The following is a 70,626-nucleotide window of genomic DNA, read 5'->3' on the forward strand; positions in this document are numbered from 1 at the left end:
TGGCTGGGCGTCGTCGTTTTCCGGAATCATCGCACTTCTAGTCTTGACAGGGTGCCAATTTTGCTTCTTTGGGCAATTTCCAACCTTGTGACCTTCTTCTCCACAATACAAACATAACCCTTCCTCCATACGCCGTTTCTTCTCTGTTGGAGTAAGAGATCGGACACGCGCCGTGTCGATTTGCATGTCTGTTGCCTCCGAATGTGAGTTTAAGCTATTTGCAGACATAGTCATGTCGTAACAAGTCATTTGGTGTCTTGGACGTTGGTCTTGGCGACGCTGGAATAGGCGGTTGTCACACTTTACAGCTTGGCTAATAGCTTCGTTGAGCGTTTGAGGATCAGGAAGAGATAACAACAAGTCCTTCACATCATCCTTCAAGCCCCAATAAAACTGACTCACCAACGCCTCTTCACCCCAATTAATGTCACTTGCCAATTGTCTGAAATCCGAGGCATAGACTGATGCAGAGCGTGTTCCTTGTCATAGCGATCGGATCTTTGTTGTAGCCCATCGAACTTTATCATGCTCGCCAAATGCTTCTGCAAACACCTCCAAGAACGTTTCAAAGTTGCTCAGGATTGGCGATCGCTTCTCAAACAAGGGAGTAAACCAAGACAAAGCTTGTGCTGTAAGCAAGGTTCCAACAAGCCCAACACGCGCTTCCTCCGTCGGATAACGTTCGGGCTGTAAAATTGTTATCAACCTGATTTGGTTGACAAAACCTCGAAACTTGGAACGAGTTCCATCAAACTTATCCGGAAGACTAACTCGAGGCTCCTTTCGTTGTAAGACTACTCGATCTTGTTGAAATGGAGGTAGAACTGCTTCTTCTGGCGCAGAAGTTTGAGGCTGATATGCTTTAGATGGCGCTATTCCAGATGCTCCATTGTTATGGAGTCCTACCATGACTCCTTCGATCTCTGTTGTCCTATGTGACAACGAGGCAAGAGCATTTATGATGGCGTCTAGTTTGGATTCCAAACTTTCAGCCATTTTAACGTCTTAACCTTCGGCTAACCTTCAGAAAGAAGAAAAAAGAGTTTTGACAAGAGGACAATATTGGTTCAGAGGAGAGTACTCCGCAACCTCTAAAATGCCTTAAGACTCCAAGATGAGGGGTAATCCACTCTCTCCAAGAAGAATAAGGCTCCAATATTGAGAAAGAAGAGATATCAGTTTAGAGGAGGGTAATCCGCAACCTCTAAAACACTAGCACACCTTCAAGAAGAGGGGTAATCCACTCTCTAACAAGAAGGAACTAGCTCTGATACCAGTGAAAATGCAGTCTCGACAAACTGTCACGGACACAAAATACAGACTTGAAATCTAACAAGAAGTTCAAGAAGAAGTGGCAGAACTAGATTAAACAGATGAGTACAAGAACAACACCAGAAAGGTGAGCTAGAACTCTAAGAGATGTGTTGTCGAGACTGAAGAACCCTTCAGCCTCGACTCCTATATATACTACTGAATAGGAAGCTTCTCGAGCTACTTCCGCTAACTAGGACGCTTCTCCAACAACTTCTACTGATTAGGAAACTTCTCGAGCAACTTCCTAGAATCTATCAGAATATTCTAGAACATTCTAAAAGAATCTTTAGGAAATATTCTAAGAATCTTCTAGAACCTTCTAAAAGAATCTTTAGAGAATCTTTAGAGAATATTCTAGAAGAATATTCGAAGAATCTTCCAATGTATGTCCATGACACTGGTCAAGTATGGGTACTGACCCTTTTTCTTAATACAAACTTATTTTATTTTATTCTATTCTAATTTCAATTGCTCTGTTTCATTTTTTGTATCCCATTCTATTTAATTTTGTTCAATTTTGTTCTAGTTCAATTTGTCCTACCTCGTAGTGAGGTTTTATATTACTACGGATTAAAAGGGTCTTAGACACTTGAGATAGAATGGTCATGTTTCACCTAATATCTAACACTAAAGCTTCTTTTTCATCAATAAAGCATAATTATCTTATTTTCTTGACTTAAGTTATATACTTAACTATAAGAATAATTTATGCATTGGCTTAGTGGTTGGCCATATTTTTTTTTTGGCCACATTTTTTTTTTTTTTAATCTAAATCTCTTCTTTGATTTTTTGAATGTATTTTTAAGCTTGCTTGAGCTTCTCTTAGATTTGTCTAATTTTAGTATTCTTCTTTTTATTGAGACATCCAATCCTAACATCTTTTTTAAGTTTTCAATTGTATTGATTAACTTAAAGTCTTCTACTTCTATTCTTTTACTCTTATCTTAAAATTTAGGTTCTCATATACATGTCTATAATTGATTGGTAGGTTGAAAATTTGGCCAAAAAACTAGCTATATATTTCATATTTAACTACTTATACTACAAATTGGTTATATGGATAATATAATAGAAATTTACTTTATAAATTAAATAAGTATATTGCAAGTTAGACATGTATTATATGGCCTAGAAAACATTTCAACATAATTCTTTAATAGATATTATATATAACAGTAAGAATAAAGTCTTCATTATCCTTATCTATAAATGTTTTATGATTTTTTTTTACTTAATACTTCTTATTTTTTTTGTATTTAATAAGATCTATTCTAATTTCAATTTTATATCTATCTTTTAGTTGTCTACACTTTCTCTTTTGGTGATATAAGAATATATTTTTATTTTTAAAAAATTATAATAATTTATTATCTTTATAATTATATATATATATATATATATATATAGATATAAATAAAAGAGACATTTCTAATTGATAGATTAAACAAAAAATAGTTTTTTTAACCACCAATAGAAAGTTGAGTAATATAAATTATTAATAGTTAGTTATTAATCAAGTTTCTTTGAGTTTTATAGTAATATTTAAAAATTTCATAAATTAGCCTTGAACCAAATTTTAATTGGTTTTATTTTTTGTTATATTTTATAAATTAATGTAAAGTACTTTTGTAATTATAATCCAATTAAAATAGGTGATATAGAAAAATCTATGTGAATGTGTATAATTGATTTTGATCCTTGGAATGTATAATTTAATCAAAATAAGTAATTTTTTGTGATGATGGAAATCTTAATGCTAGATGTATGATTGAATCTATAATTATAATTTCTATTGGTATGTCAAAGTATAATTTGAGAGTATTAAAATCAATAGGAAGAAATATTTGTATTATAAAAATATAATATAGTTGAATAATTTAATGGACAAATTTAAGAATATTGATTTAATTACATGGAATGATTACAAATTGTAGGTCTGGAATGTCATTATAAAAATGTAGCAATAGATGTTAAAGCATTAAAGCTATTGATATAATTTCAATAATTAAAATAAGACAAATCAAAGAAGTTATTGATTAGAATAAAACCAATAATCAGTCACAATTGGTGAAGAAGACTTATGAAAGAAGACCTCATTTGGTTCAAGAAATTAAATGTAATATATAAAATTATAAAATTATGAGTTATTGATTAGCAAATTGAGTAGAGAAATAGCATTACTATTGGAGTCTAAAGACATAGATGAAACAATTAAAGAATTTCTTGAAGATTACAATCCAAATTGATGTGAAGTTGATCCAATAGAATACAATATTATTGAAGATTTATGAGAAGAGAGATTATAACTATAGGTTGTGATGTACTTCTATAGGCTAATATTACAATAAATTATTAAAGCCCGAAACCTATAATATGTATTAATGGTAATTTGTTACTTATAACCTTCGGTTGTGTGGATAAATAGGATTTTGCATGACAATAGGATTTACTTAATTCAATGTTTAATAACCAACCCCCCATTAAACAAACCTAGTTCTTGTTGATTACAATAATTATAGAAAAACTACAAGTACAGTATCTCAAAGGCTACCCAAGAAGCATACAACAGATTAAAAAGAAGTCATGAAAATTTTCTATGATATTTTCTTTAAAATTGTCTGCAAGAGAATTTGTTAGAAGAAGAAATAATATGATTACCATTGTACATAGCTCAGAAAGTGAACAAATAAAGATTGGTATTGTTATTGGAGTTATAAGACAACATGCCTTGGGTACTACGATTCATCCAGCATGGTACTTCAACTCTTTTGTAAACATGGAGATATCTTGAAGGAGGTACAATTGAAGAGCTAGAACACGTGATGGAAGAACATATTAGTAGCCATATGATTAATTATCAGGTGAATCTTTTTCCATATAAAGCTTTAATCCACTTGGCATTCGTTTCCTCACAAACTTTATGTATGAATTTGTCAAACATTAGATTTGATAATATGTTTTTAATAATTGGAGGAGAGAGGGGATTGGGATATTTGGTAGCCAGCTTTTTCAACGCCGAGCAAGCCAGACGTGGTTCCCACTCGGCGCCACTGCTATATAAAGTAGTGTTCAAGCGCTGAATCTTCCAATATGTTTGTTGGTATTTTTTGCTTCTAATGTAGTAATTGCCCCTACATTATCCTACCACATCTCTATTGACCTTGATTTTAAAGATGGTAGTTTTCTACGCCGCGCATAGCGGTCCAAGAAGATGGCAGCCTCGACGGGAACACGGCCACAGTTCAGGCTCGTGAGACGCACGAACAACATCCCAGGGTCATTTTCTTTCTCTGGGTGAGATTTAACTCCACCTTTCACCAGCACGGAGGGGTTAGAATTGTGGGTGCAGACACATGAAAGCTATACGGTGGATCTCAGTTTTGGTTCATCTAATCCCAAAGCTGATGGTTTTTGGAGATCACCAATGCAAGCAGACATGGATGAATTCTTTACGAAGATGTCAATTGCCCTCGAAGCTTTCCGTGAGCTCAATTTCAAGCATTGGAAGGAGAACCGATTAATGCTGGTGGCGGGGACAGTTGGCCACAATCACCACAATCAGTATCTCACGTGTTGAGTCGTTGGCATAAGGGTTGCATAGAAATCTATTTCTGGTTGTCGGGCAGAGTACAAACATGCCGCTTACGCAGCGTACAATAAGTTGTGCAATAAGGAGCTCCGGTCCTATGGAAACCAAAATTTGAACTTGAGTCTAATCGAGGCCAATGCAATTGAAAAAACCCAGCAAGACGTGCGCTACGAAGATACAAGATCCACTGGAGTTTTGTTTTTATTTACAAGACCTATTTGTGTATCTCGAATTTCAATCGTGTTGTTTTAGTGTGCACAAACTGCCTCGTCATGTATGTATTCAACACATCAATGTTTGATTGTATGGACACCTTCTCGTCTAGAATCTTGCAAACTACATGAAAAATCCAAATTAATTCAAAATTTTGAACCAACATTTCTACTAAAAAAAACATAAAGATTTATAACACTTTAAAGTTAAAATATGTGTCAAATCTTTAGCAACAATTCAAATATTATGGAATTGTCACTAGAACAAGTAGTATTTGTAAGGTTGACTAATGATTACAACCACACTTGACCATTGACATATGATAAGCCATAGTCTTGACTACACTCATTTATAGTTGGTGTCACTATTTTGACTATAGTTTGAGCAAATATGGTAGCCGCGGCCACCATTTTTCTAGAGTTGCTAAACATATAAAGATTAAGAGTAAATTCACTAGCTTTGGCTCAAGAATTCATGTTGGTCTTAGTAATTCAATAAAAAGAAGCTACAATATTGAATTACTTTACAAGTTCTACAAAAATGGCTATTAAAATTTGTTTCTTTTCCAAACCAAATTGTTCTTATGGATAGAGAACAAAACAACTGTCTATATTGTCATTAAATCAACAAGAATGATTATATTTCAATTATTCTCTCTTAGACTTATCTTCTATCTTAGACACCTTTGTCTTTTAATTTGGTTTTTCCAAAGATTAAACCTTCTCTTTGTTTGACCAATTGAAATCATTTTTGGCATAACAAGGTTTCTTACACCTTGAATATTACTTTTTTTTGAGTATTTAAATGAAGCATTTTAATAACAATATTTAAAATACTAAACCATCATGAAATTTACATTATTTTTTTATTTTTTCATTTGAACACACAATATTTCTCCTCCTACCAACATACAAGCCCTCCACAATCACAAAACAATGCCTCTTCTATGCCACACGAAGATAAAATTCCGAAGCTAATGAGGTAGAAATACAAGAGCTTTCAACCCAACTCCCCTTCCTCCAAACAATCGGTAGAAGCATCACCCATTCAATCATTCCACTTTTCATTTTAAATCTTGATATCACCATCTTTTGTACACAAACTGTTCTCTTTTAATCATCCGACACCAACCTCAATCCAACCCAATTTTGTTTCTCAACAGACATTCAACAGTTGTGACGACACAGTTTGTTCGTTCTAAAGCACCCACGTACGAATCAGTCGAGGCAATGGCATCATGTTTCCACTTGCGCGTGGACCTTGGGCCGTGTCCTGGATGAATGATCCGCAAAGATTTCATTTTTGGAGGGGAGAAAATCGACGGATGAAACAAACGATTGTCGGTAAGGTGAACCCGCGTTGAATGTCTACGATCCGCGGAACGATTCAAGCACACGTGGTCGGTTTTTAACTGGTGGTGCCCTCTTCTGATGGAGAACTTTTGCTTTGCAGGGACTGTCGGGAGCAGTTCAATTGCGATTTGCAACAATATTGGTGAAGTTGTAATGTTGCCATTTGACGTCTGGTAGTGGTTTGTTGGAAGAGGACGTCGGAAATCGGCGTTCATCAGTTAGGGTGTGAATTGTTCGGACAATTCCGGGAGCTAGACAGCGGTGTTGTCAGCGGCAGTGGCGAATGAAATGGCACGCCAGAAGTTCGCGTTGCTCGGAATCGCTATTGTTCTTTCTCTCCACGTCTTCAGCAATTTTCTGGAACAAGTAGAAGCGCAAGACAATATATTGTTGCCGGCAGCTGAACGTATGATTTCAAACTTTTGATTGAAAGCTTCGACGCACATCACTCTTCAACACCCCCTTCCACACTGCTTTAGCTCTTGGGAGTTTGCGGTCCCATGTGGAGGGGTTGTGTTGGTGCTAAATTTCTGTTTCTTAGATCTTGAGGGTTTAGCATTTAGAATTGGGTACGAAATTATTCCGGGTGGAGGAATTGAATGCCGGATACCATTTTGAAAAACGATTTACGCCACCTTGGGTGAAATGTATGTGATCAGATAATGAATGCGTAGTGAGGCGCTATCAAGTATCTGGCTGTTCTTATGACTGACCTAGTTTGTTGATCCTCTTACGGGTGGCTTTGGCAACAGAATGGGCGCTGAGGAATCTTTTCGTCGCATGGAAGAACACCGAAGATTTGAACAGTAGCCTGCCTGGATGGACGGATTTTAATCCGGACTCATTGCCTAACCGTGATACTCCCCCGCCCATAGACGGTTTATCGACTTATGATCCCTGCTATTTTAATTCTTGGCGAGGTGTCCGCTGTTACATTACATTAAGGGATACGACACCAGAGCAGAAGAATGATAAAGGAGGAAGAATTTGGGATGCAAATGTCGTCACCATGTAAGATTCTTGGCACAACAAATTTACATGCACTTGCACTCAGATGGATGTGCTGTTTGATTCTTAGATCTTACTAGTTCCTCTTAAGCTTACCATTGCTCATGTTATTTTGAATCAGTTCTTTTGCCTCCAACCTGGTCTGGAACATTCATCTTGTATTTTGTTTGATATAGTATCCCCAGAGACTTGCCTTACACATCATCAACTTCGTCGTTGCCCCATGTTTGCAGTCCTCAGAATAGTGGTTCTTGTGCTATCTCTCCGGTGACTCACTAACTGATCGTAATGGGTGGTTGGTCGCAGCATAGTCAGTGACGAATCGATCATAGGCAATTTGCCTGAAGGAATCTGGAACTTCACGAGTCTTTCATCCTTGTAAGCACATCAGCCGCTTCTCTTGATAAATGTCATTAGACCAGTTCATGTAATTTTTTCAACCTACATCAGATGACAGTTCAAAGAGTGTCGAGAGGGTTGTATGAAGTCCTCTGATCATGTAAATGTTTGCTGGTGAAGAACCTTGACAGGAAATCCTGAGCTGAAAGGCGTTCTTCCCCCTTTCACCGGTAGTAGCCTACTCTGGACTCTAAAAAACCTGTAAGCTTCTTCTTTCCAACTTTGATCAGCATTAATTAGTTTCCCGTTGTTTCTTATTATCACGTCCACAACTGCAGAAATTTCTTGTACCCACTGACACAATACTCTAGCTGGGTTGCCAAGTGTTGAGAAGGGTAGTCCGACCAGTAGGGCTATTTTTCATGTGCTTCTACCCAGTCAATGGAAAATCAGACGGGTGTATCAAATATCCGCCTGCATGCGACCCAATCTTGTTCTGTTTAAAAATTTGGAAATTTCAAAACTGTTTCTAGACATCTATCACCATACGACCGTATTCGAACCTCACTGTTTCTGCAGAGATCTTCATGGAAATGGACTTCATGGATCCATACCTAGTACGTACGGGGATATGCTGAGTGGGCTCGAAGACCTGTAAGTGCCTGACACATATCTGTAATGTTTCTGGCTTCGGTCCTTGCAAGGTGTTCTGTCTTGCATGTTTGTAAACATTAATGACTGTATCAAAGGAATCGAGGATTACCTCTAAACTGTTTTACCTGTGCACTACTGTCAGAGATTTAAGCAACAACCGTCTGAACGGGGCACTCCCAGAAAACCTTGGTAAACTCGAAAAATTGTGGACTTTGAAGCTGTCGCACAACCAGTTTTCTGGAAGCATACCAAGAATGATTTTCCGAAATTTGAGCCGTCTAGTCACAATGTAAGCATGCAGAGTTTTAGAAGCGTTTGCATTCCACTCTAAGGGCAAGCGTTTCGTGTAGTTCTTTTGAAGCGTCTTCTTCAGTTATATAGTTTTTCAGATGTCCCGGGTATCCAGCCGCAGAGACGTTTGAATATTTGAAGGGGACTGTTGTACGTGAAAAATCTGCTGAAAGTTGGATGAGGTTGGGTCTTTAAATTCTGTTTCTATCTTTTAAAACAGGGATCTATCACACAACACGTTCAGCGGGAAACTTCCTAATTTGACCTCCGTGGCCTCTCTCAACAGACTGTGAGTGGTGGCCTTCTGAGATGTTCTGAAAGTTTTGTCCCATCGTTTGTGTTCATGTGCGGTTGTATGCTATGTTCAAGCTCATCTTTCGAGACCCTTGTTGCGAGGAATCAATGTCGTGCAAGGGTTTCGGGAGAAATCATTAGCTACAGCTGTGTGGAGGATGATGAGGTTCAAAGAGTTTGAGCAGTCCCTAGAAAGAGCGAGCTTATCTTATTAATTCCTTGGTGTTTATTGCAGGAATATGAGCTTTAATGCATTTAATGGCTCTGTGGACCTCCTTGTTAATAAAACGAACTTGGATGATTTGGACCTCTCCAACAACTATTTCACAGGCTCGATGCCAAATTTGAGCAGCTGGTCAAATCTTCAATCTCTGTAAGACATGTTCATTGTCAATATGATGCGAGCAGTCGTGGTTGTGGTGTTTGAAGTTCAAGAATTCGGAACATGTGATGAGAGGCATGACCACTTTTAATAAGCATATACCATGGTATTGATGTGTTTTAGTTAGTACAGGGAATGCCCATGAAGGAGTACTTACTGAACGCGGACATCTGAAATGATCTGGAAATGCAGAAATTTAAGCAACAACAAGTTTGATCCACTAGATATTTCTGCCTCGCTGCAAAATGTCAATGAGAATCTACTATCTCTGTGAGTGAAGCGGAACCTTTGATGTGTTGAGAGCCGGCCCTGTGCTCAGTTTTGTGGAGATTCAGTGTAGATTTCATGATTTTGTGTTCAGTTAGGAACGAATACGTGCAGCGATAGTTGAGTTTGCACTCGGCAGCCGGACTGAAGAGTTGAAATCGATCAGAAACGACAGACCAATTTGCACATGTGCCACCTCAAAGCCAGTTGCTAAGGGGATTCCTTTTGGTGTACTAAAATATTTGTAATGTTGTTGTGGAAGTAACGTTCTTATGAATTGACCTGCTGGTTGTAGGGGTCTGAGCAATACCTCGCTGCATGGCACTCTGAGTACGTCTATGCTTAAACGCTTCACAAAGCTAAGGACAATGTACGTGTCAGACCATTAGTATTTGTGGTAGTATTAATATGGTGATGTTTGGTGTTTCTACCTTATTGTTACTAGTGTTACTGGGAGTCGTGGTGGGAATCGATTTTGTCAAGCAAACATAACCCTGTCTCCTATTGTTGCAGAGAACTAGATTACAACAACATCGATGGAACACTGGACGTTGCGGATCTTCTTTCCTTCCCACTAAACGGGACCCGCAATAGTACGCTGCGTATTAGTTTGAGGAACAATAGCATTGACACGGTCATATACAAGGATCTTGTTAGAAAACTTCCGTTGATTCTTGAGTAAGCTGCCTCTTGCCCTTTGTCTGCATTTGTTTGATGGGTCTGATATGAAATTGATTTGGCTGCATAGGGAGTGAAAATACTCTTGTACCACTTGCAAGAATCTTGCAAGTTGGAGTTAGCTCGTCCTTTGGGAGTCCACTGTAGTTGCCAACGTGGCGCTACAGTAAACTCTTCCTTGAGACAGGCCCTCGTTTAGGGCTACATTCTTCTTGAAAGCTGGCTATATCTTGATGTTATGGTGGGAAGGTTGTCATGACATCCTGAACATTGCTAATCATACGATGTTGGTGATTCCACAGGCTACAGGGCAACCCATATTGCAGTGGGCAGTGGGCAGACAGTGATGTTGGCAGGTGTTTTTGTACGCAGTTATGTTTTGATTCAAGTAAGACACCGACAATTACACATACTTAAGTTGCTTAGCACGTGTACTAGGATTCACTTTGAAATGTTGACGTCGAATGTTGATTGATTTGTTCAACGGGTGGCTATTGGTCAGTTTGAGATGAGTTTTCAGTTTATTTTGTGTGTCAGCGACATCAACTTATGTAATTTTTTCCAAAGGTAATCATCAGCAAGTGATGTAGTCTTATTTAAGACATGATCGAAGTTGTTACCAAGTATTCTCTTTTATGGAATTTTGACGACTCTGCATGTGAAAAGATTGTTGTGAAATAGGTCCTGTGCAGGACAGCGATTAACATTGTCTGCTGGCAAATTTATTGGAACGTTGCAAAATAGAATTCATTTTGTTTGTGGTTCCTAGTAAAACTTCTAAATAATCGGTGTACTTGGGTATATCTTGCAGAGGCAGAGGAGGATATTGCAAATGTAAAACGGACGACTATTTTGATAGCCTCACTTGTATGTGGAATTCTGCTGCTGATCATCATCAGCATTGGGTCTTTTTTGATTTGGAAAAACAGAAGGGATAGCGGATACCGTCTAGCCCAAGTACATGAAAGTACGTAAAAACACGTAATTCTAATATATCAGTGAATTGAAGCTTACTTTTTGTAACTGATGTCGATCATACTAGAATGTGCTTCTCCAGTGTGGCTCTAAAGACATACCAGGAAGTTCGATGTTCTATTGTTCTTTGAAATGATGTGGTTGCATTTTATCCATTGATAAAGATGTGACAATAAATCTCATACGGTGTCTTTTGATTTGTTGGTTTCTTTTCAGAGTTTGCCAAGCATGAACTGAAGCCTACGTTATATTCATATGGTGAGCTGCAAAAGGCAACTAATGATTTCCATCCCTATATGAAGTTGGGTGAGGGAGCATTTGGTGCAGTTTACAAGGTATACCAATGGAGTTTGCTAAGTGTGGAGGACTTTATATTCGAGTTTCTTTTACTTGATATGTTTTGTGAATTAAACATGTTTCTCCCACGACAAGTTTATCAATAATTGTGTGATTATTTGAGCAGGGAAAGCTCGCAGATGGAAGTGTGGTGGCTGTGAAGCAACTAACCACAAATGCACAACAAAATATGGATGACTTTTTGAACGAGGTTGTTGTTCTTACAACTGTGAAACATCGAAATTTGGTGAAGCTCAAAGGTTGTTGCCTCCGTGGCGATCGAAGACTTTTGGTATACGAGTGTGTGGAAAATTATGACCTTGCTGAAACGTTGTTTGGTAAGTTACTTATACATTGTCAAAATAAGGTTTGATTGAAATATTTTTGTATAGCACTTGTTGTAATTGTACTGAAATATGTGTGGTAAAGTTTGTCCTATAAAGAAATCTCGGTTTTATGATTCATTGATAATGGTGTGAATCAGTAACTAAAATGTCTCTTCAAAGCCAAGGTTTTAGAAGATTGTTTTTTTGGTGTCTTTGTACAAGTAGGAGTTACTGAAGTTTTACACTTGGAAATCCTACTGCTAATATTGTTCTCTTATGTAGACCACAAAGGCAACCAACCTATAACTTGGCCAAAGCGGTTCAATATATGTTTGGGAGTGGCAAATGGCCTACAATATCTACATGAAGGAGTGGAACCAAGAATCATACATAGAGATATTAAAGCCAACAATGTTTTACTTGATAAGAACTTGCAACCCAAAATTGCAGACTTTGGTTTGGCACTTTTGTTTCCAAATCAAGAGACCCATATTACAATTGAGCAAATTGCCGGTACAAAGTAAGTAAAGTTTCCATGTTGCAATATTATTTTGTATAGGAAATTGTTATCACTACAAATGCTTACATAGAATTATAAATCATCGATTATTATTATTATTGATTTGATTGATAAGAAGGGGGGATAAATTGTGGAACGTGCAGAGGTTATATGGCACCAGAGTATGCTTCTCTTGGCCAAATAAGTGAAAGAGTAGACGTCTTCAGTTTTGGAGTGTTGGCCTTGGAGGTTGTGAGTGGGAGGAGAAATATCAATTTTGATGTGCCTTTGGAAAAAACATACCTCAGTGAATGGGTACGTTTCCACTTCATGTAAACATACGCTATTATTTCTTTTCCTGTAGTTATGTATTTGTTTTTGTGTATGCTAGTATCTTAAATTTATATTTACATCAACCTCTCTTTCATATGCATCTTCACATTTTAAAACCTTTTGGTGAAAATTCTTTTGGAAAATTATTGCAGGCATGGAAACTAAATGAAGCGGGTAGTCTCCTAGACCTAGTTGATCCAAGTCTGTCGTTACACGTTGATGAAGAGGCTGTGGTACTACGGGTGATAAATGTTGCAATGGCATGCTTGCAAACAGCTGCAGAAAGACGGCCAACAATGGGCCAAGTGGTGGCAATGTTACAGGGAGACATTGAAGTTGGAGGAATTGTTAGAGAGCGATATAATGAGAATGTGAATAGATCCTATCAGAAGCTACTGGGTCTCAACACGTCAGTCACTAGTCTTGTTCCTGTTGAAGAAGAAGAGAGTCAAGTTCTTTATGGAAGTAGTTCCCAAGGTGGAGGTACTTCTCATGAGCTTGAGCTCAGTTTAGTGAAAGCTAGATGATGGTGTCATTTTTTTATGTAGTTGTTGAAATGTTCATGTTTTATTTATCCACCAAAATTTTCTTGGAAAATTTGTGAAGAAATTTCAATAAATATGTCAATATGTATCTGATTTGTATTCTTATAGAAGAGAAATTAAGTTTCGGTAGCAGATTGTACCCTTTTAAACCTTAAAGGAGCATTCGTCCATGTTTTGGATGATGAATGATTTCAGACTTGTCCCTTGACCACCATGAGTTGTTCTTTCATTCATTCAAATTTTGTTTGATTCTTGTGTTAGTTGAGTTATGCTTGAACTGTACAGATTCTGAAAACCCCTTTGTATTAATATTCTAAATGCAATATTTTAGAAGTATGTTAAGGCAAAATTATAGTGTTTTAAGTGTGATATGTGGCCTTTCAGAATATAATTCAGTAATTCAAGTGATTCTTTTTTCTTTTTTCTATTTTTTTTTATCTTTTAAAAGATTGGCATGTAAAGAGTTTTACATTTCAATCCAATCATATCAATTTTTACCTCAGTAATGTCAATGAAATCATATACATTAGACTAAGAATTTTATATTATGAATTCTTTTCGAACATTATTTGATGACGACAGCAGATCTGACCGCAAAGATGTAATTTACAGCTTCCAGACAACTACTTTTGTTCACAAAAGCTCACCCAATTAATCTTCCAAGTTGTATTTATATGAAATCTTCATAAATTCTCAAGTTTGAAATGACCCTGGATCCTTTAGGATTAAAACAATCATGTGCATAATATATTTATAAATAAATGATGTTTTCAAATTCATGTGATTGTAAATTTTTTTATCGTAGATTCAAAAATTGTTTTTTTCGTTTAGATTTACTGTCTGTTCTAAATTAAAAACCACATATAATTCCATCCAAGTTGATTCAACAATTTAACCAATTTGATAAATTAATGATTTTCATTGTCAATTCTGAAGGAATTGTATTAATTTTGATTGAGGAGGTGGCTAAGGATAATGCAAGTGCTAAGGCTCAAGCTTATGATAATATAGAAGACTTCAGGCCATCTCCATCCTTCTTGAGAATGTATGAAGAGAAAGCACTAAGGATAAATATTTGTGAAACAAGTAACATGTCCAAAACATTCCCTGGATACTCCGAAGTTCAAATCGATCCAGAGCTTGAGCATCTAAAGCTAGAAGGATTTGATTTTGATCAGATATTAACATTCGTATCATGCAAGTATGAGAATCTAGGCAACAATCAAAGGAGATTCTCGACGAAGCTATAGCATGTACTGATAAACAGTATACCATCAAGACTGAGGATGAGAATTGTAGACAAAACAAATTGCTACTTTTGGTGATAGAGAAGGAAGAAAGGTTGAACAGCTGATATGGGTACTACAAGAAAGCAAACATAAGCAAGATAGAAGATATGAAAATGGAGAAAATTCAACTTGTTAGTGCTCTTGTTGCAGCATGTCAGCAAATCTCTAGTACTTTCTCAGATGTTGTACTTCAACAAGTGATGAATGGTATCAATGTCAGAGCTGATGAAGTAAAGGTTGCAACACCCGATTCTTGGTCATGCCAGCACCACTCTCACGTGGATGTGGAGGAGGAGGATTAAGAGCAAGGCTGCAAAGAGACACGCTACGGCGAAGACTATGGATTGTTTGTTTTGTTATGGTCGACCTCGAGTCTGTGGCAGCTGCTTCAGGTTGATCAGGCAATGGGGTCAACCGAGACCAGGGGCTCGCTATCGAGAGCTTTCCAGACAACAAGTAAATAATGCCAATGAAGATGTTGTGCTTGTTTTTCAGGTTCACATCTAATGTAGCACCGGAAGTACTTGGACTACTGCCTCGTGAATTAGTTTCGGTGTTCCGCTGGTTTGGAACCGCCGAATATGCCCGACTGATTGTCCGTGATTTTTTCGAGAAAACTCTGAGAGCTCCGCAAGCGCCATCGAGGTGGGATTAGGAGCCGCCTTTTTATCTAAGAACCGAATCGATGATCGGCCTCGCGGTGCAATCACGCCTCTTACATCAGTGAGATTCTGTTTCATGAACACGTGTTAATTTGCTGAATGATATTGTGACATAACATTAAAATAAACTTAGTAAGATGAGCTTCGACATGGAGTTCACATGGTGTGGAACAGTTTTGCGAGTAATATAATTTTTCTAGAATTTTGTAGAAGAAACTGTAGATGCAAGACACCACACCTATCAAAACAATCGACTCTTCTCAAGTTCTGTCTTTCGTTCCGCACGATGCGGCAGAAGTCACCTGACGTTATGGAAACACATTTTTGAGGCTATTGATGATGTCCAAGATATCACTGCTTAGTACTTTCACACACAACGAACAGGTGGGCGTTGTGTTTGCTGTACCATGAGGAGCCAAAAGCACCGAACAGAACCATCGTTATATTCTGCAAAAGCCGTGAGATGGAGTCAAAGTTTCGCAAAAGATCTTCAAATAGGGTAAAATATGCTCGTTTGCACCTGTGAAGTTGGTCAACCGAGGCTTTGCTCTGACGACCAGCTAAAAGTTATTGAATTTGAGTCGGATTCGTCAGTCCTAGAACACAAACTCCACTAAAAATCTCGACCACAGCCACGTCGAGCATTTAATAACGAAATTTTCCATGCTACTCTTATTGGTCCCGAATTACAACTGTACTGAATTTTTTGTGAGAAAATAGTGGATTCAGATTTTAAATAATTGAGAACCATGAGTCTTTCATTGACAAGCGCATGTGAGCACTGAATTGTGAAGAACCAGTGACCTTCGTGATTTTTCCTCCCGCCCGAACTCTTGATCAACTACAACCTGCACACAAAACAAATCCATACCTACAGGGTAGCAGCCGAAGGCATACTGTGAGTTGCATCGGTTTGAACTAGCTATGGAGCTTCATATACATGAGTTTCAGAATTCAAATACGATGTCACATTTATAACCTCTGTGAAATGAGTGGATTGCTCGCATACTTAAAAAATTCCTGGATCCCAAGGGCCTGCAAAAAGCACCCCACACCCATGATGAGAGCTAATGCTAATGAAACAATCGATGTGCAAATCATTACAACCATTACCCAAAGTCGAGCAGCATTTAACCATGTAGCGTCACAAATTTCGACACATAGTTAATGGGGTGATTTGAGCAATCCAGTTGAGTGAAGAAATCCTGGACCGCTTCTCACATTCGAACTGGGACTACAATTTCAAGTATGCCCCTGCAACATCTTTTCAATATTGCAGCTGTATCTCAGACCAGATAACAGTTCGCGAAAGTGAAGTCCACACAGAAACCTGGACAAAACCCAAATTGCATCACCCTCCTGGCTGCCGTAGAATTCACACTCACTCCACGCGTCCCGTCCTCCGGAAAAGCTCTTCCATTTAATTGACAGACGAAGCAACGTTCCCAATTTTCTGTCGGAAGAAGAGGGCAAATCAGGCCCATTCCTTCGGGTCAAATCCCTCTCGTCCCGAAACCTGAAATACCCACTTCGCAACCAAACCTCGTTCACCCCACATTCATTCAAACAGCCCAGGGTGAGGAAAAAGCTTCACGGCAGATGATAGAATATCGCATCGGAAAAAAACCATTCATCCGTTATGTTCTTTGTTCAGCCGTGAAACAGAATTTCCTCTTCCTCGAACGCTGCGAATGGAGTGCATGAGGTGGGAGTTAGTGTTGGATATTGAAAATTTCGCGGTTAGCAGGTATTCGTCTCTTGAGTTTTCGGCGTCAATTCTGCAGCATTAGGTATCTTTCTGTTTATTCATTGAGTTACGTATTTTTCTATTTTTTTCCGATTGATGGTGGAATGGTTGAGAAAAGCGGTTTTTAAGTATTTGGTTGTTCGACGTTGCGGAGCGGGTGGAACAGATTTGGCTGCATCATCTGTTTCTTGTAAGTTTCGTCATTGATTGGTTGATTGGTGTATTTTGGTGATGCATGTTGGGTGGCTTCCAGTTTAGGGTACAGAAATTACACGAGAATTAAGAAAGGAAGGATCGTTGAAGCTGTGACATAAATTAGGGTAAATGAGAGTTTGAGAAGAATGGTAAAGCGAGGTTGTTAGCTCTAGTTTTAGTTCCGCTGTGGTGCAATTGATTTCGAGAGGGGTGCGTGTTTGTGTTTTAAACGTAAATTTTTTCAAATTGAGAAGGTATTGCACGTTGTCAATTTTGTCCATTTTAAGCATCGCCAGGTTTCTTGACCTTTCGCGCGGTAGGCAGTGTTCGACGTCTCCTAAGGGTTTATTCTGGCTGAAGGCATCTGGTAGTCTATGGAATGGTTTATTTTCTTTTGTGTCCAGAGAGCATCTAGTTTGAATTAATGGTTTCATCTTAGCAGTGGAGGATTGTGATCTGTTGGCGCTCTTGTTATGGCGCCCTCTACAACTCGACATGAAAGTCGAGACCGGTCACCAGCTGTTTCAGACCGACACCATCATCGCGAGGCTGGCCGCTCCTCGCACAGAAACACGAAGGATAGAGAGCACAGCAAGTCGCCGAGTCGGAGCAGTGTAGACCGAGGAGATCGTCACCATAGTTCCCGTCAGAGCCGTAGCAGCAGTCGAGATCGTCGAGGAGGGAGGGGCGAGCAGAGTCGTTCTCCAATTCGGTCTCCGGCTCGTCGAAGCTCAAGGAGCACGAGTCGTGATAGGAAGGATTCGGTCAGGAGCCGAAGCAGGAGCCGAGACAGGCACAGGAGAGATGTGCACAGGAGCCGAAGTCGCAGTAGGGATCGACGGAATGAAAGAGATCGCAAGAGGAGAGGAGATGATTGGAAAGAAACTGAAGACAGTCATGGTCGTGAGAAGAAGAAGGCCAGCGACCGGGAGAACAGGAAAGAAAGTGAGAAGGAGAAGTTAGCTGACAAACATAAGGAGAAGGTTTCGGTTGTTGGAACTGAAGATGTTGAAGATGGTGAGATTTTGGAAGCCCTTTGTGCTGAGGAAAAGCCAAAACCGAACGGCAGTGGGCCAAGTCCAATTGTGCCAGATAGCAGCAAAAAAGCAGAGGTTAGTTTTTAAGGACTTCCTTATGTTGTAACTCCCAAGTATACATTTGTTTAGTGGGATCGTATGAGCGTTAGCTTATCCTGAAACAGTTTGCTGCTCCCTTCGAGAACGTAGATATTCTGTATATTTGACGCTGAAACTTTGCATGTCAATGAATTGCAGCCTCTGTCTTTGGAGGAGATTTTGAGGAAGCGCAAGGACGAAGCAATGCAGCAAGCAAAGGTGCACCCTCCACGTTTACTTTGTTGAACCGTGCTGAGGTTTTGTGGTATTCATGAAGTCTAACGTTTTTACTCTGTTTCCTGAAATTGTTGGGCAACCTTGAGTTACATGTGAGCGTTTTTGAACTTCTATTTAGTAATGATGAAAATGTTGTTTGACTGGCAGAACATTAGCTGACGAGCGATCTTGTTTAAAGGTCTCGGTTTATTGTGCAGTATGTATGTCCATGTTGTTTCTAGTATGCTCCGAACTTGATTAAAATAAAGGCCAGTGTTTGGGGCATGGTGAAGGAAACTAAGGTCTGAGCTGAAGCACATGAGCTTGTTCTGTCCGTGTTGGGTTTAATATTTGCTTCTAAGGAGATCTTTTAACTGTTCATTCTAGACTTGACAAACATGACATTCGTAAGGAGAGGGTCTACTGCAATGCAGAATGCTCATATTCAGTTGAGATTCGAGTTTTCCATATTATTGGTCATTTTGGTACAGGGGTAAAATACGTACTTGAGAATGTGTTACTCCTGGACTTAATAACTCGGGTAGAAGTATGGACGTTGACATTTTCGTGTATAACAAGATAGCGAAACTGGCTTCCTGTTTACATACAGGTTGGTGCTTTGTGATGGGAACGAATGCTCGATTGCTAGAGTTTTGCAGGTGTGTTTAGATGCGGATTTATCATTGTTGTATGATTACTACAGAAATATTTGTCTTCAAAGTCTGGGGTATGTAAACCTCTCTAGAGCCTCTATTAGACTTTGACTGTGTTCGGCTATTTCCTTTTACCTTTTTAACGAGAAGTTACCTATTATTTTTGTTCTCAGCCGGTGTTTTTAACCAAGGCTCAGAGAGCAGAGCTTGCATTGCAACGTCGGCGAGAAGAAGCAGCTGAGCAGCTGAAAAGGTAATTTTGTGCGGACCTGATCTAATACACCATCTACTTCAATCTTATAGTTCACTCTTTTCAGCACTTCTGGCACTTGGACAAGGTTCACTCAGTTTTCTGCTTGTTCAAAGATCGCACTGGTTACTCTTTTAATGTGCATGCAGAAATGAAGAGTCTCGCAGACTTTTGATGGGTGTCGAAAACAAAGGCAAGGAGCAGGAAGGTTAGTCCGCTGTCTCGCCGTAGGTGTTCTTTTGTATTCAGGTTATTTTATCATGCGTTTGCAGCTACTTTTTGAAAGAAACTTGTCCGCTAGTTGTGGAAATTTTGATTCATGATTGACTCTGAAAATTTGAGTGCAGATAAAGACCGATCCCGTGAGAAATTCCGTGATAGAGATCGTGATCATGACCGGGAGGCTCGCGAGGCTCGGGAAAAAGAACGGGACCGTGAACGTCGAGAGCGAGAAAGAGAGCGTGAAGAAGAGGCAAGATCACGTGAGAGGGAGCGTTTAGAGAAGCAGGCACAACGAGAACATGAAAAAGAATTGGAGTCAATTAAGGAGCAAGTAAGTAACCTACCAATTTTCTCTTCAGATAACTAGAAAATTGAATGTTACGCTGTCCGCTCTTATTTGAAACAACATGGATTGTACTAGTAAATTAATCATTGAATGTGAAGTTGCTCGAAGTTCACTTTTTGAAATAATAATTGCTCGTGATTTATGTGCCTTGTGCTATTGTTCGAAATATCTTAATTCTCCTTTGGAGTGCTCTTACTTTCAGAGTATTGGTTCATTAGAAGTTTCACTTGTCATAGTTGAAGTCGTCTTGCAGGAAGTAGAAATTAATCATGTGTACTATCTTGAGGTGCAATTTTATGGGTGCAGTACTTGGGTGCTAAGAAGTTGAAGAAGCGAGTTGTCAAACCAAGTGAGAAGTTCCGCTTTTCATTTGATTGGGAGAATACTGAAGACACATCTAGGGACATGAATCCAATGTAATGGTTTTTCTTTCACTTTTCCTTTTTTTCCAGTTTTTAGTAATAATAAAATTATTATTCCTATTGCTATTGCTATTGTTATTGTTGCTATAACAGTATTGAAATGTTGCTGAAATCTTGATAATGTCCTGTCGAGGTCATTCGCGCTTGTCCTTTCTTGTCTTTTAGCGGGTGACTGTTTTTGTGCTGGGCCGTGGTTAACAACTATTGCCAAATGCGAAAGCCAGGACTAAAAATTTAGGTGTACATTTATGTAGATACCAAAACCCGCATGAAGCTCAGCTTTTGTTTGGGCGAGGGTTTCGAGCAGGCATGGATCGGCGTGAACAAAAGAAGGTGCTGTTTATGTTCTACTTTATTTGAAAATGCCGATGTGTTTTGATGCATTTACGTCCTTCGACAATTCAGGTTAAGCTTTTGACTAATACTTTCTTTTTAAATGATTGTGCTTTCCAGCTAGCAGCCAAGAATGAAAACGATTTAAGAAAGGAGATTCGGGTATGGATGATGACCTCATTTCGTTTTAGAAAATAAATCTTGCGTTTAGTATTGGTTCTCGAGTAATCCTTAATGGGCTTTGCATCTTCCCTGTAACTCCTGTATATCTGACGAGGTTTGCAGTATTGTAATCCATAAAGAATGTCATCCAAGTGTTGTAAGTGTCACATGTAACATGGTAGCACTTGGTTTGGTGAAATTTACTTCTACTTATTCATATGACCTGATTTATGCTAGGAATTTTATCTGAACATGAAGTGCTGCCTTCTGTACTAACTTGTTGAATTTATTTGTGGTATGCTGACCAGCTCAAAGTCGGACTCGAGGAGAGGCCCGAAGAGATTGCGGCACAGAAGCAAAAAGAGGAAGCAGCAAATATGTACGACACATTTGACATGCGTGTTGATCGCCACTGGTCTGAAAAGAAGGTCTGCTAATTTTTTTGTCGATCACTTATTTCTTTTGTGTGTTTTCTTTTTTATTCTATAGGGTTTGCTATATTCGGATGGGTTGTGTTCTACTTAAATTCTTCAGTTTTTTTCTATAAATGGAGCTGAAAGCTGCTATGTTACAGGGGTCCCAATCTCTATATTGCATGGGTCTGACTTTGTACGTTGGCATGGATGTAGCTGGAGGAGATGACAGAGAGAGATTGGCGTATTTTCCGTGAGGACTTCAATATTTCGTACAAGGTAAGCAAATGTTTTCAAGCTCTTTCAGGTATGATGATACGTGCTCGGAACGTATGCATATACACAGGCAGCAGTTAAAAGAATAGATTGGAAGTTTTTTTCAGAGTCATAAAACTTGATCAACTTGTTGATGTGTAGGGCTCACGCATTCCACGGCCAATGCGAAACTGGGCGGAGGGCGCTTTGAGTCCAGAGCTACTGAAAGCTGTTCAGAAGGTTGGATATACAAAGCCGTCTCCTATTCAGATGGCTGCCATTCCAATAGGTCTTCAGCAGCGGGACGTCATCGGCATTGCGGAGACTGGTATTTTTATGCCTCTGATGCTTTTAATGCTTCTGTTTTCGATAATGCCATGTCTAACCAATCCTTTCGGAAGTGCGTTTTGTCTGCCAGTGAAGTGAACAGTACGATGTGGTGTGAATGTGTTAGATCTTCAAAACCTGCGCTTGGTAATTGTAGTAATTTCGATCTCTTTAAAATATCATGTTGCCTGATCGCTACCTGTGTATACCCTTGTTTAGATGACTCTATGCAGTACATTTGGGTGAATGAAATTTGACATACATAAAATTTTCAACCATGCTTCAGGTTCTGGAAAGACAGCAGCGTTTGTATTGCCCATGCTCACCTATATTTCCAAACTTCCTCCAATGACGGAGGAGATTGAGGCAGAAGGTCCATATTATTACATCATTAACCTTTGTTGTTCTTGTCTCGATTGATGGATTTCTGAGTATATTTTTATCTCACAGTAATTTATTTCATGGTTGCTTAAGCAAGAGGAGATGGGTAGTACGAGTATTCTACCAGATAATTATCCAGAAACTAGGTTGACAATTCTGTTCTTGAATCGTTAGATTGTGTGATTGTTGTTTTGTTTCAGGCCCTTACGCTGTTGTCATGGCGCCAACTAGGGAGCTTGCTCAGCAGATCGAAGACGAGACTGTCAAATTTGCGCATTTTCTTGTATGTCTACGAACCACTCTAATGTATGACAGATGCTGTGCTTTTGGCCTGAACCATCTGGATGCTTCTATCTACTATTGCGAACATAGTTGCACATGACAACTTTATCTTCTATGATTCTCATTTAGATTGCATTCAGTTACTATCAGTATCAGAGGTTAAGTTTTGTGCATATTGAGCAGATAGTGTTCCTAAAACTTGGCTTTGGTATATCCTAGCGAAGATTTGATTGCGTTGTTTGCAATTGACTTATTTCACCTTTTGTATTTCTACAAACGCATGTATTTCTAGTCAGACGACCCATGATTTTGGTTCTCAATGCAGGATATTCGCGTTGTGTCCATTGTGGGAGGTCAATCCATTGAAGAACAAGGTTTTAAGTTGAGACAGGTAAGGAATTGATGCAACGTAGTTTGATCTGGAAGACTGTTATTTAAATCCTATGACACAATTCTGTGAAACGAAGAAGCATTTTAAGTTATTTTGAAGGCATATGTCTAAGGTTTTGTAGGTACTGGAATATACTGTGCCGAAAATGAGGCACATCTTACTATTTTTTGCATGGTTGTAGTCACTGGTCATCATTTCAAGTCATAAGCTTTTTGGTACATATTTCCTTTCTGACCTTCTCAGTCTGGAACATACATGTGATCTGCATTTTATGTCTTGTCTGTAAATATGTTCAACGTTTATTCGCTCACGTGTAAATGAATTTGCTTCTGGCAGGGCTGTGAAGTTGTGATAGCAACACCAGGTCGACTTCTTGACTGCTTGGAAAGAAGGTATGTAGCTAGTTCAGTGGTTGTTTAATTTTGTGTGTTCATGACTTGTATTTTTATTCAAAGGCCATTAGGTGCATCATCTGCTCTTCTTCAGTCTCTCGTGAGTTCTATATAATAGTTAAGTTGTAACAATTACACTTCGTACACTTTGTTGCAGATATGCAGTCCTTAATCAGTGCAATTACGTAGTGTTAGACGAGGCGGATCGAATGATCGACATGGGTTTTGAGCCACAGGTAGAGTTAAAGAAAGTCGCTCAATCACAAATTCTATTTCCATTTCATATGGCTTCAATTGTTTGATTCCTTTATTTGTTTGGTCGCTTTTTTTCTTTTCCCTATCCGTAATTTGTTTCTTAGCGAGGCTGATATTTTCGCAGGTGATGGGAGTTTTAGATGCTATGCCCTCAAGTAATTTGAAACCAGAGAATGAAGATGCAGTAAGAATTATACTTTGTCTCTGGTTTGTTTTTAGATTTTCTGTACATTCTCATTCTCAAGTATTACTATTCTTATGGTTTTCTCTTGTACTAGGCGTCTTATTAGACACAAAAGTAACTGCTGTCGTTGAGTGGTGATCTGAACAGGTAGAACTAACACAATATTTTTTGGGACTCAGGAGCTTGATACACATAAAATTTATAGAACGACATATATGTTTAGTGCGACCATGCCACCTGCAGTGGAGCGTCTGGCCCGGAAGTATCTACGAAATCCTGTGGTGGTATGTTTCTCAATTTTTTCCCTCAATCCCCCTTTTTTCTTCATTCTATTGAAACTAGTGCTACGATCTTATTAATTCGATTTATTGCAACTTGTCTTAACGTCCGACTGCTAGGAAATTGTTCCTGAGAACAATTTGCATTCATGATGTCGCCTTCATGTTTTTGAGGTGTTACATACTGGATCATTTTGCAGGTAACAATTGGAACGGCAGGCAAGGCTACTGATCTTATCACCCAGCATGTGATAATGGTTAAAGAGACTGAAAAACTGGATAGGTGAGCTTGAAGTCAGAACATTACTGTGTAGGAAATGCCAAAGCCTGATCTGACATGAGATATTATGTGTCCCTGCATCTTTACAACCTGCTATACCTTTTGGGTCTTTCCGTTGTATTGTGTCATGTTTTGGTTTTTACTTCATATCTACCTGTTTGTTCAATCTCTTCCTCAGAAGTGTTCTTTAACCATGAAAGAAGTCGACCTTCTTAACGGTTATCACGTTTATCTTTCAACGAACTCCCTTGGTTCGTTGGTCATTAAGTCGATAACCAAGTACTGCGTAGGACAATCTATTGAGTATGATAGAATCCTGTGATTTGGCAGATTGTGCCGCGTTTTGAATGATATGGGTGATAAAACGGCCATAATTTTTGTCAACACCAAGAAAAGCGCAGACACATTGTCTAGACAACTTGACAAAAATGGTTATCGAGTCACCACTCTTCATGGAGGCAAGACCCAGGAGCAGCGTGAGGTAAGGTTTTAGTTTAGCCCGTTCCTGTTCCATTATCTTGAGGAACATGTAAGAAGAGTTTCTAATTTTCTCTAAGATAAAATATTTAATACATGCTGGAATTTGTTACTAATATTTGTTAAATGTGGTTTTCATTCAGGTGAGCTTAGATGGGTTCAGAAACAAGAGGTTCAATTGCCTGGTGGCCACAGATGTAGCTGGTCGTGGTATTGATATTCCGGTACTTAACCAATCGCCTTTCAACTCGTTACCATTTTTTCTTTGAGAAAGCATGTTCAGCAAAACCTTGCTCTAATCTGTGGTGGTATTTTCAGCTTTTAGTTTTTGCTGCAAATTATGTTCTTCCGTACCTCGATGGCAACGTATGATCTCAACTCTTGCGTCTCCATCGGGATATAGAATCTGCTCTTGCTGAGTTTTCTTATACTGGTCCTATCATGGTTTCGCAGGACGTCGCGCATGTTATCAACTATGATATGCCTGGAAATATTGAGATGTATACTCATCGTATTGGTACGTTTCCTTGTGTAATCCACTAGTGATAGTTTAGGGGGATCCAGATAGATATTCTAATCAATTGAGGGATTGAGCATATTCAGCTTGTATGTTTAGCATTCATATGTATGCTTTTGAAGAACATGGGCCTGAGCAGTGAGAGTGCATTACATTACTACATGAAGGTGTGAAATCAGGAAACGTACAGCTTCGTTTAATGTAGTCGTCCGATTCCCAGTGGAAGTTCGGGATGCATATCCAGCCATGAGTCTGTTAAGGAGATCTTGCTCAATGTGACTGACGTCGTGAATTACTTCTGTAGGACGTACTGGTCGCGCTGGCAAGACGGGTATTGCCACAACATTCTTAACTCTTCATGATACCGACGTCTTCTATGATCTGAAACAGGTGTTCACTCACTCCTTATCCTTCAGCTGAGCAAATCATTAGTACATGCCATCCTTGAATCTCATTTATCATTTCGACCTTCACGAGTATCCATTAGGACTTCTAGCGCGTTAATGTTGGAGGTTCTGATGCATCTTTACCCAGCTTTGGAATTGTCGATTTCAATCTTCAAATGCTAATGGAGTTTACTAAAATCTCCAGCATAGTTTTACTTTAGAGCATTTGAGTATTTGGATGGGATATCGTTTTTTGTTAACGCCACTGGTGTATGTTTTGGTTTTTCAGATGTTGGTACAAAGCAACAGTCCTGTTCCACCTGAGCTTGCTAGGCATGAAGCATCTAAATTTAAGCCAGGTCCGCCTTAGGTGCTTCTGACCCTTATGCAGTGTTCACTGCGGATAACGATTCTGCATATCATAGTCGTAGTTGAATCATGTACCTGATTCCTGTAGAGAAATAGCTATTTGTCACATGTGTTCCTCATCTTATTGTCCCGTCCATAGCTTCATCTATGATTTACTCTAACAAGTTCTTTGCAACTCATTGCAGGATCTATTCCAGATCGCCCTCCACGGAGAAACGACACTGTATTTGCAAATCACTGACGCAGGAGAGAAATGAGAACTGGGTTGGATTCCGCGTTTTGGATAGTTGTAGTCTTGTAAGATTAACGTACTTCGGCATTATTTCAAAAGTTGCATGTTGGAGGTGTTAACATGTCGCATAAGTAACGTATATACCTTGCAGGGACTTTTGTGTTCAGGCCTTGATAAATCTATTATACTTCCGGGATATTGGGGTACTTGACAAAGACCATGGGTTTGACTTTGAACTCGATTAATTTGGGCAATGGAGTGGTATGTGATATCAGCAGTGATCAGCTATTCTTTTTGGCGTTACGTAAAATAAACAACAATTGGAGCAAAATGTGTCTCAGTACAAACGTCCAAGTGCGTATTACGACATTCTATTGAGAAATTTTTCAACTAGAAAATTGGTTATAAACAGCTTGGTTGCAAAATGCAATAGTATTGTCGGAATGAGCAGATGTTCTTGTTTTTATATATCACATACTTCATCACATAGTGAAAAACTAGTAATGTGTACAGATACAAAATCACATTTTAAAATCTCTACGCTCCATGGTCGATGAACAAATGTATGAGCTGGTTACAATTAGAGTTTTCCGATATTGGTACAGTTTGAAAAAGCCATCTAAAATAAATGACTGATATCATCCCAGGAAAGGTCGTACTGGTGCAACGGAAAAAAGTAAATTAAGTCATTTTACTCGCATTTCCGTCCCAATTAAAGTAAGCTGACAATGAAAGACTGGCACAATACCGTTAAATCAAGAACTGATCGAGAACATGACAGAGCATTACAACTCCTAGCGATAAGATGAACTTCACTCCTCACCAATACTCCGCCCGTTCAATTCAACAATCGAGCTGTACCCAGATGGGACTTTTGACTACGTGAACATTGTCCTCTCAAAATTAGCATTGAATTGCTTCAAACTCGTGGTCACTAAGAGTTCTATCCTTCCTTTAGAGAGGTTGTCTGAAGCTCTGTCCTGCGTAACGGACATTGCCGAGCTCCTCCTCTATCCGCAGCAACTGAAAGAATCACGACATTTGTCAGAACTACTAAAAAACGAGTAGTTCATAATGAGATCATTCAGAAGATGAAGCAGGATGTTTACGCAAATCAAGTCGTGTGTTTTTTCATGCAGTTCAGGAAATATGTGCACGCAGTTAAGAATCAAGAACAAACAACAGCAGTTTAAGTACAGAAAATACCTGGTTGTATTTGGCGAGACGCTCACTTCGGCAAGGAGCTCCAGTTTTGATCTGAGTAGGAAATTAGTGTCAGATCCTCAGGCAAAAACAAGAAAGCAACTAAGCTGATCGAAAAACGCAATAGCAGAAACAGTTGCATAACAAGGACACTAGTTACACAAGGGTAATTCATGGTGAAACTTGAAGAAATCGGAATACCTGTCCGCTCGCAAGGCCCACAGAGAGGTCAGCAATAAAAGTGTCTTCAGTCTCTCCACTTCGGTGGCTGACCATAACACCCCAACCGGCTGCCTTGGAATCCAGGGCAGCTTGAATGGACTCCGTTACAGACCCGATTTGATTTACCTGCGCGATACAGTTAGAAAAAATGAAGACATTTACTTTCATGCTTTAATGAGCTTCATAAAACAGCATTCTCTAAATTTAAAGCGAAGATAAAATGGAGCTAACATAATCTGGTGTCTTCTGGAATCACGAACAGCATACCTTCAACAACAGAGCGTTGCAGGCTTGCTTTGAGATAGCCTCAGAAATTTTCTTGGGGTTAGTAACAAGAAGGTCGTCGCCAACGATTTGGGTATCAATGCTCGAAGTCAGAGCTGTCCATGAAGACCAGTCGTCTTGATCATACGGATCTTCGATGGACACTATGGGAAAATCGCGTACAAATTCCCTGTAAAGATCACCTAGGGCTTGCCCTGAAAGAACCTTGCTGCCATCATTTGGCTGTTCCTTGAAGTCAAGATCATATTTCCCGTCTGCTGTCAAAAATTCGGAAGCCGCGACATCCATACCGATTTTCACCTTGCCAGTGTATCCAGCCTTCTCGATGGAGTCGACCAGGAGAATAAGTCCCTCCCGATTGTCCTGGATATTTGGAGCGAAACCTCCCTCATCACCCACATTACACGCATCTTGCCCGTACTTCTTCTTGATGATGCCCTTCAGCACATGATACACTGTCCATAGATAGAAAACGAGTTTCAGAATTCAGATAACGACCTCACAAAGGAAGATTAGTGTTTGCAACACTGCAAAAAGACTCACAGTGGAGTTACTGCAGCTTATTACAGAACTATACGATGCATCCCTATAGTTGAATTCAAGTTCCTCAGTAAAAACCATCAAGAAGCGAGAACACAAGTGTTATCAAACTAAAAGGTCTATAGAATGACGATCTTATCCAGTCGTTTGTACTCAAAAGGTCGAGGATTTGGGTATTCTTGTAAGCAAGACGAAACGAACAAATGGCTTAATACTTCTAATTGGTTTGATGAAAGGCAGCAAGAAATAGTGATAATGCAATACCTTCACAACCCATTTGCATGGCTTCCTTGAACGAGGATGCACCAACAGGCAGAATCATAAACTCTTGCATTGCAAGCTTGTTACCAGCGTGGCTACCACCATTGATGACGTTCAGGGCAGGTACAGGCATGACTAGCTCCTTAGTACCAGAGATCTCTTGGATATGGCGGTACAATGGCACGCCTTTCGCACCAGCTCCAGCGCGACAAACGCTCAAAGACAAACCCAAGATGGCATTGGCGCCCAGGTTACCCTTGTTGGGCGAGCCATCCAATTCTAGCATTACGCTGTCAATCTCCTTCTGATTCCTGCGATTTCCACCAATATACAGTTATCCAAACCCTCCCAGCAATAATCTCATCACACACCTGTACCAACCAGCACGAGCTGCTACCAAGTTCAATGCAAGATCACTCTGTATACCAATTCATCCTCCCAAACTGCCCGCAACCAACTCACCGAGTATCAAGCCCCACAAGCTTCTTCGCCAATACATTGTTAATATTATCCACAGCCTTCAACACACCCTTGCCTCCGAAAACCTTCTTATCCCCGTCCCTAAGCTCCAATGCCTCGTAAATACCCGTCGACGCGCCGCTGGGCACGGCAGATCGGTAGCAACGGTCTGTCACCAAGTCAACCTCCACGGTCGGATTTCCCCTGCTATCAATAATCTGCCGCGCGGAAATACTCTTAATCTTGGAGGCAGCGTCCGCCTTCACTGGGGTGGTCACCTGCGCCACAGCTTGCACCTTAACAGTCCGTCGCTTCGGCGCCAGGCTCACAGCAGCAGGGGACGCGAACTCCCCACAGCTACCCGTCCAGAATGACGACTTGCAAATTGCCATCCTCGCCATTGTGCCCTCCAAAGCAGCCATGAGTGTAGCTGTAGATTGCTCCCAACGAAGTGCAAGTGCGCGAGGCGATTGTCCCGAACGAACTCACGAAACTGGATATAACATCCTAGGGCTTGACGCAAGGGGGACTATAAGACCTAGGCGCGGGCGGAACAAACGAGTTCCGCGTCCCATGACCCCGTTTCTGCAGCTGACCTTTCATGCACTTTTTGCCGTTGATGGGAGGCTCCAGTGTCCACCAATGGTTCGTAATAATAGACGGGCCTGCCCGAGGAATGATGAATCTGGGAGTCAGAAAACGGGGCCGGAGTTGTCGATGAGAAGTGTGGGCCCCAGAGAAAGGCGAAGATAGACCCTGCGAATGAATCAAGAGGTAATTCCTGAACGAATACTATTTCTTAGACGAATATCCTCGTAACCATTCAGTGGACACTACCTAGTGTGCGGTAGAATGGTCTAGAATGTAACGTCGTGAAGATTTGAGGTGAATCCGCAAGTATATTCTTGCAGGGAGGTCTTAACGCCGACCAAGGTTGTCATTGATGGGTGAATTGCACAGCGAAAATGGATTACTCAGTTTACATCATATATTGATAGAATTGAGCGAAGTGAGAGGGAGGTGGCTCAAGTGCGGTGGACTTTATTGCAAAATTATCATCTCTTTTTACTCTTCGCAAGGTCGCAGAGTGATACAATTGTACGAGGTTACACCATTTAGCCAGCTTCACGAGAACTATATTCTGCTGATAAAATCGATGGATCTCAGAAATTGAAACAATATACTTCCTTTGAAGCAAGTAGCCACAAGAGATTCATAGTGGGTTGTAAATAAAGAGTGGTGGTACAAGAGCATTCGTGTAGCCTGCTCTGGGACGAAACTTAAGTTCCAATGAGGTGCTTGTAACGTGCGTAGCCTAAGACGGCGATGAACACCACCAAGCAGGCAATTGTCGTAGTCACGACCACCTGATGTGCAGCACCGAGCCATCAGATTAGAACAGGATCAATCGAAAATCTGTGATAGTAATGAATGAGGTGTAATCTGAAGGCGATTCTCTGTACGAGCATCAAACTGATTCTTCAGCATGCGCAAATATCACAGCAAATAAACAAGACTAGGTTTAATATTTTGCATACCCATGTGAAGGCCTCTTCATGATTTTCATTCCACTCATAGGGAATATTCATACCAAATATACCAGCAACAAGGGAGAAAAGAGCCACCACTACAGTAGCCGAGCTGAGTATCAACTCCAACTGCAGAAACCAGAAAGTCCATTCAAAAGAAGAGTTTAAAAACCATTCACATTTCAAAGAACAAATACTTCACAAGATGAAGTGGCAAAACCAACAGAGTGAAGGACACGAAATCGTGAAGTACCTGGATAAGCTGATTTCTATGGTTGTCAAGCTGTTTGGAAAAAGCGGAAACAGTGAAGGCATCAGAACAGCGCAAATATACGATCATAAGACAGCTGCCCTAAATTTGTTCTTTCTGCGGACAGTCATCTGCAATTAAACAGTACAAACATATCGCTACGATCAAAAGAGTTAATTCAAATTATTGTCATGCCTATCAATGCCTGCACGTTGAAGTGCCAAGTAAGCAAATTCGCGTCTTTCTAACATGGCTTCCAATTGATACTAATCATGCATTCGAGGACATGGCGGCGGATTTCGTCCACTAACAACATCAAACTACACAAAAGACAAACGCAAGCTGGAAACCCTCTCCCCTCTTCCTCTCTTAACGGATAAAGTGGACAGCTACATATACGTGGCATAGCTGATACCTGTATGTTGATGTAATCCTCTGTATCATCAATGTATTCTCGAAGCTGACGAGAAGAATGCAAAATGTGAGTATTTTAAAAAGCTAGAAGATAAAAATCAAATAGCGAGAAATCAACACAAAGAAACCAAAATAGCAGTAAGGATCGGATGACCATCGATCCTGATAGAAGATAGGATACTTACTGTAGTTAGCTTGTTCAAAGTGCTGTCAATCTGCATAAAATAAGCCTGCATTCAGAACGGCCCGATTTTCAGGTAATGTGGGATACATGCGCTAATCTCAGAACATAACCTTAAATTGGTTCTATCAAGCATAACAAAGGTACCTCAAGAAGCATCTCTAACTCTTCCACGTCATCGGAATCTGTAGCTGTAGCAGTTCCATGGTTAAGACTGATGGCTCCAGTGCCCTTGCTGACCCATGAAGCACGGGATGCGATTGTTGGAGATGTAGGTGCATCAGAACTTCCAGTCGGAGATGAAGATCCATCTCCTCTTTTCCGAGTCAGAAAAAGGTCGGCCATGTCATCATCGTCATCTAGAAGTTGTTCTAATTCATCTCTCACCTGTACACAAGCTAGAATCAATCTCAGTTAAAAAGGATTCCTTTCTGCAAAGTAAAGAGATTACAACGCAGAAAATATTCATAAAGAACGCAGCAAGGAGCCCACACGATATCACTTTGCGAAGAAAAGGTTTTAGAGAAGCCTAAAGCTATTTCATCCTTGCAATTTGGATGATGAAATTTGCACATACATCTAGGAAGGATTTGAAAGCAGAGTACCTTCTGAACTCGGGCATTAAGCCTTGTCATGCTACTCTTCAACTTACGTACGCGGTCCAAATTACGACTACTAATCTGTACTCAGCGACACACAAAAGCATCATAGAAAACAACCCAACATTCAGTAAAAAATAAGGGTACAAGGGAAACCAATTTAGGCTGGCTAAGCAAATTAACCCAACCAAAGGCCTCTAGCGACTACCTCCAGCCCAAGAATTTAATTGAAAAATAAATGAATAGATGAATAAATAATCCTTCAGGCTTCATGTTCAAAGGATGGCACCCGCCATGCTTAAGAAGGTGATCAATTGGAGCCTTGAAATTTGGAAGCAACACTTCAAGAGGGCTCTAAAGTTCAGTATATGAACGAACCTTTTTGGTAAGCTCATCCAGAGCTGGATATGCATTTGTCTCCAACTCAGTGGTGCGTGCATCTAAAAAGCTGCAAATAGCTTCCAAAGCTACCTCCAGCGCCCGAAACTCAAACGGAGGAGCTGCCAGACAACGTTAACTCTGTTAGAACTTCTCATTCGTACCACATACAATTCGAAAGGAATTAACATAACTTATCATTTACACGGAAGATGTCAGTGTACGGATCGAAGGCAATACTATGATGTTTGGCCTTTAAAAATTAAAAACAACCTCTGCAGCCATATGTGAAGACCTTGTTGTAAAAAGGATTCATGGACACAACAAAGACACTATTCTGGTTCATACAAAGACATTAGTCATAAGATCGACGCCAGATGTGCACACCAAGTTTCACAAACTCTAATAGACTTGTCTGACTTCTATTCCATAGCGGAGTCTTTCAAATGTTAGAATGAACAGGTTACGACTGAAATTTTGACCAAGGATTTCCTACCTGGAATTCAAAAATGAAGCGTTCGTGACAAACATCGCATTTTTTTAATACCTATAAACTCCTAAATATAACTATCATATCTAAGTATTAGCGGGCCAACCAATTAAGTACCAAGCATATATTATTTAGCGTAAGAGGGGAGGAATTTTAGATGCTGGATAATCCTACAACAAATACGAACATATTGAGGTATATTTAGACAAAGAATTACCGTCTTTTCCTGGCGTATTATCATCTTGCTTCTCGTGCTGAGGACTCCACGTTGCGCCTTTTCCGGGACCATCCAATTCTTTGCCTTCACCTTCAGACCCCTCGTGACCCAGACTATCAGATCCTTTGGTGGGTAATCGTCTGCAGAGCTCTTCTACGAATGGTATCACAAATTCGTCCGCTGGATTACGCAGAAACACCTGCACAACAATGACTACATTTTAGCCGTTATTTTTTTACTCATAACTCTGCATAACCGCAAGAAGACACATCATGCAAATCTGCCTTCAGGAAGTAAAAGCCTTCAGCATAATATGAATACTATCACAACATTTGGCATTAAGAATGACTCAGCTCAGGTGACACGACTAACCTACACCCAGTGGCACTAAAACAAACAAAAAACACTCACCTCGTCTGCGGTAATGATCGCCTTGATGTGCTGTTCAAAAAACACAAGTACCAGGAGTCAAGTACTTGGTGATTCAAATGAATAAAAGCACAAACAAGTTAAACCTCTTGATTTGAGATTCAAACAATGAAAATCGATTGCTTTAGCAGCGGCGATTAGACGGGATGTAGATGAACTAAACCCAGACACCTAGTCAAACCACGCAACAGGAAGCTAACTGCAAAGACTGAATGTTATTGCATCAGGAAGTCTCAAGAGACGGGCCGAAGGAATGCTCTCTCCCGCTCTAATAAATGGTAGCCGAAAGGAAGAGAGCACAAACAATTCTCACCTCAAGATTGAGCACGATGGCCCGCTCACGCCCCAGAATCGTGGATGGATACGATAAAAGTGGATCCAGAATCCGAAGATCGCGAGCATGAATGCCAACACGATGCATAATTGCGTACTTATCAACTTCTAACACCCTTTTTTCCCCTTCATTGTCCAGAACCATCCATGTCTTTGACGCTTGCTTCTTCTTGGCCAGAACTGCCACATCTTGGTTTAGGCCAGCCATTACTGCTACCCGTACAAATGCGGCTATGAGAATGTCTACATTAGAAAACCTGCAATCTAAAAAACCAAAAATTAAAATTAAAACTACAGAAAATTAAGACAAACCATTACGATAGTGAGAAGAAAAAAATTTAAAAGACAAAACCCTGTGATCCAAACTCCACTTCAGAGAACCAAAATCCCCTTCTATGATCAATAGGGATCATTCAATTCCCATCACCCAATTCCAGGTCTTCTTCGAACTACACCAATCACCAAATACTCTACCGAACCGAACCAAAAACAACAAAAAATATATATGTACCGCTGCAGAAAATCACCCCCGGAAATAAATCATCACCCCTAATTAATTCATTCCCAAAGCCACAACTGAACATCTCAAAAAACCAGAATCACTCTGCTCTGTAGCACCCAAAACATACCACCGCTCTTGACCCTTAATTGCGCCGACCCAATACGCCCAAAGATCGACAAAATGCCACCCACCTTCTACATCTTTACGCACCCTCAAGTCCTCAGCGACGCAGGCTCCATGCTCTCATGCAAAAGCTCCCATCACGCACCCAGAAACCTAACCCTGCCGAGCCCAAGAGGACCCAGAAGCGCCGTGCAGACGCCAGAGTTGCAGGGAGCGCTTGAACATGCAACCGTCGTGGAGGCCGATCGATGATCCCAGCAGCGAATTCGCCTCATCGAGCCCGCAATGGCGACTGCGAAGTTGGTTTCCCTTAGATTCCAACGCCACTCCCCCTTCTTCTCCTCCGTCCCGTCTCCTCAACAGTCCCCGGGCCTGGTTTCACCGAACCTAGACCCCACTCGGCTCGGATCCGCACCAGGACACAAACACCCCGTTCCCACAGCACCACATGGAGTCTCGACTGGGAACGCCTCGATTACGTGGCGTCGGAGTACCTATTTGGGTGAACCCATCCGTTAAAGCAGCTCCAAAGCATTTTTCTTTTTCGACCCAGGAAGATGCTTCCAAATGCCAGGTTGAATAATATTATTCCTAATTAGGGTGGTTTTACTTTTATACCTTCGTTCTTGAATGATTCTAATTTTTTATTTTATTCCCATTTGTTAGCTCAAAGAGTGTTGGGGGGGGGGGGGTTAAGGGGTGGATACCTGTTGGATAATAGCTTTTAAAGTAGCTTTTTAAAGGTAAATGGTGGGTTGCGTGTCCTAAAGGTGGAGAGAATACGTTTCTGTGGCTGTTGTTTTGTGATGGTGAGCTGCACAGCTGTTGGTGTGATGACGATGGCTCCACCTTTGTTCCCACCTCACGGACTGTGTGACTGGATGGATGACCTCGTTCGTGTACGATGTACTACATTCATCTTCAATTGATGAACTTTTATGGATACTTTTCATCCGCCTTTGGGTGGTGAAAGTGGTGATGAACTTATATTTTCGTAACATATTTCATGATGTTGCATTTTATTACTCCTCGAATATGAACACGTAGTGTTTTGAGCATGAGGTGTGATGTGAAAGTGGTCTTGGTGTGAACAGGGAAACTCCACAAATGGGAGTTGTTTGTCTAGCATGAGGCTGCAGTGTAAACGGGCCCGATAACAATGGCACAGTTGCTCGCAGAAACCTTTGTCCATCTTGTGGTTCATATTTTTGAGCGGTGTTTTAAACAGATAGACAAACGGACAGATACCAATTTTTTAATATATAAATATATATATATATATATATGTATTTTTTCACACCCATATCTAAAAGGTAAATTATAGTAAATAAAAATTCTAAAGTGGTGCCTACTTTTTGAGATTTATAATTGTACGTATTGTAATATCCAAATTCCTTTATGAATATCACATACTAAAATTTAGTTGAAATTAAGTGTTCGCAAAATTTACTGACACGATTTTAAAAAATAAAATAAAATAAATAGAATTTGTACCAATTTTCAAAATTGACATTTCAAGATGAATTTACTGCTTAAAACACAAAAAACGAGTTTATAAACAGTTATCAAGAATTGCAATAATTTTTTGCACTAAAGTTTTAATAACATGTGTTTAGTTTTTATTTTTTCAAAAATCTTGCAGATAATTTATTTATAAAGAATAATAGTTTAAAATCAAATAACTTAGTACTTTATTTCTTTGTAAGAAATAAAACTAGTTCAATATATAGTTGCTGTGATTTGATTTTTTTAATCTCTTAAAGCTGGAAAACACTGCAGTGAATTTCAAAATGCTAATTTTAATTTGATTCCTAATTACTCTTTAAAATGTAATGAGTGAACGAATCTTTTTTTTATGGTGCTTTCCACTATACTGAATGAAGAAATTTATTGGATCAATGAATTAGTGCAATGATCTATGTTTTGTAATTTCTATATCACTTTATTTATATACTAACACTGGAGGCCATTGATTTTGTTTAGAAGTTATATTTTTATAGTAAAGTATTGATTCATTAATACATAAAATAGTATATTAAATCATGGTTTTAGTTTGGAATTTATCCTGTTTTTTTTTGTAAAAGAAGTAAAATTTCATTGTTTTTTAATGAATATAAAATGTTTCTCTTGGTTTGCAGCATTGTAAGATATTGTAAGAGAATAATTTATTGTTTAAGTTTCATTACAAATATGGTACTACTAATGCCACCACAATTTTTGCTATTACCACCACATCTTCATGAAATTTTTAATTCAATTTTAATCAAAAATTTCTTCTTTCTACTTCTAAAACAACCATTTTATAATAAATCAATACATAAATTTGAAATATAAACAATTGTTTTTGATTGGCACAAAGAAAAAGAAGAAGAAAAAGAAAAAAAATGTTAATTGGGTGGAAAATCGTAGTAGCAATAGCAAAAGTTGTGGTGACATTAGCAAAACCCTATAGTACATAAAAATAAAGGGAATTGTTAAATTGACTTAGGCATTTACTAAATTCATCTACTCATCCTAACCATTATCAAAAAATTCTCTATTGTTGGATCTGCAAACCAATAGAAATAGAAGCTCAAGAAATTTATATAGTTATTATAAATATAACTTGTTTGAGATATTTTTTCAATGATCTTAACTTAATATCTTGTTATTTTTTTTTAATATAATGACTACAATATATTTACATTTTTTTTTAAAAATAATTACATGACTTTTATTGGTGCTTTGAAATGTTCGACTTCTTAAATTGGGATAATGATTTTTTAGTTAAAATAAAATTTTACCTAATTTTTTCATGAAAATCATTTTGAATTCTTTAATTTTTTATTTTAACATATAAATCCAATTATTATGCCTCATGATATGTTTTAATTTGTATTTAATAGATACAACCTTCCAATAAATAACCAAACATAAACATATAACATTTCTGAATATTGAGACAACCAAAAAAAATACAAATAGTTTGAATAAAATCATGTATATATCTTTTTTTTATTTGCTTTGTCATTAAATACATTTATTAGCATTTTATACTTTTTCATCTAAATCTACTCTGCAAATTTGCATAGAATTTGTTTTTAATCAAAAAATAAAGTAGAAAAAAGATAATGTATTACAGTTTTTATTATTATTATTTATTGTTGTTGAAAACTGACAAAAAAAAAATTTACTTTTTTGATATTTAAGACATACGTACATAAATACATAAATACATAATAAAATACACATGTGAATGTGTGCATGGACGTGTATATAAATAAAGCTTTATTGTGAGATATAAAATTTATTATAATTTTCACTTAAATTCAAATTAAATGAAAAAATTTGGAAATTTAAGCATTATAACCTTTGAAGTTTATAAAAAAATTATACTGCTGAGAACTTTGACTTCCATTGTTTTTTGTTCCCGGCTGATGTGGCATGTTGGGTATTTTTTATCCTTTCAATCAAATACACTAAAATTCACGATTTTTCTAAGACTTATTTTAAGCATAATAAGGAAAATAATCTTATTAGAGTTTTAATAGTAATACTATAATTAACATTAACCTCACGAAACAGGAAATTCAAATAACATAATCTACATTAGTCAAAACGTGTATTATTGAAGACTGAGTTGGATGGAAGTTCATCGCTTCCGTGAGAAGAATGGATGAATGTCGACCACTCTGGTAGGTGACGGAGTCCAAGCACGGCGAGAGGCCACCGCACGAAGACGACCGCAGACGCGCGGCTCTTTGCTCGCCGTTGTCTTCGCCGTCGAGTTGTGAGTCTGCGGCGTTTTGCTGCGAAGGTGGTTACTATATTCATGCGTGAGCACCCAGGATCACCAATGCTTCGGATCGGCGGCGTCTCAAATGAAGCCACTGCTGAAACAGGTGCGTCCAGCATCAGTTTGATATCGACACGTGCGATTACTCAACTTCCTGGGCATAGATTCCACGGCATAAAATCGTTGGTCCTGATGCGATGCTGTTGCAAGCAAAGATCGCTGGAATCCATGGCAGCCTACAGCGAGGGGGTGGTACTACAGGCGATTGTGAACAGTAAGGAATTCGTGAGCGAAAAGCCGTGTAGGGGTCAGTTCCCTGCTTGAGCCATGTAGAGAATTCGAGGGCCCACGTGAGATAAAATTGAGACTGTGTGAGCGATTCTAGAGTTGTCCGAGTCTGGAGATCACCTGGGGTCATCCTGGAAGCGAGATTCGGTCCCAAACCTATTGCCCCGACAGTCGGCGATTTTTGGGCATGTTTTGATGGGCTTAGTTTTTTAATAATTTTTTATTTTTTGTTTTTATTTTTTTGTATCGTAGATGCTATAGGCTACATCTGAAAACGGGAAATACTGTATTACCGTTCTCTGCAACAAATCTGAGACTAAAGATTAATGACTTCTTTTTCCTTATCCCTGCGTAAGATCGCCGGTGAGATGCGCAGAGAAGTAGCACGCATCAAACTATTTATCCAATGCAGCTGTGTCAAAGCATACCACGTCCAACTTAATTGCCACCCTAAAAGACTCCAACGAGTGAAAGTTGCAGGTCATGAACTATCTTCGAGAAGCCGCAATTCTGCATGACTCCATGAGGAACCCGGCATGCTCCAAGTAACCGCTAATTTGTGTAGCTACCAGAGGCGAATGAACGCAAGACCATGTAGTTTGTGCGCTTCAAGTTGTGCAATCCTGTCGAAGGAAATGATCCAATTTGCAGAGATAGTCGAGTGCACAATCTCGCGGATCTCGAAACACCCACCTAGACAAAATAAAAAGGTGTCATGGACATGGTCTTGCAAGTGACTCAAATTACTTCAGTGACGTCCCAACCGATGTATGTCTAGCCTCTTCGTGAAACCCAGCCGAATCGGCTGCAAAACAACGCTGTCACTCGGCCCTCCCTCACAGAGCCTGCAATTGCCAGGATTTACACCCTCATTGTTGCTGTGCACATGTACTTAACAGCGGAGATATCAGCTCACTGATATTATTTACCATTCTCTGCATGACTTTCCATTTACACTACCAATGCATAGTTAGTTGATACATAGTGGTTGGTAGTTCAAGTTTCGATAGTTAAATTTAGGAATAATACTTCTTTTACTATGTTGGCATTCCCTTGTGCCATGTTATCATTACATTAGCTTTAGAAGATTTTCAACAAGTTGGATATTAATGAGGTACTGAAGGTATAAAAAAAATAACAAAACATAATAAAAATCCACAATAAAAGATCACAAAAGATAAAAAAATAAAGAAAAGTGTCTACCTAGTAAATATTTTGTTTTTACTATTAGGTGGACATCTACCATTGATTATTCATTTTATTTAGCTTTTGTATTGCTGATGTATTTGTGTTAGTAAATATTTTGTTTTTACTACTAGGTGGACATCTACCATTGATTATTCATTTTATTTAGCTTTTGTATTGCTGATGTATTTGTGTTGGCAATTATTGTTGTGTTTTTGTTGTGGTTTTTATAACTTTCCACCTCATTAGTATCCAACTTATTGAAAAACTTGTAACACTAGTATATTATTAATGTGGCACATGGAGATATCTATATAGCAAAAAAGGGTTGTCTATTTAGTCCACCTATCAATTTCTTAAATTTATATATATATATATATATATATATATATACATATCTTATGAAAGTTAGCGAAGAATTCATGATTTTTTTAGTGATTTTTTATCAGAAAAAAAATGGTATATATGTTTCTTGACCAAAGTCTATGAAATATTTAATTTTTAAAGAAATTTGTATTCTTTTATGCTATTCTAGTCTTGTGATTTTTTCTTTTGAAAATTATAAGTTTTAAATTAATATTCTAAGTGCACTTAAAAAATATTTATGATTTTAAAATTTCATTAATAATTTATTATAGCTAAAAATATCAAAAGTATAATAATTATAAATTTAATTGTAAATAATATTTTTTTGAAGCAAAGAATCTATAAGCATTAATGTGAGAAATTTCTATAAAATTTAATTCAAATAGAATTCAACAAGCTATGTATGTTTTACTTGCAAGAAGTGAGAATAAATTTATAACTATTGTCTATGTTTATAAGTTTTTTAATATTATTTTAGAAAATATCTTACATATTAATTACCTTAAATATAGATGTACTATTGTCACTTCTTTAGAAGAAATATACACTAGAATTTAATATTTATGTCAAGAAGTTGTATACTTTAAGATAAATAAGTACAAATATATCAACTTCACAGGTAAATTTATAAAGAATTTGCCACCAAATATACAAATGAGTCAAAGATCAATCTATTAAAAAAATCCAATAGAAAAAGATTATAATTTTATAGATTTGTACAACAAGTCAAGCTCTTCTTTTAATCATATCTTTCTTGATACTAGAATAGTGTCAATTAAGTAAGATTTTTAGACACACTTTTATTTGAAAGTATTTTTTTTTTAGTTTTTATTTTTATGAAGCAAAGATTCATTATATATATATATATATATATATATTTAAACTTATTTTTTGAAGCATATATGATTGTGTTGGAAGACAAAAATAAAACAAGTGTGGCAAAAATATGACTATAGTCTTTATAAGAAGGGACATATTTAATTATTATCTATAACACTAAATTCTAATAACTTCCTTGCAATAAGAAATATAATAATAAGGCTCTTATCAACTAATTTAGATATGGCTTAAAAGCTAATATTAATGATCTATTATTGATAATGCCAAAAGTAGATTCATTAAAATTATTTATCACTTAAGCAATTACATGCAACAATTCGAAATATACACAAAAGAAAGATTTGCATAGAGACGGAAAAATCAAGTAATGATAGTAAATTCTAAGACTTTAGAAATTTATTCATTAAAGCTAATATTAATGAGAACTAATGTAATCTAATTCAAATAATTATTATCAAAGAAAAAAATATATATTGTTGTAAAAAATTATATTTTTATTGTATAAAAATAAATTATAAATACAAGATTTTTGTATCAAATCAAGTAAATTTAAGATATAGTGTATAAATTAAAACATGAAAAATTTTAATATAAAAACAAATAGTTAAAGTAAAGACCTTGCAATATAAAAACTTTAGATCACATTTATCAAATATAAGTTGTACGCTACAATTTAAACTTGTAAATAATTTTAAACTTCTTGTAATTTTTGAATTGTAAAGTGTGAGTTTACAACTTAAGAACTTTTAGGATATAAAAACTTAACATATTTTGTAGACTAATGCTTTGTTTTGCAACAAAATTAATATTATCACAAAAGATCCTATTGCCTCATCTGAACATTATTAATATGAAACCTCTTGCATCTAGAAATGTTATAGAAGAGACCAAGCTTTTGAAGTTGATATTTGAAGATTAAATATCAAATATGATTGTTAACATTGTTTAATATTCTTCAAATGAAGTGATAATTAGTATTTCTTGGTTTGAGATATAAAATCTTGATATTAATCAAAAATTAAAAAAATATATATCACTTAAGATTTTATTTAAACACCAAAAAACCATATATATATATATATATATATATATATATATATATAATTGATCTTAAAAAAAGTGTCAAGGACAAGAACTTGATAAAGACAAATAAACAAGTGAGACTTTTCTTAAACAAAGATGATAAAATAGAAATAACTCAATATGTATATTAAGAAAGAAATTGGAATGGCTATTGTCAAAAGACAAGAAAACTGGAGATCCTTGAAATTAGACTAGAAGCAAGAAATGAATTGAGAAGAGTGAAGAGGGCTTCACTCTTGTCTCTATATATACTATTTAACTAAGGGCTACATGGCGATGTTCTATAGGACCTTCAATATGTCTTGACTTTGTAGGACACATGCCTTGACTTACAAGGTAAGTTTTTCTACGTGTGGACCACATAGTTAGCTTAGTCTTCAAGCTAACAACATGTGTGGCACATGGCCAACTTTTTGACCACGTTTCTAATCCAAAAAGTCTATTAAAGACACCTATAAAGTCAAAGCAGCATCTATGAAGCTTCTAAGAAGCTTTTATAATAAATATTATAGAATTAACTTATTTTTACCTATTTTTACTTAATTCTATCTATTTATACATGTAGTTATTGGCTTATATGCATATGTTCTTGACATTATCTCTTCTTCTAGGGACAAGTTTCATGAGGAGAAGTCATCATATATTGAGGAAATCTATGATGTAACAAATTGTATTTGCCACATACTCTGATCTTTGTTCCCTTCGAAGATGATTGATAGGGCCTCTCAACCATCAATAATGTCCTATACTAGGACAGGAAGACTACCCAATTATTTGATCATTGTTCAGGCCTTCATAACTTCCTTCAAATAAAACATTTGGAACACCGTCAAAAGTTGTTGCTACCTCTAGTAAAATCACCAAACATCGAGAGTCTCTTCCAAGGTCGTGATACCAAACACATTGTATCTCACCATCTATTTGAAGAATAACATGTCATTCTTGAGGATTTTCATCTTGATGTCAAGGACAAAGACTCGATGAGGGAAAATATACACAAAAAGGCTATCTCGATATAATAAGTCAAAATATAAACAAGTAGGTATATTAAAAGGAAACTGGAATGGCTATTGCCACAAGACAAGAAACTAAAGACTCTTGAACCTGGACTAGAAGCAAGAAAGGAGTTGACAAGAGTGAAGAAGCCTTCACTCTTGTCTCTATATATACTATCTAACTAGGGGCTACGTGGCGACGTTCTATAGGACCTCCAATATGTGTTGACTTTGTAGGACACATGCCTTGACTTACAAGGCAAGTTTTTCTACGTATGGGCCACATAGTTAGCTTGATCTTCAAGCTAACAACATGTGTGGTACATGGCCAACTTGTTGACCACGTTTCTAATCCAAAAAGTCAATTAAAGACACCTATGAAGTCAAAGCAGCATCTAGGAAGTTTCTAGGAAGCTTCTATATTAAATATTATAGAATTAACTTACTTTTATCTACTTTTACTTACTTCTACCTATTTCTATATGTGATTATTAGCTTACATGATTATGGCCGTGACATTACCCCCCCCTTCTAGAGACGAGTTCCACGAGGAGCGGTCATCATATGTTGAGAAAATCTATGATGGGACGAATTGTATTCGCCACATACTCTGATCTCTGTTCTCTTCGAAGATGATTGATAGGGCCTCTCAACCATCTAATTAGCGTCACAAATGCAAAGAAGTTACAAACAAGGATAGGAAATTGAATGTTATCTTACCTCAATCTTGTCTCTTTTATAAGAGAGATTTTCATCTTGGTTTTGATGGATGTCGTTGATGAAAATCTTTGACTTTAGCTGATGCATTTGCTAGATTCCTGGATGGCTCCCATGTGCGTTCACTAATATCATATCCGCGCCAATGAACAAGATATTCCAGCTTATTTCGGCGCCGCCTTGAGTCTAATATCTCTTCCATCTCAAATTCTTCATTATTATCTACTTCTATAGGAGGCGGTGGCATTTGTCTTCTTCCTTGTATATCCACTGTCTTATATGGTTCAAGAAAAGACACGTGGAATACAAGATGGATCTTCATTGACTCCGGTAGATATAACCGATATGCAACTGGGTTGATCTGTTCAGAAACAGAAAAGGGGCCAAGCCTACGATAGTCCCACTTGTCACAAGGTCGAGTAGTCTTGATATTGCGACGAAGTAGCCATATCTTATCACCCACGTTGAGTTGTGGTTGCTCCTTACGATATAGATCTGCATTTATCTTTTGTCGTTCTTGAGCTTCCTTCAATTGCGTCTTCATTATTGCATGTAACTCTGACAACCAATTTGCCATATCTTCTGCTGCAGGATTATCAACTTTTGAAAAATCAAAAGTATCAAGTCGTGGATGATAGCCATAATTGGCAAAGAAAGGTGTTTGTTGCGTGGAAGAATGTACCGTATTATTATAAGCAAACTCTGCCAATGGCAGAAGGGTTGTCCAATCATCTTGTTGGTAGTTGATAGTACACCTTAAATATTGCTCCAAGACTTGTTTTACATGCTCTGTTTGTCCATCAGTTTGAGGATGGAAAGCCGAAGATAGCTTTATGTCCACTTTTAAAATCTTGAAAAGAGTCCTCCAAAATCTTGACACAAATTGAGTTCCCCTATCCGATATGATATCTTTAGGTAATCCATGATAGCGATAGATATTATCAATGAAAAGCTTAGCTGTTTCTTTACCTGTGATAGATTTTGTACATAGCACAAAATGTGCCATCTTGGTGAAACGATCTACTATCACAAATATAGAATCATAAGATCTTGAGCTTGGAAGATCTGTGATGAAATCCATAGAAATAGAAGACCATGGTTGCTCTGGTATAGGTAATGGTTGAAGAAGTCCGTAAGGTCGATGACGAGGAATTTTTGATCTTGAACAAATATCGCATGATTGTACAAAGTCTTTGATTGACTTCCACATTTGTGGCCACCAAAAATCTCTTGATATGAGTTCCAAAGTCTTATTATATCTGAAGTGCCCTGCTGCTGGAAAGTCATGACGTGCTTGAAGAACACGTAAACGTGCTTCTCCTTCTGGAACATATAGGCGTCCTTCAAAATATAATAGATTATTCTTGAACTCGAACTTAGAAGGATTATGAGACTTCGAAGAATTATTCTCGATATCATGAACAAGAGGGTCTGAGGGCATTCTGGACAGGATTTGCTTGAGAAAAGTTGAATCAACAGTCAATGTTGTTTTCATTGCTCGAAGATGAAATTGCTCCGGTTTCAAGAGGACCGTTCTTTGTTGCTCAAAAGCTGCATCTCCTTCTTTTGGTACAAAATAAGAACGTCTAGATAGGGCACCGGACAAACCTTGTTGTTTTTCTGGCCGATAAGTGATAATGAACTCAAATCTTGACAAAGACATATTCCAACGAGCTTGACGACGATTCAATACGCGTGTTGACATGAAATACTCGAGGTTCTTGTGATCTGTATACACAGTGACTGGACTAGAAGTGCCTTCTAGATAATGTTGCCATTCTTGAAAGGAATCCACGATCGCAAGAAGTTCTTTATCGTGGATCTCATAATTGATCTCGGCTGCTGAGAATTTTCTTGAATGAAAAGCTATTGGATGAAGTTTGTCATCTGATTCCATTTGTGATAAAACTACACCCAAGGCAAAATCTGATGCATCTGTTTCCATAAAAAATGCCTTGGAAAAGTCAACATGATATAAGATTGGTGCAGAGACAAACGATGTCTTTAAGGCTTCAAATGTTGCTTCCGCTTCTTGATTCCATTGGAATTTATCTTTACTAGTCAAGTGTGTAAGTGGAGCTGCAACTCGTGAAAATTCTTTGATGAAGATCCGATAGTAATTGGCAAATTCCAAGAAACATTGGACATCTCTTACTGTCCTTGGAATCTTCCAATCCATGATTGTTTGGACTTTCTTAGAATCCATCATGAGACCATCATTTGAAATGATGTATCCTAAAAAGTCAACTTGAGTAGTGTGAAATACACACTTTTCCATTTTGGCGTAGAATCCTCCATCTCTAAGTTTTTATAATACTTGACGAACATGTATTTCATGTTCTTCGACGTTTTTAGAATAGATCAGGATATCGTCTAGATAGCAGACGACAAAATTGTCTAAGAATTCACGAAATACATCATTCATGAGATGTTGAAAAGCAGCTAGTGCATTCGTGAGTCCAAAGGGCATGACATTATATTCGAAATGTCCATACCTGGTTCGAAACGCAATCTTCCATTCATCTCCTTCTTTGATCCGTACTAGATTATATGCTCCTCTTAGATCTATTTTTGTATAGATCTTAGCTTGATTCAACTGGTCAAGGAGTCCTGATATCAAAGGTAATGGATACTTGTTCTTGATTGTGATCTTGTTGAGTCCTCGATAATCAACACACATTTGTAAAGATCCATCTTTTTCCTTTACGAATAGAATTGGAGCTCCTGCTGGAGATTTTGAATGGTGTATGAAATTCTTCGCTAAATTCTCGTCAATATATGTCTTGAGTTCAGCCATCTCATCTTGCGATAAACTGTAAATTGGTCCAAATGGTGGCTGAGTTCCTTCCTTAAGGTCGATTGAACAATCATATGGGCGATGCTCAGGAAGAATATCTGCATTCTTTTTCTCAAAAACGTCTTGATACTCCTGATATTGACTTGGAATGCCACTTGAAGTCTTTACGTTTTCAGAAATAGGTGCAGCATAAATAGCAAAAGTTGATCCTTCTTTTGCTGCGTGTATAAATGCTTTTGCACCTATCAGTACGGGTTTTACTATACTAGACTTATAATTTTTTACTTGGTTGATAGAACTATTAATAAAGCTCTAGAAAAAGTCAAGTTTACGTGAATTCCAATCTATTCGAGGGTTATATTTTTCTAGCCAGGATAAACCTAAAATAACTGGATTGGACGGGGATTTAATTATGTTAAAAGCTATGTAGCTATCATGACCGTCTATTGTTACTTTTATAGGATGAGTTTCATGAGTGACATCTCCAGAAGACAAGGGACGACCATCTATGACTTCTACATGTATTGGTTTAGGTTTCTGTACAAAAGGTATTTTACGACTTTTAACAAATTGTTCATCTAAAAAACATGCTGAGGCTCCCGAATCTAATAAAGTAGAGGCTTTGTAATTCTTAGGTCCTAAATATAAGTCTATTATAAAATAAGGAGAGGGTTTTGAGGAGAGGATAGGACCTTCATTAGGAATTGTACAAGGTTCCAACTGCATGGTCCCTATTGTAGCTGGACGAATCCATTTTCCGACATGTTATTTTCTTTGACCGTCGTACCCCTCATTTTATAGTTGCGTCGTTTCTTTGGACAATGTTGAGCAGTGTGTTTAGGTTCTCTGCAATATAAATATAATCCTTCTTGATGACGACGAATCTTTTCTTGCTCAGTTAGGGGTTTAAAACGTACCACGTCAATTTGTATGTCTTCTACTTCCGAATGTACGTTTGGCAAAGATGTTGATGTTGCCATTGAGTAATAACGTTGAGGTTCTCGTGAATGATTCTCTGATCAAAATTCGAAAAGTCGATTATCACATTTTATCGAAAAATCGATTGCTTGACTCAAAGTTTGAAGATCAGGTAAGTTGAGCATCAATTTCTTTACTTCGTATTGTAATCCATAAAGAAATTGACTGATGAGTGCAGCATCATCCCACTTGATGTCAATTACAAGTTGTCGAAATTGTGAAGCATACACTGTTACTGAGCGATTTTCTTGTCGCAGAATTCGGATCTTATTTGTTGCAACACGAGTTGCATCGTGTTACCATACATAGATCGAAACTCTGCCAAAAAAACTTCCAAATTGTCCAATATTGGATTTTGTTGTTCAAGAAAAGACGAAAACCACGATAATGCAGAACCAGAAAGTAGAGTGCCAATAAACCTGACTTGTGATCCTAGAGTTGGATAGCTTTGCGGTTGAAGTTCAATTGCCAATTGTACTTGATTGATGAACCCTCGAAACTTAGATCTCGTACCATCAAATTTCTCGGGTAAGGCAATTGTTGGTTCTCAAGTGCTTACAGGGTGTTGTACAATTGGAGAAGGAACATGATTTGTTGTAGATGTTGAAGCAGCTCCGATCATCTTTATATCCCCACTTTCTGCTATTCTTGTTCTTTCATGTGTTGGTGAATTGAGTTGATGCATCGCAAGCATTAACTCCCTCATTTGCTCTTGCATTTGTGCCATTGCACTCTTCATTTCAACAAGCTCTGCCATAATGACACTAAGAAGAAAAATTTGTTTGATACTGCTCAAGACAAAAGAAAAGAAAGACTTAATAACAAAGAAGATACTAAGAATAATATCAGTTTAGAAGTGGGTAATCCGCAAACTTCTAATATGCTTATGTCTTGTCAAGAGAAAGGGGTAATCCACTTTGACTCAAGAAAAACAAAGCTCTGATATTGTAAGTGTACTCTTGTCAATCTGTCAAGGACAAAGACTCGATGAGGGAAAATATACACAAAAAGGCTATCTCGATATAATAAGTCAAAATATAAATAAGTAGGTATATTAAAAGGAAACTGGAATGGCTATTGCCACAAGACAAGAAACTAAAGACTCTTGAACCTGGACTAGAAGCAAGAAAGGAGTTGACAAGAGTGAAGAAGCCTTCACTCTTGTCTCTATATATACTATCTAACTAGGGGCTATGTGGCGACGTTCTATAGGACCTCCAATATGTGTTGACTTTGTAGGACACATGCCTTGACTTACAAGGCAAGTTTTTCTATGTGTGGGCCACATAGTTAGCTTGATCTTCAAGCTAACAACATGTGTGGCACATGGCCAACTTGTTGACTACGTTTCTAATCCAAAAAGTCAATTAAAGATACTTATGAAGTCAAAGCAGCATCTAAGAAGTTTCTAAGAAGCTTCTATATTAAATATTATAGAATTAACTTACTTTTATCTACTTTTACTTACTTCTACCTATTTCTATATGTAATTTTTAGCTTACATGATTATGGCCGTGACACTTGATTGCATCGTCTTGAAGGTTGTGACAATCGTAATGTCTCGTCGAGTATCGTGTTATAACATGACCATATGGTAAAAGATAATAATATAGATCTTATTATAGAAAAGTCAAGTTAAAAGAAAAAATAAAAAAATATGGATAAAAGATAGGAAGGTAGTAAAACTTTTAGTAGTAATGCTGCCCTTTTAGAAAAAATAGCTTCTACTTACTTTGTAGAGCCAAAAATAAGGCAAAATAAGATAGATTGGAATAATAAATAATATAGACATCTTTAGGAGGAAGTTAAGAGTATATTGTAGCAAAAATTTCCTAAAAAAACTAGATATTGATACCCGAGGAGGGCCGGTTATTAACCTAGGTCGAAATCAAATCTTGAGGCACAAAACTGAGTACCTACGACAACTCGGGGACTCTTTTGCAGATTAAAGAGTGGGATTAGAGAGCAGACTAAATAAAGTTTCTATAAGCATTAGTTTTGGATAATTTGGAGTTGTAATGACTTTGTAAGAGCTTTACAAAGTCAAGATTGTTTTTGGATGACTTGAGATTTGTAAAATAAAATAGGGTTGATGTTTCTAGTGATTTCAAGAGTTTTATAACAGATCTATAAGTGGAATTTTGTGGGTTAATGGTCATAGTTGTACTTAATGTGTGTTGTAAATCTTAGCTTGATCTAATGGTTGAATTGAGGATTATTTAGGTTTAAGTGGGTCAAGGACTTAGAAAGTAGAAATTTAGGTCTAGTAAGGGTTTTTAAGTTTTTTTGCATTCTACTAGTTGGATTGGAATGAAATTTATATGAGAGGATATGAAACTTATTTTTCTATATATATAAGAATTTTGAAATCAATCGAATGATAAAAAGAAGAGATATTGGCTTTGGGAGATTAGCATTAAGGTTGGAGAAGGAGGTTGACCATTACCTGAGCACATTTTTGAAGTTATCGTCTATTTGGTAATTTTAATAATTTTTATTTTATTTTTATTTGTTTTTAACTTAGTTTTTAAGAAGTATGAAAAGTTTGAATTAAGATCAACGGTTCATTTATTAGTTATTGAGATCTAAATCTATTATAGGAATTACTAGGATTTGGTTAGAGTTTGGTTTAGGATTTAGAGTTTGATTAGGATTTGGTTTAGGGTTTAGAATTTGATTAGGATTTGATTTAGAGTTAGGATTTGATTGGGGTTTGATTTAGGATTTGATTAGGATTTGATTTAGGATTTAGAGTTTGATTAGGGTTTTATTTAGGATTTAGAATTTGGTTTAGGATTTTATTAGGATTTGATTTAGAATTTGATTAGGATTTGATTTAGGATTAGGATTTGATTAGGATTTGATTTAGGGTTTAGAATTTGGTTTAGGATTTGATTGGAGTTTGATTTAGGATTTGTTTAGGATTTGATTAGGATTTGATTTAGGATTTAGAGTTTGGTTAAGATTTCATTTAGGATTTAAGATTCGATTTAGGATTTAATTAGGATTTAATTTAGGATTTGGTTAGAATTTGATTTAGGGTTTAGGATTTCATTAGGATTTGGTTTAGAGTTTAGGATTTGATTTAGGATTTAGGATTTAATTAGGATTTGTTTAGAATTTAAGATTTAATTAGTTTTGGCCTAAAGTTTGAATGAAGTCCAATAGGATTTTAACTAGGATTAAATTAAGATTGAATTGAGATATATTTGAAATATATTTTTCATCATTCAAATATTTCTTTAAGATTTCTTATTATTTCTTTGAAATTTATTTGATGTTTCTTTGAATTTGATTAAAGCTTGCTTAGCATTATTATGGTCTATTTAGAATTCAATTAGTATTCTATTATAGTTAAGATTTTGTTGTTGCAATTTTCATTCTACCTTCCACAGCCAAGTGCCCGGAGCATTCTTAAACAAGACTTCATATATTATGACACTAACAGATGAGCAAACGAAGGTTCTTGAGTCAAATCCCCTGATTGTTGGTTCTTCATTTTTTTAGCATCACAACTACAAAGAAGCTACAAACAAAGATTGAAAGTAGAATGTTATCTTGCTTAGATCTTGTTTCTTTTATGAGTAAGGTTTTCATCTTGATTTTGATGGATGTCGTCAATGAAAAGCGTCCACCACTTTTGCTACATTTGCAAGATTCTTTACTGGCTCTCAAGTACATTCACTAATATCATATCCGTGTCAATGGACAAGATATTTCAATTTATTTTGACGTTACCTTGAATCTAAGATTTCTTCTTCTTTGAACTCTTTATTATTATCCACTTCTATAGGAGGAGGTAGAGCTTGTCTTTTTTTTGGTATACCCATTGTCTTGTATGATTCAAGAAGAGACACAAAGAATACTAGATGGATTTTCATTGACTATAGTAGGTGTAAATGATATGCAACTGGATTGATTTGTGCAGAAATAGAAAATAGTCCAAGCCTTTGATAGTCTAACTTGTTTATAAGGACAAGTGGTCTTGATATTGTGATGAAGTAACCATACCTTGTCACCCATGTAGAATAGTGGTTGTTCCTTTTGATAGACATCTACATTGACCTTTTATTATTCTTAAGCTTTTTTTGATTGTGCCTTCATCATTGTATGTTGCTCTGACAAATGAATTGCTAAATCTTTTGTCTCAGGATTATCAACTTTTGAAAAGTCAAAAGTATAAAGTCATGGATGATAATCTGAATTGGCAAAGAAAGGTATTTATTTTGTAGAAGAATGTACCATGTTATTGTAAGCAAACTCTGCCCGTGGCAAAAGAGTTATCCAATCATCTTATTGGTAGTTGATTATACATCTTAAATATTTCTCTAAAACTTCATTAACACGTTGCGTTTGTCTATCATTTTGAGAATGGAATGCTGAAGTTAGTTTTATATCCACTTTTAGAATCTTGAAAATAATCTGCTAAAATCTTGATACAAATTGAGTTTCCCTATTTGATATAATATCCTTGTATAATCCATGATAGCGATAGATATTATCAAGAAAGAGCTTAGCTGTTTCTTCACATGTGATGGATTTTATATATGGTACAAAATATGCCATCTTGGTAAAACAATCTACTATCACAAATATAAAGTCATAAGAACGTGAGATTAGAAGATTCGTGATGAAATCCATAGAAACAAAAGATCATAGTTATTTTGGAATGGATAATGGTTGAAGAAGTCTGTAAGGTCAATGACGAGGAGTTTTTAATCTTGAGCAAACATCACAAGATTGTACAAAATCTTTGACTGCTTTCCACATTTGTGGCCACGAAAAGTCGTTGGATAGTAGTTCCAAATTTTTATTGTATCTAAAATGTCCTACTACTGGAAAGTCATCACGAGATTGAAGAATATGTAATCGAGCTTCAGCTTTTAGAACATATACATATCCTTCAAAATATAATAGATTGTTCTTGAATTCAAACTTGGAAGTATTATGAGACTTTGAAGGATTTTTCTTAATATCATGAATAAGAGGATCAAAAGATATACTTGATTGAACTTGCTTAATGAAAGTTGAATCAATAGTTAGTGTTGATTTCATTGCTCGAAGTTGAAGATACTCTAGCTTTAAGAAAATTATCCGTTGTTGATCAAAAATAATATTTCCTTTCTTTGATGCAAGGTAAGATTGTCTAGAGAGTACATTTGACAAATCTTGTTGTTTTTCTAGTCGATAAGTGATTTTGAATTTGAATCTTGAAAAAGACATACTCTTATGAGCTTGGCAATGATTCAAAATATGTAGTGATATAAAATATTCAAGATTCTTGTGATCCATATATACGATGATTGGATTAGAAGCACCTTCTAGATAATGGTGCTATTCTTGAAATGAATCCATGATTGCAAGAAGTTCTTTGTCATGGATCTCGTAGTTGATCTTGGCTACTAAATTTTTTTTGAAATGAAAATCTATTAGATGAAGTTTATCATCTAATCCCATTTGTGATAATATGACACCCAAAGCAAAGTCTGATGCGTTTGTTTCTATAAAAAATGGCTTAGAAAAATCGACGTAATACAAAATTGGTGTAAAAACAAAAGCTGTCTTCAAAGCTTCAAATGCTACTTCCACTTCTCAATTCCATTAAAGTTTGTCTTTAGAAGTTAAACGTGTAAGTGGAGCTATAATTTGAGAGAAGTCTTTGATGAAGATCTGATAATAGTTGACAAATCCCAAAAAACATTGGACATCTCTTACTGTTTTTAGGATCTTCCAATCCATAATAGTTTTAACTTTTTTAGGATCCATCATAAGTCTATCATTTGAAATAATGTATTCTAAAAAGTCGACTTGAGTAGTGTGAAATATACACTTTTTTATCTTGACATAGAGTCCCGCATCTCTTAGTTTTTGTAACACACAATGAGCATGAAGTTCATGGTCTTCTAAGTTCTAAGAATAGATTAAGATGTGGTCTAGGTAACAGACAATAAAATCATCTAAAAACTTCCGAAAGTCATCATTCATTAGATGTTGGAATATTGCTCGTGCATTTGTAAGTCCAAAAGGAATGACGTTGTATTTGAAATGTCCATACCTTATTCAAAATGCACTTTTCCATTCATCTCTTTTTTTGATGTATACTAGATTGTATGATCCTTGTAAATCTATTTTTGTATAGATCTTAGCTTGATTCCATTGATCAAAGAGTCCAGATATCAAAGTTAGCGGATATATGTTCTTGATGGTGATTTCGTTGAGTCTTTGATAGTCAATACACATCCGCAATGATCCATCTTTTTTCTTCACAAATAAAATTGGAGCTCCTACTAGAGATTTGGAATGGCATATGAAGTTCTTGGCCAGATTTTCTTTAATATACTCCTTGAGTTTAGCCAACTCATTTTGTAATAAATTATAGATTGGTCCAAATGGCGGTTGTGTTTCTTCTTAAAAGTCAATTGAGCAATCATAGGAACGATGTTACAAAAGAGTATCTGCATTTTTCTTCTCAAATACATCTTAAAAAACTTGATATTGGCTTGAAATGCCACTTAAAATATTTCCACCAATAAAAATAAATATGACATAAATGACACAAGGTGATCCTTCTTTTGCAGCATGTAAAAAAGCTCTTGTATCTACAAATATAAGTTTAATTGTACTAGACTTATGACTTTCTACTTGATTAACTACGCTCTTAGTTATACTTTGAGAAAAGTCAAGACTACGAGAAGTCTAATTTATTTTAGGATTATATTTTTGTACCCATGATAAACCTAAAATAATTGGATTAGAGGGAGATCTAATGATATTAAATATTACAAAGCTATTATGACCATTAGTTGTTACTTCTATAGGAAGGATTTCATGAGTAATATCTCGTGAAGACAATAAATGACCATCTATGACTTCTACATGAAGAAGTTTAGTTTTCTTCACTAAAAGTATGCTATGTCTTTTAACAAATTCTTCATCTAAGAAACATGCTGAGGCTCTTGAATCTAGCAAGATAAAGGCTTTGTGATGTTTAGGTCTTAGAATGACATTTATTGTAAAATATGGACAAGGTTTTGAAGAGAGAATAGGACCTTTACTAAGTGATATACAAGGTTTTAGCCACATGGATCCTATTGTAGCTAGACAAATTTGTTTTTTGACATGCTATCTTCTTTGATTGCCATACTCCTCAATTTCTAGTTGCGTCGCTTCTTTGGTCAATATTGAGCAATGTGCTTAGGTTCTCTATAAAATATGCACAATCATTCCTAACGACAACGAGTCTTTTTTTGCTCAATAAGAAATTTGAAATATACCACATCAATTTGCATATCCTTGTCAAGGACAAGAACTCGATGAAAGCTAAAGAGTAAGTGAGACTTTTCTCAAAAAGAAATAGGACAAAATAGAAATATGTATATTAAGAAAGAAACTGGAATGGCTATTGCCAAAATACAAGAAAACTAGAGACCCTTGAAACTTAGACTAGAAGCAAGAAAGGAGTTGACAAGAGTGAAGAGGGCTTCACTCTTGCCTCTATATATACTATCTAACTAGAAGCCACGTGGCGATGTTCTATAAGACCTCCAATATATGTTGACTTTCTAGGCCACATGCCTTTGCTTGCAAGGCAAGTTTTCTATGGATGGACCACGTAGTTAGCTTGTTCTTTAAGCTTCCAACATGTGTGGCACATGGCTAACTTGTTGACCAAGTTTCTAACCTAAAAGTCAACTATAGACTCCTATAAAGTCAAAGCAGCGTCTATGAAGCTTCTAAGAAGCTTCTCTAGAAGATATTACACAATTAACCTACTTTTATCTACTTTTACATACTTTTATCTATTCATATAGGTAATTATATGTATGTCCGTGACATTACCCCCCCTTCTAGGGACGAGTTCCACGAGGAGCGGTGATTATATATTGAGAAAATCTAATATGCGGCGAATTGTATTTGCTACATACTCTGATCTTTGTTCTCTTCGAAGATAGTTGATGGGTCCTCTTAGCCATCGATAGTGTCCCATTCCAGGGCGAGAAGACCACCCTGTTATTTGATCACTGTTGAGGCCTTCATAACTTCCTTCAAATAATACATTTGAAACACCATCAGGAGTCGTTTCTATCTCCAATAATATCACCAAACATCGAGAATCTCTTCCAAGGTCGTGATACCAAACGCGTTGTATCTCACCATCTATTCGAGGAAGAACATGTCGTTCTTGAGGATCTTCATCTCGGTTGCGTCGTCTTGAAGGTTGTGACAATCGTAATGTCTCATCCGGTAAGTCAACAAACGAAGGTTCTTGAGTTGAATCCGCTGGTTGTTGGCTCTCCATCTAATTAGCGTCACAAATGCAAAGAAGTTACAAACAAGGATAGGAATTTGAATGTTATCTTGCCTCAATCTTGTCTCTTTTATAAGAGAGGTTTTCATCTTGGTTTTGATGGATGTCGTTGATGAAAAACTTTGACTTTAGCTGATGCATTTGCTAGATTCCTGGATGGCTCCCATGTGCGCTCACTAATATCATATCCGCGCCAATGAACAAGATATTCTAGCTTATTTCGGCACCGCCTTGAGTCTAATATCTCTTCCACCTCAAATTCTTCATTATTATCTACTTCTATAGGAGGCGGTGGCATTTGTCTTCTTCCTTGTATATCCACTGTCTTATATGGTTCAAGAAGAGACACGTGGAATACAGGATGGATCTTCATTGACTCCGGTAGATGTAACCGATATGCAACTGGGTTGATCTGTTCAGAAACAGAAAAGGGGCCAAGCCTACGATAGTCCAATTTGTCACAAGGTCGAGTGGTCTTGATATTGCGACGAAGTAGCCATACCTTATCACCCACGTTGAGTTGTGGTTGCTCTTTACGATATACATCTGCATTTATCTTTTGTCGTTCTTGAGCTTTCTTCAACTGCGCCTTCATTATTGCATGTAACTCTGACAACCGATTTGCCATATCTTCTGCTGCAGGATTATCAACTTTTGAAAAATCAAAAGTATCAAGTCGTGGATGATAGCCATAATTGGCAAAGAAAGGTGTTTGTTGCGTGGAGGAATGTACCGTATTATTATAAGCAAACTCTGCCAATGGCAGAAGGTTTGTCCAATCATCTTGTTGGTAGTTGATGGTACACCTTAAATACTGTTCCAAGACTTGGTTTACGCGCTCTGTTTGTCCATCAGTTTGAGGATGGAAAGCTGAAGATAGCTTTATGTCCACTTTTAAAATCTTGAAAAGAGTCCTCCAGAATCTCGACACAAATTGAGTTCCCCTATCCGATATGATATCTTTAGGTAATCCATGATAGCGATAGATATTATCAATGAAAAGCTTAGCTGTTTCTTCACCTGTGATAGATTTTGTACATGGCATAAAATGTGCCATCTTGGTGAAACGATCTACTATCACAAATATAGAATCATAAGATCTTGAGTTTGGAAGATCTGTGATGAAATCCATAGAAACAGAAGACCATGGTTGTTCTGGTATAGGTAATGGCTGAAGAAGTCCGTAAGGTCGATGTCGAGGAATTTTTGATCTTGAACAAATATCACATGATTGTACAAAGTCTTTGACTGACTTCCACATTTGTGGCCACCAAAAATCTCTTGATATGAGTTCCAGAGTCTTATTATATCCAAAGTGCCCTGCTGCTGGAAAGTCATGACGTGCTTGAAGAACACGCAAACGTGCTTTTCCTTCTGGAACATATAGGCGTCCTTCAAAATATAATAGATTATTCTTGAACTCGAACTTAGAAGAATCATGAGACTTGGAAGAATTATTCTCGATATCATGAACAAGAGGGTCTGAGGACATACTGGACTGGATTTGCTTGAGAAAAGTTGAATCAACAGTCAATGTTGATTTCACTGCTCGGAGATGAAATTGCTCCGGTTTCAAGAGGACCGTTCTTTGTTGCTCAAAAGCTGCATCTCCTTCTTTTGGTGCAAAATAAGAACGTCTAGACAGGGCATCGGACAAACCTTGTTGTTTTCCTGGCCGATAAGTGATAATGAAGTCGAATCTTGACAAAGACATACTCCAACGAGCTTGACGACGATTCAACACGCGTGCTGACATGAAATACTCGAGGTTCTTGTGATCTGTATACACAGTGACTGGACTAGAAGCGCCTTCTAGATAATGACGCCATTCTTGAAAGGAATCCACGATCGCAAGAAGTTCTTTATCGTGGATCTCATAATTGATCTCGGCTGCTGAGAATTTTCTTGAATGAAAAGCTATCGGATGAAGTTTGTCATCTGTTCCCATTTGTGATAAAACTGCACCCAAGGCAAAATCCGATGCGTCTGTTTCCATAAAAAATACCTTGGAAAAGTCAACACGATATAAGACTGGTGCAGAGACAAACGATGTCTTCAAGGCTTCAAATGCTGCTTCCGCTTCTTGATTCCATTGAAATTTATCTTTACTAGTCAAGCGTGTAAGTGGAGCTGCAACTCGTGAGAAGTCTTTGATGAAGATCCGATAGTAATTGGCAAATCCCAAGAAACATTGGACATCTCTTACAGTCTTTGGAATCTTCCAATCCATGATTGTTTGGACTTTCTTAGAATCCATCATGAGACCATCATTTGAAATGATGTATCCTAAAAAGTCAACTTGAGTAGTGTGAAATACACACTTTTCCATCTTGGCGTACAATCCTGCATCTCTAAGTTTTTGTAATACTTGACGAACATGTATTTCATGTTCTTCAACGTTCTTGGAATAGATCAGGATATCGTCTAGATAGCAGACGACAAAATTGTCTAAGAATTCACGAAATACATCATTCATGAGATGTTGAAAAGCAGCTGGTGCATTCGTGAGTCCAAAAGGCATGACATTGTATTCAAAGTGTCCGTACCTGGTTCGAAACGCAGTCTTCCATTCATCTCCTTCTTTGATCCGTACTAGATTATATGCTCCTCTTAGATCTATTTTTGTATAGATCTTAGCTTGATTTAACTGGTCAAGGAGTCCTGATATCAAAGGTAATGGATACCTGTTCTTGATTGTGATCTTGTTGAGTCCTCGATAGTCAACACACATTCGTAAAGATCCATCTTTTTTCTTTACGAATAAAATTGGAGCTCCTGCTGGAGATTTTGAATGACGTATGAAATTCTTCGCTAAATTCTCGTCAATATATGTCTTGAGTTCAGCCAACTCATCTTGCGATAAACTGTAAATTGGTCCAAATGGTGGCTGAGTTCCTTCCTTGAGATCGATTGAACAATCGTATGGGCGATGCTCAGGAAGAATATCTGCATTCTTTTTCTCAAAAACGTCTTGATAATCCTGATATTGACTTGGAATGCCACTTGAAGTCTTTACGCTTTCAGAAATAGGTGCAGCATAAATAGCAAAAGTTGATCCTTCTTTTGCTGCGTGTATAAATGCTTTTGCACCTATAAGTGCGGGTTTTTCTATACTAGACTCATGGTTTTTTACTTGATTAATAGAACTGTTACTAATGCTCCGAGGAAAATCAAGTTTACGAGAAATCCAATCTATTCGAGGATTATACTTTTCTAACCATGATAAGCCTAAAATTACTGGATTAGAGGGAGATCTAATTATATTAAAAATTACGCAACTACTATGACCATTTATTACTACATCTACAGGAAGTGTTTCGTGAGTTACATCTCCAGAAGACAACGGACGACCATCTATAACTTCTACGTGTACAGGTTTAGTTTTTTGTATTAATGATATTCTATGACATCTAGCAAATTCTTCATCTAAAAAACAAGCTGAGGCTCCTGAATCTATCAAGGCAGAGGCTTTGTAATTATTAGGTCCTAAACGCACATCTATTATAAAACAAGGAGATGGTTCTGAGGAGAGGATAGGACCTTCATTAGAAGTTGTACAAGATTCCAGCCGCACGGTCCCTATTGTAGCTGGACGTACTCGTTTTCCGACATACTGTCTTCTTTCACAGTCGTACTCCTCATTTTGTAGTTACGTCGCTTCTTTGGACAATGTTGAGCAGTGTGCTTAGGTTCTCCACAATATAAGCACAATCCTCCTTGTCGACGACGAGACTTTTCTTGCTCAGTAAGAGGTTTGAAACGTACCGCATCAATTTGCATATCCTCTACTTCCGAAGGTATGTGTTGAGGAGACGTCGGTGTTGCCATTGAATTGTAGTAACGTTGAGGCCCACTTGTACGACTCTCGGATCGAAATTCAAAAAGTCGATTGTCGCACTTCACAGCAAAGTCAATTGCTTGACTCAATGTTTGAGGATCAGGTAAATTAAGCATCAATTTCTTTACCTCATATTGTAATCCGTAGAGAAATTGACTCACAAGTGCGGCATCATCCCACTTGATATCAGTTGCAAGTTGTCGAAATTGCGAAGCATATAATGTTACTGATCGATTGCCTTGTCGCAAAATACGGATCTTGTTGGTTGCAACACGAATTGCATCATGTTCTCCAAACATGGATCGAAACTCCGCCAAAAAAGCCTCCAGATTATCCAATATTGGATCTCGTCGTTCAAGAAAAGATGAAAACCATGACAATGCTGAACCTGAAAGGAGTGTACCAATGAATCTAACTTGTGACCCTGGAGTTGGATAGCTCTGGGGTTGAAGTTCAATTACTAGTTGGACCTGATTGATGAATCCTCGAAACTTGGATCTGGTACCATCAAACTTCTCGGGCAAGGCAACTCTCGGTTCTCTAACACTCGAAGGGTGTTCCATTCTGGGAGAAGGGACATGGTTTGGTGTAGATGTTGAAGCAGCCCCAATCATCTCTATATCTTCACTTCCTACCATTCTTGTTGCTCCTTGTGGTGGTAAATTGAGTTGATGCATCGCAAGCATTAACTCCCTCAATTGCTCTTGCATCTGTGCCATTGCACTCTTCATTTCAACAAGCTCTGCCATAGTAGCACTTAGAAAAGAGAAGATGTCTAATAACGCTCAAAACAAATAGAAGAGAGGAATTGATAACAAAGAAAATACTAAGAACAATATCAGTTTAAAAGAGGGTAATCCGCAACTTCTAATGCGCTTATGTCTTATCAAGAAAAAGGGGTAATCCACTCTTAATCAAGAAAAGACAAAGCTCTGATATTGTAAGTGTACTCTTGTCAATCTGTCAAGGACAAGAACTCGATGAAAGCTAAAGAGTAAGTGAGACTTTTCTCAAAAAGAAATAGGACAAAATAGAAATATGTATATTAAGAAAGAAACTGGAATGGCTATTGCCAAAATACAAGAAAACTAGAGACCCTTGAAACTTAGACTAGAAGCAAGAAAGGAGTTGACAAGAGTGAAGAGGGCTTCACTCTTGCCTCTATATATACTATCTAACTAGAAGCCACGTGGCGATGTTCTATAAGACCTCCAATATATGTTGACTTTCTAGGCCACATGCCTTTGCTTGCAAGGCAAGTTTTCTATGGATGGACCACGTAGTTAGCTTGTTCTTTAAGCTTCCAACATGTGTGGCACATGGCTAACTTGTTGACCAAGTTTCTAACCTAAAAGTCAACTATAGACTCCTATAAAGTCAAAGCAGCGTCTATGAAGCTTCTAAGAAGCTTCTCTAGAAGATATTACACAATTAACCTACTTTTATCTACTTTTACATACTTTTATCTATTCATATAGGTAATTATATGTATGTCCGTGACAATCCTCTACTTCCAAATATATGTGTTGAACAGATGTTGATGTTGCTATTAAATTATAATAAATTTGAGATCTACTTGTACGATTCTTAGATGAAAATTCAAAAATATAATTGTTGCACTTTACAGCAAAGTCAATTGCTTGAGTTAATATTTGAGGATCATGTAAGTTGAGTATTAATTTTTTTACCTCATATTATAATCCGTAGAAAAATTGGCTAACAAGTGCAGCATCATCCCACTTGATATCAATTGCAAGTTGTTAAAATTGTAAAGCATACAACGTTACTGATTGATTCCTTTGTCGCAAAATATGGATCTTGTTGGTTGCAACAAGAATTGCATCATATTTTCCATACATGGATTGAAATTCCACCAAAAAAACATCCAAATTATCTAATATTAGATCTCATCATTTAAAAAAAGATAAAAACCATGATAATGTTGAAACTGAAAGAAGCGTACTAATGAATCTAACTTGTGATCTGGAGTTGAATAGCTTTGGGATTGAAGTTCAATCACAAGTTGTACTTGATTGATAAATCCTCTAAACTTTAATCTGGTGCCATCAAACTTCTTAGGTAGGATAATTCTAGGTTCTCTAATACTGGAAGGACGTTCCAGCATAGGAAAAGGGACATGATTTGGTACAAATGTTGAAGCAGCTCCAATCATTTCTATATCTTCACTTCCTACCAATCTTGTTGCTCCTTGTGGTGGTAAATTGAATTGATGCATTGCAAGCATTAACTCGCTCAATTGTTCTTATATTTGTGCCATTGTACTCTTCATTTTAGCAAGTTCTACCATGATAACACTTAAAAAAAAAAAGATGTCTAATATTACTCAAGACAAATAGAAGAAAGGACTTGAGAACACAGAAATTATTAAGGAGAATATCAATTTAGAAGAGGGTAATCTACAACTTCTAATACGCTAATGTCTTATCAAGTGAAAGGGGTAATCCACTCTCAATCAAGATTAGATAAAGCTTTGATATCATAAATGTACTCTTATCAATGTGTCAAGGATAAGAACTTGATAAAGACAAATAAACAAGTGAGATTTTTTTCAAAGAAAGATGACAAAATAAAAATAACTCAATATGTATATTAAGAAAGAAATTGGAATGGTTTATTGCCAAAAGACAAGAAAACTAAAGACCCTTCAAACTAGACTAGAAGCAAAAAAAGAGTTGACAAGAATGAAGAGGGCTTCACTCTTATTTCTATATATACTATTTAATTAGAGGCTACATGGCGATGTTCTACATGACTTCCAATATGTGTTGACTTTGTAGGATACATGCCTTGACTTACAAGGCAAGTTTTTCTATGTGTGGGCTACATAGTTAGCTTGGTCTTCAAGCTAATAACATATGTGGCACATGGCCAACTTGTTGACTACATTTCTAATCCAAAAAATTAATTAAAGATACCTATAAAGTCAAAGTAACATCTATGAAGCTTTTAAAAAGCTATCATAGTAAATATTATAGAATTAACTTACTTTTACCTACTTTTACTTATTTCTATCTATTTATACATGTAATGACTGACTTACATGCATATATCCATGACAAAAAGTGTTCAACTACCATTTGAAGTAATTTTCACAGACATATATAAGTATTCTAATAAATACCTATATGATTAGGTAGGAATAGGTAAAAGTAAATAAAATTAGTTTAATTTTATAAAACCTTTTAGAAAAGCTTCCTAAAAGCTTCATAGACATTGTTTGATTTCATATGTATTTGTAGTTGTTTCGTAGGTTAGAAACTTGATCAAAAAGTTAACTATGTATTAATAGCTTACGGAACAAGCTAACTATATGGTGCACATATAGAAAATTTGCCTTGCAAATTAAGATACATGCCTTACAAAGTCAACACATTTTGGAGGTCCTATAGGACATTGCTACATAGCTCTTAGTTAAGAGTATATATAGAGGCAAGAGTGAAGCCTTCTTCACTCTTATCAACACCTTCTTAGTCCTTAGTCTTGTTTCAAGACTTTCTTGTCTTCTTGTTTTTCGCAATAGTCATTTTAGTTTAATATTATATCAGCTATGAGTGACTTTCTAGTTCTTTTCAATGACATAAGAGTGTATTAAGGATTTCTTTCTTTAAGATTCATGTCCTTGGTAGTAATTGATAACTTGTTATAAAACAAATTTGTTGCTTTATAATAATCTTTTAGTAAAAATCTTATACAAAGTTTTTATCAAATTTTAAAATATTCTTTAAGTAAATTAATATTTTTAATAAAAAAAATCCATGCAAGTTTATGTAGATTATTTCAAAGTAAAAAAAATAATTACTAAAAATTATTAGCATTTGATTTTGATATTAAGATTCTTTAATCATTTGAATGAAAGAATAATTTATGCTAAGTTTAATATATAAAGAGCATACAAGCTAATATGTATTAACAAAAGAGATGAATGGAATTAGATTATTTTTTAAGAATTGAAATAGTTCCACCTTTGAGCTATTAAATCAATAATCTATATTAATAGTATTTTCTTTGTTGTTATATATTCAAGTATTTTAACATATACTCTTGTTATTGATGTTAAAATTAATCTTTAAAATGATTCAAGTAAATTTGATTCTAAAGATAATCTTTTCTATTATAATTAAATTTTATATATTTCAAAATTTTAATTATAATCATTTGTATTGTAAGAAAAATATGACTTTTTAAAAATAAAATAAAAACTTAAAGAATATCTCAAGAGATTTTTGGTAGCTTCAAATGTGAAGAGATTTCATAGAATTTATTTAATCTCAAGACACTTATTTTAAGCAAATGCTATATGCCATTGATTAATTAACTTCTTCAACTTCTACACATTTGAGATTAACTTTGATCATCTCTTTTTACAAATTTCATTACAAATCTTTTAGTCTCATATTTTATAACATCATTCTTATAATGGTGGTTTATTTAACCAAAATAATACATATTATATTATATATAATATCCATTATGGATATAAAATATATATGTATATTTGATAATATATGTTAATATTATGAAATTTTAAATGATATTTGTTATGTGATGTGGCATAGGGTACTAAATCACATCAAATAAATGTTGTCTAGTTTAGTTTAATAGATTTTTATCTAATTAACTATTTATGTTAATTAGCCTTATTGGTATCATGTATGATTTGAAGATTTATGTAGAAAAATTCCTATGAATAACAATAATATTAAGTCAAGTCTTCTAAGTATTTTTGAGGGAAAAAACTTATGTTTGTAAAATTATACTTGACTATGATGATTTAGCTATTTAGTAAAATTTTACGATTTTCTCTATACACTTGCACTTTTGGATTCTTTTTTTGTAATATAAAAGATAGCTTGACTAAGTTGTGTTCAGATTTTCTATCTTCCATTAAGAGTGTCTTGATTGTACATTCTTATTTAATTTAATTTACATACTTAATGTTAATTTTTGGCACCTGATTTATTGTGTATGAAAATCTTTATTTACACAACATATTATATTTAATTAAGAATTTTAGTTAATATTAAGATTTTAGAAGATATTTTTTAACATAATAAAGATTGATATTAGGTTATTTTTAATTTTTTATCCTCAAATCAATAGACAAATATAATATGTGAATTAATAAATAAATAAATATTTATAATGTATCATTAATTATTATTAAGATAATTTGTCAATTCTCTTACTATTAGTTAGATTTTTACATAATAACATGGCACATTTTTCTATTCACCAAACTCCATTTTGTGAAAATTTTGATTTTTCATTCACAATCTTATACTTTTGACTTTTTAAAAGTTAAAACTCCAAAAATTGAGGATTTGACAAGTAAAATAGCAAATCTTTATTATACAATATGAAACTAGCTAAAAGTGATTCAAGAAAAAAAAATTTTAAAAAAATTATAATTAAAGTTAGTATTAAAATATTATTACTTTGTGGCAATAATAAGACTAATTAACCTTTAGATAAGTTGGATTATCAAAGACTTTGTTAATTTTATTATCTAAAAATAGATTAATTTAATTCCATATTAATTATAATCTCTTCAAATATAAATATTTATCATGTATTTATAAATTTCTTTTATTGAATCTTATATTATAATAGATTATAATAACGAGCTTGAAGTAAAAGAAGTCGTAGATTTAAGATTGAATTGAGATAAATTAGAATAAATTTGTACATTAGTATAGCTATTTTGTTAATTAATACACATGAAGTTATTTAAAAATCTTATAAATATTTTAGGATCTATAGTTGCTAAACATAAATGCCATTTATAAAATCTAAAGACCAAACATTTACAATAAGATGATGTGTATATATATATATATTATAAAAGCTTATTCAATGATCAACTTATCAAATTTCTTTGCAATGTAGTAAAATATCAATTGATTAATTTATCTTAAGAGTTATAATTTGTAAAATTGCCAAATAAAGTACTTAGATTGTTTTAACATAGATAATATCAAAATTATGATGAAGATTTTTAAAAGGGATAAGTTACTTTTTAAATAAATAGTAACATATAATATGTTTAGTACTACAATCTTAGAAAGATTCTTGATGCTTTATAATACTACTAGAGATAGTTACCATACTTAATAATAGGCAAAACATATTATTTGAAGGTTGTTATGAAGGCCTAAATAGTTGGGTATCTTTTTACTCTCTTTATACAAAAAAAGACATAGAATAGACTTATTGAGGTTGTTAGATGAATAAATCCAATTCAAACTATTTATATCTATTATGATTGACAAATTACCATCATTAAGTTCCATTGGCTCTTTTGTACAAGGTGTGCTAGTATGACATGCCAATTGACTGACTAGAAGCAAATTAATATAAATTATTTGAAATTCAAGTTTGTAAACTTTGGGCCTAATTAGATGGTGTATGGTAAGTTTGGAAGTAAGAAAGAGACAATTAAACTATAGTAAGATTGGACTTGTGTAAGATGGATGGAATCTATCTTTGTAAAAGCCTAATCTAGGACATCTTTTGTTCCAACTCTTCTTATTCTAATATGAGATATTATTAATTGCTAAAAAGACTTATTAACCACCTTAATACATAACATAAATTAGAGTTATTAATATTGTTAAATAGATCTTAAACCTCATGAATTTATGAAGTAATTTGACCACTCTCTATAGAACTCTTCTATTGAAAGAGAGAATAATGTAACAAATGCATATATTACTTAAATAAATAAAAGAGATAAAATGTGTAAAAAATCCAAGTGGTACTGCAACGGGTATTTTAATCAGCAGCTTCCACACACAAGGAGGTGTAGCAATTGCTGAGTATGCTCTTCAACTTTTCTCTTTGAGAAGATAATTGTCTCTAATAATTAAATAGTATGTAATAGTTCAGGACAGTCTCCTAATTCAGATTTTAAATGCGTTTCCCGGATAATGAATATTTCCTAATGGAATGTTTGTGGGAGCACAGAAAGCAAGTGAAGTTTCTGGGTAAATACTTCACCTTCAGCTTTCTTTTCTCAGCCTTCAAGTGTTTCTTCAGCGGTATCGGCGACAGCTGTGGATTTGATCAATTTCCGAGCTTGAGCTTGAAGGCGTACCACTACATGTACCTAATCTCATCTCCACTTTCTCAACCTTCTTTCCTTAACTGTTGACCTTGGTGAATATTGGATAATCATCAACACACACTCAGCTAACATAAAATACATCTGCAATCAAAAGATTAAGCACTGATTGATTTGGATTCTTCGATCATCTGTCATATCCTTTTCTGTTGATTCACTCATGCAGGATGTATTTCGACTTCAGCATGACCTATTTAGGTGCTGGCATCATATGCCCCCACATCCTCAACATTTCCGTCCTTCTGAGAGCAGTTCTTTCATGGGGGGTGATGTAGCCACTGATCGCCAACCACGAAGATGACTGGTACCCTGCTGGACTTGGAACCAGCAACTTTTAATGTCTAAATTGCTGCAAGGTCTTCATTGCCATTGCTGTATTTCTGGGTGATGGACTTAACAATTTTGTCGCTATCTTGTACAAGTCCGACAAAGAATTATACTTCCACCACACTTTTTGCAATCAACTCTCTGTCGCTAAATCTGGTACGCACCCTACCCAATTTTCATGTAAAGATGCCACGGATCACTTGATCTATTTACTTTGAATGTTTGCTGGTGTTGTCCCTCCCGCTCATGAACTCCTTCATGTGGACTCTCTGGCAGAGACACTGGACCCTATTGACATCGACCACGCCCGTCGCAGCTAAATCTTCATGATGGAAGGTATACCACCCTGGATGGTGTTGACTGGATACGTAGTTCTCGCTGCAATCTCCGTGGCCGTGATCCCTCAGATTTTCGAGCCCGTGAAGTGGTACTAGGTTCTCATTTGCTACACCTTCGCCCCCATCCTGGCCTACGGGTGCGGCCTCACGGACTGGAGCCTGGCATCCACATACGGTAAGCTGGCGCTCTTCACCTTCGGCGCCTGGGCTGGCAGCAGCGGTGGAGTACTCGTAGGTCTTGCAGTGTGCGGTATGATGATGTCTTTGTTTCCACAGCCTCGGATCTGATCCAGGACTTCAAGATTGGGTATTTGACGTTGTCATCACCGCGGTCCATGTTCGTCAGCCAGCTTATTGGATGTGCTATGGGGTGTGTATTGGCTCCTCTCACATTCTGGCTCTTCTGGTCTGCCTTTCCTAGTGGTGACCCCAACGGCTCTTACAAGGTTCCATATGCCATTGTCTTCAGGTTAGTTTCTCTTTGCTTTTCTTCTTTCTCTTCTTCTTGTAAGAATTTGACAGCTGTATGAATATGAACCTGTTTTCTTATGTTTGTTTGATCACATGACTAGAAATGAGTGGTTAGTATCGCCTGCCTTTTGCAAGTTGAGGAAGCTAATGGGTACAGATTGCAGCTACCTGTAGCTGCAATTCCATATCCTTTTCTGTTTACATTAGTTATCTCCCGCTTTTGTGTTGCATAATGTTGCTAGTAACATTTATTTTTATCCTTGTACAGGTCGATGGCGTTGATTGGTGAAGGCTTTAGCGCCCTCCCAGCCCATTGACTAGAGCTTTGCTACAACGTGTTTGCAGCAGCGGTGGTAATCAACATCCTGCGCCACACTCTCCCCAAGAGGATCTCCAAGTGGATCCCCATTCCCATGGCCATGGCCATCCCCTGTTACATCGGTGGCTACTTTGCCATTGATATGTTCGTCGGTTCCATCATCCGGTTAGTATATGAAAAGATCAATAAGCACAAGTCGGACATCATGAGCCCTGCCATTGCAGCTGGGCTCATTTGTGGAGATGGTGTGTGGACAATCCTTTCGGTCATGCTTGCTTTGAGCAAGTTCAATCCACCTCTTGCATGTTTTTCTAGAAGTCCACCAATCCTCTGGCTGCTGTAGGATATTAGATTAGAGACAGCATGTTGATTGTATTTTTTTAACTGAGGCAATTATAGGTTTAGGTCGTTTACACCTTCATGGGAAGAATCCAAACATTGTCATGGCTTTACATGTGAATTGCAGTACATACATGGTTATTTATGTAGAAAGGAGCTCAACAAGTTGTTTCTTTAGGTGAAAAAAATTCAAGCAACTCAGATTTATCGGTTGTAATTCATTTTTGAGCATATGCACATGTGATTTGATTGATTTCAAATGGTAACTCTCTTTTCAGTTCAGAATGCATTGGAATAGAAATCTTTGAAAACAATGTTACAACTAGAATTCCGCTAACTTATCAGGAATTTGAAACGTTTTACCATGAAAACAGATTCAATTTTCTTCTCCCTCATGCCATGTGTTAATCGACAAATAGATGATACTAAAAAGTTTGAGCGACTTGCAGAAAACTGATGAAAGAGCAATTGGATGTAAATTTACAAAATGAACAGCACCCAAAGGAATGTCCCTTTTAAAATGAGCAATGTGAACGACATTTGATGAAATGAATCAATTATGGTCGACAAGGCTACGCAAACCACTCTTCACAGTTCCAGGTACTTCATGTTTTCCAAAAAAGCACATGGTGTGAACTTGTAGACAATCAGCAAAACATACAAACCATCTCGAGTTAGAGCTTAATGCCAACGATTGTATGTCGCAACCACAATTGGGCAAATGCTTGATAAATGAAACATGGGGAAATTATTTTTCAGAATCGGATCACAAGTTTGTGAGTAACAGACGTCAATCTCGATGCAGAGATGGGCCTTGCGCACTTGTTGAGGTTGGGGACTGTGAAATCAGATAGAAAGATCCAATGCTGGTCGAGCCACGTTGTTGCTTCTACTTAGATGACCTTCAAAACAACTCAGAGCTATGCAGGTTGACTTCAGATTTTGCAGTTTCTCTGCTGTTGTGTATGTGTGGGTCCACTCTAGAACATCGCAACACTTGTCAAATATGTGTTCAATTATTTATCTAGTATTATTTGATGTAACCAATAATCAAAAACACCATATAAACAAGTAAACAAATAAAAAAGCAGAAAAAATAGTATTGATGGCCTGTAATTTTTTTCTATTTTTTGTAAAACTTAGGAATTTATAGTTTAATCTAAATATATTATGAATTGAAATTTAGTTTTAATTTTTTTGATAAAATTATTTATTAATATATATTAGAAATATTTTTAATTTTTTGAAAAAAACTTAAAAATAGTATTTTAGAGGATATTTTAATAGAAAATATTTTTATTTTTATGTTAAATAGATGATTCTATTTTTAGCTTTATTTCTCATGAATTTATAATAAAAATATTTAATTTGTTATTAGATTGTTTGGGGTTCAAGATACTAATTTCTAATTCTTAAATTACAAAATTTTAAATAATATTTTCAAGATCTACCATGTAGATATGGCAATAAAAAGATTATAAAAAGCAAGAAATTATGTAAATACTAGTTTTTTTTCTTTAGGATAGATGTTAAATAAAAAATATTATTTTAATAAAATAGGATATAAAAAGATATCAACCAACAAAAATTCATGTAAAAAAAAACAAAACTTTTGAAGTTATTCAATTAAAATTTAAAATAATTAAATATTGTCATTTTTGTGTAAAATCTTACTTTTTG

The 70,626-nt window shown here is 36.6% G+C and overlaps 5 protein-coding genes and 1 pseudogene across 15 annotated transcripts; 3 read left to right on the forward strand and 3 right to left on the reverse strand.

Annotated features, from left to right (window-relative positions):
- Positions 1-6,523: 6,523 nt before the first annotated feature.
- On the forward strand, positions 6,524-13,589 carry LOC112279157 (uncharacterized). The gene is made up of 18 exons (XM_024513310.3): positions 6,524-6,874; positions 7,221-7,479; positions 7,783-7,854; positions 7,996-8,076; positions 8,395-8,469; positions 8,612-8,758; positions 8,981-9,049; positions 9,290-9,427; positions 9,629-9,706; positions 9,999-10,073; positions 10,217-10,381; positions 10,684-10,769; positions 11,193-11,348; positions 11,573-11,691; positions 11,820-12,030; positions 12,301-12,538; positions 12,682-12,832; positions 13,003-13,589. Exons 1-18 carry the CDS (start codon positions 6,757-6,759, stop codon positions 13,375-13,377), a joined length of 2,613 nt encoding a protein of 870 aa, XP_024369078.1. The 5' UTR covers positions 6,524-6,756; the 3' UTR covers positions 13,378-13,589.
- Positions 13,590-15,276: 1,687 nt separating this feature from the next.
- LOC112277868 (uncharacterized) lies at positions 15,277-16,976 on the reverse strand. Its single transcript, XM_090248446.1, has 6 exons — positions 16,915-16,976; positions 16,677-16,862; positions 16,326-16,381; positions 15,753-15,793; positions 15,585-15,648; positions 15,277-15,415 (listed from the first exon to the last, which is right to left on the reverse strand). Exons 1-5 carry the CDS (start codon positions 16,974-16,976, stop codon positions 15,607-15,609), a joined length of 387 nt encoding a protein of 128 aa, XP_090104572.1. The 3' UTR covers positions 15,277-15,415; positions 15,585-15,606.
- Positions 16,960-26,622, forward strand: LOC112277816 (DEAD-box ATP-dependent RNA helicase 21). Of its 5 annotated transcripts, none has more exons than XM_024510567.3 (27): positions 16,960-17,093; positions 17,260-17,283; positions 17,731-18,400; positions 18,563-18,622; positions 19,446-19,525; positions 19,672-19,730; positions 19,870-20,075; positions 20,397-20,506; positions 20,767-20,845; positions 20,966-21,007; positions 21,316-21,435; positions 21,637-21,699; positions 21,838-22,003; positions 22,289-22,375; positions 22,584-22,666; positions 22,991-23,056; positions 23,393-23,448; positions 23,606-23,684; positions 23,828-23,887; positions 24,067-24,171; positions 24,366-24,448; positions 24,776-24,926; positions 25,066-25,146; positions 25,376-25,439; positions 25,744-25,829; positions 26,115-26,184; positions 26,380-26,622. In XM_024510567.3, exons 3-27 carry the CDS (start codon positions 17,762-17,764, stop codon positions 26,433-26,435), a joined length of 2,751 nt encoding a protein of 916 aa, XP_024366335.1. In that variant the 5' UTR covers positions 16,960-17,093; positions 17,260-17,283; positions 17,731-17,761; the 3' UTR covers positions 26,436-26,622. The 5 variants fall into 5 exon arrangements, with proteins under 5 accessions (XP_024366335.1, XP_024366362.1, XP_024366353.1 ...); XM_024510585.2 differs by having other exon boundaries at positions 17,016-17,136; XM_024510594.3 differs by lacking the exon at positions 17,260-17,283 and having other exon boundaries at positions 16,998-17,136.
- A 477-nt stretch (positions 26,623-27,099) lies between these two features.
- On the reverse strand, positions 27,100-29,888 carry LOC112277838 (enolase 1, chloroplastic). The gene is made up of 6 exons (XM_024510627.3): positions 29,400-29,888; positions 28,941-29,248; positions 28,119-28,591; positions 27,831-27,977; positions 27,633-27,683; positions 27,100-27,449 (listed from the first exon to the last, which is right to left on the reverse strand). Exons 1-6 carry the CDS (start codon positions 29,816-29,818, stop codon positions 27,381-27,383), a joined length of 1,467 nt encoding a protein of 488 aa, XP_024366395.1. The 5' UTR covers positions 29,819-29,888; the 3' UTR covers positions 27,100-27,380.
- A 529-nt stretch (positions 29,889-30,417) lies between these two features.
- On the reverse strand, positions 30,418-35,139 carry LOC112277847 (magnesium transporter MRS2-I). 6 transcript variants are annotated; one of them, XR_016501848.1, is made up of 12 exons: positions 34,910-35,139; positions 34,197-34,473; positions 33,866-33,895; positions 33,455-33,653; positions 32,748-32,869; positions 32,376-32,450; positions 31,918-32,157; positions 31,775-31,819; positions 31,591-31,635; positions 31,179-31,306; positions 30,935-31,054; positions 30,418-30,763 (listed from the first exon to the last, which is right to left on the reverse strand). XR_016501848.1 is itself a non-coding variant. In XM_024510642.3 (12 exons), exons 2-12 carry the CDS (start codon positions 34,422-34,424, stop codon positions 30,677-30,679), a joined length of 1,221 nt encoding a protein of 406 aa, XP_024366410.1. In that variant the 5' UTR covers positions 34,425-34,473; positions 34,910-35,139; the 3' UTR covers positions 30,418-30,676. The 6 variants fall into 6 exon arrangements, 3 of the variants coding, with proteins under 3 accessions (XP_024366410.1, XP_024366415.1, XP_024366403.1); XR_002968526.3 differs by having other exon boundaries at positions 31,775-31,804; positions 34,197-34,480; XR_002968524.3 differs by having other exon boundaries at positions 34,197-34,480.
- A 31,291-nt stretch (positions 35,140-66,430) lies between these two features.
- LOC112276761 (putative metal-nicotianamine transporter YSL6) lies at positions 66,431-69,169 on the forward strand (annotated as a pseudogene). The gene is made up of 6 exons (XR_016501873.1): positions 66,431-66,440; positions 66,760-66,847; positions 66,996-67,133; positions 67,319-67,635; positions 67,756-68,286; positions 68,557-69,169. The product of XR_016501873.1 is annotated as a putative metal-nicotianamine transporter YSL6 (transcript).
- The last annotated feature ends 1,457 nt before the right edge of the window (positions 69,170-70,626 follow it).

The sequence above is a fragment of the Physcomitrium patens genome, chromosome 2 (assembly GCF_059467195.1).
Source record: "Physcomitrium patens ecotype Gransden chromosome 2, ASM5946719v1, whole genome shotgun sequence".
Classification (NCBI taxonomy): Eukaryota; Viridiplantae; Streptophyta; class Bryopsida; order Funariales; family Funariaceae; genus Physcomitrium; species Physcomitrium patens.

Coding starts and splice junctions, on each gene's coding strand:
- LOC112277847 (XM_024510642.3), bottom strand. CDS start 34,424: ATGGCTGGCCTAAACCAAGATGTGGCAGTTCTGGCCAAGAAGAAGCAA. Junction 32,870..33,454: donor TAATACGCCAGGAAAAGACG/GTAATTCTTTGT, acceptor GTTGTCTGGCAG/CTCCTCCGTTTGAGTTTCGG. Junction 31,820..31,917: donor AGTTAGAGATGCTTCTTGAG/GTACCTTTGTTA, acceptor TTCTGAATGCAG/GCTTATTTTATGCAGATTGA.
- LOC112277868 (XM_090248446.1), bottom strand. CDS start 16,976: ATGGTTTTTTTCCGATGCGATATTCTATCATCTGCCGTGAAGCTTTTT. Junction 16,382..16,676: donor GCAATTTGGGTTTTGTCCAG/GTTTCTGTGTGG, acceptor TGCTTTTTGCAG/GCCCTTGGGATCCAGGAATT. Junction 15,649..15,752: donor GGTGCTTTTGGCTCCTCATG/GTACAGCAAACA, acceptor CCATAACGTCAG/GTGACTTCTGCCGCATCGTG.
- LOC112277816 (XM_024510567.3), top strand. CDS start 17,762: ATGGCGCCCTCTACAACTCGACATGAAAGTCGAGACCGGTCACCAGCT. Junction 18,401..18,562: donor ATAGCAGCAAAAAAGCAGAG/GTTAGTTTTTAA, acceptor AATGAATTGCAG/CCTCTGTCTTTGGAGGAGAT. Junction 18,623..19,445: donor AAGCAATGCAGCAAGCAAAG/GTGCACCCTCCA, acceptor TTTTGTTCTCAG/CCGGTGTTTTTAACCAAGGC.
- LOC112279157 (XM_024513310.3), top strand. CDS start 6,757: ATGGCACGCCAGAAGTTCGCGTTGCTCGGAATCGCTATTGTTCTTTCT. Junction 6,875..7,220: donor ATTGTTGCCGGCAGCTGAAC/GTATGATTTCAA, acceptor CTTTGGCAACAG/AATGGGCGCTGAGGAATCTT. Junction 8,759..8,980: donor TTGAGCCGTCTAGTCACAAT/GTAAGCATGCAG, acceptor CTTTTAAAACAG/GGATCTATCACACAACACGT.
- LOC112277838 (XM_024510627.3), bottom strand. CDS start 29,818: ATGGCTGCTTTGGAGGGCACAATGGCGAGGATGGCAATTTGCAAGTCG. Junction 27,978..28,118: donor GCAACGCTCTGTTGTTGAAG/GTATGCTGTTCG, acceptor TGTATCGCGCAG/GTAAATCAAATCGGGTCTGT. Junction 27,684..27,830: donor TGGGCCTTGCGAGCGGACAG/GTATTCCGATTT, acceptor TTTCCTACTCAG/ATCAAAACTGGAGCTCCTTG.